The 60,948-nt window shown below is 49.0% G+C and overlaps 3 protein-coding genes across 3 annotated transcripts; all 3 read left to right on the plus strand.

Annotated features, from left to right (window-relative positions):
- Positions 1–5,013: 5,013 nt before the first annotated feature.
- ZDHHC1 (zinc finger DHHC-type containing 1) lies at positions 5,014–22,093 on the plus strand. The gene is made up of 10 exons (XM_059825024.1): positions 5,014–5,232; positions 7,661–7,836; positions 8,469–8,570; positions 9,419–9,543; positions 9,888–10,046; positions 13,493–13,605; positions 19,338–19,423; positions 20,034–20,127; positions 21,111–21,219; positions 21,558–22,093. Exons 1-10 carry the CDS (start codon positions 5,014–5,016, stop codon positions 22,091–22,093), a joined length of 1,719 nt encoding a protein of 572 aa, XP_059681007.1.
- Positions 22,094–32,510: 10,417 nt separating this feature from the next.
- TPPP3 (tubulin polymerization promoting protein family member 3) lies at positions 32,511–34,461 on the plus strand. The gene is made up of 3 exons (XM_059824918.1): positions 32,511–32,698; positions 33,827–33,980; positions 34,204–34,461. The coding sequence occupies exons 1-3, from the start codon at positions 32,511–32,513 to the stop codon at positions 34,390–34,392; spliced, it is 531 nt and encodes a 176-aa protein (XP_059680901.1). The 3' UTR covers positions 34,393–34,461.
- Positions 34,462–38,141: 3,680 nt separating this feature from the next.
- Positions 38,142–59,584, plus strand: KCTD19 (potassium channel tetramerization domain containing 19). The gene is given in 15 exon segments (XM_059825079.1): positions 38,142–38,156; positions 38,451–38,534; positions 46,296–46,593; positions 48,152–48,264; positions 48,551–48,764; positions 49,875–49,991; positions 50,254–50,431; positions 51,678–51,838; positions 54,825–54,856; positions 54,858–54,929; positions 55,349–55,491; positions 57,611–57,687; positions 58,048–58,073; positions 58,075–58,207; positions 59,493–59,584. Coding segments are annotated over 15 exon segments (1,755 nt in total).
- The last annotated feature ends 1,364 nt before the right edge of the window (positions 59,585–60,948 follow it).

A 60,948-nucleotide genomic window follows, 5' to 3' on the forward strand; every position in this document is an offset into this window, starting at 1 on the left:
GCTCCTTGGGCACCCGCTGCCACCACCAGCACGGCCAGACCCCTGTGCAAGGAAAGCCGCCAGCAGCTGGAGGTTGAAAAGGTGACGAGGGCCTTTGGGGACAGCAAGCGAAGGACATGCTGCCCCCAGGACACCCTTCCCTCCGCACACAGAAGCCTTCTTAGGTGAGTGTCCGGCTGGCCCATGCCAGTGCCCCTCGCACAAAGCAGCCGCTGTACCCAGACCGCAGGCGGCTCATAAAGACCTCCTTATGCACCCGCCACCGGCACTGCCGCCGGCTCTGCCCGCCAGCTCCTGGGGCTCGGTACGGCCGCTTTGCTGGAGGAGGGGGAAAAGCCTCCCCAGGGGCAGCAGAGCTGTGGGCTGGGCTGGTGCGGCTGGCTGTGCTGCGTCACGAAAATCCGCAGCTGGCCCATGCCGACCGAGGAGAGAGGCTGGGACACGAAGTAGAAAATTACAAGGGTAAATATTTATTCCTGCACACAAGGTGTCCCAGCCAAACTGGGCACCCTGAATGTGATTTTGCACAGGGTTCTTATACCCTTCAAACCTTCAGGTACAAGACGACTTGACTAATCACCAACACCCACACCGCTGATTACTAATCATAGTAAAACTTTGCAAAGCAACTCTAGTTTTGCAGCATTCTTGCTGCTTGTCTATTGATCCCGGCGTCCCTGGAGTCAGTCTTGCTGGAGTTACTGATCTATGATGCCCCACGATGCTGGGAGGGTTTCAAAGACGTCTCCGAGGGGCTAGGATGCTGGCATTATCTCGGTTGTCCTGGGGTATCTTTTATCCTTCGTGGATAGCTCTAAGCTTCCATGAAGCAAAGTCCTTCACTCCAGGGCTGGGCTGTCCTTTCATTTGTTTTACTTAAGCACAAACAATACTGAAGTCTCCAGTAAAATTCCACTACCTTGTTACATCGCAATGTATAATCTGAACTAATACATATATTAACAAAGTTAATACATTTTCATACTATAAAGACTGGTTGATATAATAGTTAGGCAAGGGAATTTTCCTAACAGTTTCCGGGGAGTGGGACGGCTGGCTCCAGCTCACAACCAGCCTCCCCTCCTTCCACCGCCTGCTCCCAGAGCTTCTCCAGCCTCGGCCACCTGGGAAGGCTTGGGTGTTTTCATAAAAACACAGCCAGCGTTACCAGGAACACTTCACAGCTGCCTTTGAGGGGACAAAGGGAAACACAGGCACCCTCCACTCCTCCCAAGGAAGCCTTTTGAAAGGTCATGACTTTTCTAGCCTTCCCCATTCCCGAGAGGATTCTCCACCTCCCTTAGCGATGAAAGGCCGGGACGGAGGGATGGTGCAGGTCTTTCCAGTCCAAATTACCCAGTGCCACCAGTCGTAAAGCCCTTAGCCCGGAAAAAACCCTGCCTGCAACCTCAAGCGATGCGACGCAGGGGCGGGTGCTGAGGGGCTGCTGCTGCAGCGGGCTGGGGGGCAGAAGGGCCTGTCCTCAGCAGCAAGAAAGACCTCTCCGCAAAAGGCTGGGGCGTGCAGCAGCCGGGTGTTTGGGCACAAAGCCCTCGCTGGGCCTGCAGTCTCTGGGCGTGGGGCCCTCACTTGGGCCCACAGGCCCCGGGTGTGGGGCCCTCACTGGGCCCTCAGCTTCTGGGTGTGGGGCCCTCGCTGGGCCTGCAGCCTCTGGATGTGGGGCCCTCGCTGGGCCTGCAGCCTGTGGATGTGGGGCCCTCACTGGGCCCGCAGGCCCCAGGTGTGGGGCCCTTTCTTGGGCCCACAGGCCCCAAGCTTGGGGCCCTCACTGGGCCCGCAACTTCTGGGTGTGGGGTCCTCACTGGGCCTGCAGGCCCCGCGTGTGGGGCCCTGGCTGGGCCTGCAGTCTCTGGGCATGGGGCCCTCGCTGGGCCCGCAGGCCCTGGGCGTGGGGCCCTTTCTTGGGCCCACAGGCCCCACGCGTGGGGTCCTCACTTGGGCCCACAGGCCCTGGGCGTGGGGCCCTCACTGGGCCCGCAGCTTTTGGGTGTGGGGCCCTCGCTGGGCCTGCAGTCTCCGGGCGTGGGGCCCTCACTTGGGCCCACAGGCCCCGGGTGTGGGGCCCTCACTGGGCCCTCAGCTTCTGGGTGTGGGGCCCTCGCTGGGCCTGCAGCCTCTGGATGTGGGGCCCTCGCTGGGCCCGCAGGCCCCGCGTGTGTGGCCCTCGCTTGCGCCCACAGGCACTGGGTGTGGGGCCCTCGCTGGGCCCCACACCCGGGCTCATGTGAAACGAAGCCTCACTCCCTCCCGCCGAGTTCCGCGGAGCGGCCGGATCGCGCCCGGCGTTTTTTGTCTCCTGCGCCCCGCCGTAGCCCCGTTGGTTGCCATGGCGACGGGCCCAGCGGCCTGAGCCCGCTGGAGGCGCCGGGAGCTGCCGTGCCGGCCTCAGCTGGAGGCCCCGCTACCCGCCTGGGCATGAGGCGGGTACGGGGCCGCTCTCAACCGCCTCTGCGGGGAGAAGGTGAGGAGAGGGCGGTGGCGGAACGGCGGGAGGGTCTACCCGGCCCTCCCCAGAGCGGCTGCCCGGGATCCCGTTCGCCCGGCCCGGCCGCCGGTGCTTGCCCGTAGGTCCCCGAGAGGTGCCGGTGCTCAAGCGCGGCTGGTTGCATGCTCCTTCCCGCTGCCCGGCCTTGGGCTGTCCGGTGGCTGAACATCCGAAGGGGTGAACCTGGTAACTCCCGGCTGACTTATAGTTAATTAGTTAACTAGTATAGGTAACAACCAGCATCAACTCAGTTACCCCTCCTCTGTCTACGGTGAGCAAGTAAGCCCTGATGGTGACTTCGTGCCCTGGTTTTTTGTATTCAATGTTTTCTGTAGCTGCGTAGAAAGGAGCGCTGGGCATATCCACAGCGTAGGACACCCCGCAGGGAAGGGGGGATGCTGTAGCCTCGAGTCTCTTCACATATAGCCTTGTTTTTCCTTAGTATCTCCTGGCTAATCAGTGCATCGGCTACAAGAGAAGCCATTGAGTCATAAGGGAAAGGCAAGAGGAACTTTGCTTCTGAAACGGGACAGGCGAAACGTTAAACACAGCATCCTTCCTCCTTGAGAGTCTGGTACCAGACAGACACTGCTGTGGGATGACTGCAGCCTTAGGGGTAGTTCAGCCAGGTGGTAGCTTACACTAGCTTTAGTCGCAGTTCACCACGTAAAAAATTCCGTCTATCAAATTGTACCGAAACTTTTGACGTTAAATAACATAATGTTAAAACCGTCTGGTTTTAGAAAGCAGCAAAATCTTGCAGCAAAGCAGGGATTCCAGGGTCCGGGTGGGCCTGGCTCCCCCAGCCAGGGTCTGATTAGGAGAAAGGAAAAACTTGGGAATTTCTTCAAATAATCTGAGCGGTTTTTGTAACAGGTAGCTCAAAGTGATGCGCAAGCAAGTTTTCAACAACCTAATGAGAAAAATATCACATGATTAATAACTATTTCTCGTCACTGATGAGCCAGTTGCCATGTAGCAGTTCAAACTGTGAATGTAGGCAGATACTGCTCATTTTTTCAAAGACTGAAGTTAGGATTTTAGGATTTTTTTTTTCCAGCCTGCTTGTTGATAAGACTGTGCTGATGAGCATAAATGACATTCTTTTGTATTCTTACCCACTACTTCTCTACCAGTTGACGCCAAAAGACATTTCCAGCCCTTTGCCTGGGACTGATGCAGGACTGTTGGTGTACCAAGATCTGAATCGTTCTCCTTGTTCTTTCAGCACGTTGGCATGCTTGCTGTCTTCCAACCCTTCGGCATTTTTCTGGTACTGGAACAGTCATTAAAAATACTGCAAGTGAGCTAGAGACCTCCTCCTTTTCTTTCAGCACGCTCGTGTGCAAGTTAATCAGAATAACGAAGTTCCTTATCCCTGTTAGATGTTAATTTAACATCCTCTTTAGTTACTAAGGAACAGTGAGCATCATGCAGAGGTACCTCAAGTCAGCTCAGGTCCGGCAGAGCTTCTTAGTGCTGGTTTTGCAATGCTACCCTGCCTTGTACTCCCTAGTATCTCTTGCACCCGCGTTTTCCGTAAAGCAGAGCAACCCAACTCTCTGTTGTTAAAAGCTCATCCTGGCTCCGTGGCAAGCGAAAAGCAACAACTAATAATCCGACACAAATTGAAAAAGGAGAAAGCGCTTCTGAGCTCGTGGCTGTTGTGCAAACAGGAATCATAAACGTCAGGAACTTTCCAGGTTATGGTTCGTAACTCATCTTTGCAGTTAAATCTTGCTTTGTCCTTCCAGGAGTCCAGACATTGTAGGACAGCTGAATAATCAAGCTGCTTCCTGCATGGATGTCCTGCATACATAACTTTCTGTTCTGTTCTTCAGCAACAGTCTGCTTTATACTTGTGTTGTGGAGTAACTCCTGCTTCTTTTCCCCTTTTTGTCATTAAATTATCTGTTCACTTGTTCAGTTTCTAGTCTTTCCACTTCCTTTGCTGCTGACAAAGGAATCTCTGTTTTCTTGGATGCTGTGTGGTGCTAAATTGCAGTTCCAGACCACGTGCTCCAGTGGGGCCACCCACTCTCACTACACTTCTCTGCACTAGCTGGAAGGAAAACCTGGTGTGTCTGAGAGAGGTGAAAGCATTTGTTCTGCTGTCATCCATAACAATGTTCTGACGTGAACACCTCCCCATATTATACTCCATCTCCGGACTGCCAGCAAAATACCCTCTTTGCTCTTTTTACTCAATTTCGGTCTAGATCCATTCAAAGACTGGCAAAACCTTCAAGTTTCCCTTAGCTGAAAGTTTTGAGGTACTGTTGTTTCACGCAGACATCAGCACTTGCTTTTAGAGTGTGTAGTTGTTTTTTCCCTTTTGTTACTATCGATCACAAATCCCCGGTGCAGAGAGAAGTCTCTCCTCAAATGTGTCGTCATTTTAGTCTCTCCAACTTTCTCTCCACCTTGGAGTGTATCTCCATGACTGGGGCTCAGTCACAATATTTTTGTATCACCTATTTTTTGTTTTCCGTTTTTGATTTCTGTAGATGAATATCTGCAATAAACCTCCTAATAAGACAGCTCCAGAGAATTTGGGCGAAGCTGTTCCTGAGGTGCAGGTCCAACGCGCTCGAAGGAATGGCTGGAGCTGGCCTCTGCACCTTTTCCAGATTATTGCCTGGTTGCTGTACCTCTTCTTTGCGCTGGTTGGCTTTGGAATCCTGGTTCCTCTCCTGCCCCGCCACTGGCTGCCCGCTGGCTATATCGTATCCTTTGGTCAAGAGGAGAACATGGACTCTAATAAACTATCAGTGGGATTTTTTTAAAGTAGTTGTTAGGTAGCATAGAAAGCACAGGAGAAAGCAGCTGAGCCAGAATTTTTTTCTGAACTATAACCATAATCTTGATCTTCTCCTGTCTATAAAAAAACCAGTTATTTTGAGATCCTCTCTGCCCTTCAGCTTTAGGTAGGTCACTAACTTTCTGCTTGTCTCCTTCACCACTCTCTGTCAAGGTTACTGTCTTTGCCTCCGAGGCTCTTTTGCTGTCCGCTTCTGCCTATGTGTCTCCTTTGCTTTACATTATTCTTCTACAAGTGTGCCGCAGGGTTTGAGGGAAGTCGTACCAAAAAAGTCCCTCCTGAAACATCCCTGCCATGACGGGCAACCACACCTCCCTGTGCTGACTGAATGAGTCTTGAAAGGCAACTTTATATGTTTATGATTATACGGTGTGGTTGCTTGTGATAGCTGGCAGTTGATCTTCTCCCAGGGGCCTCCCCTGTCCTCTGTAGAAAATCTGTGAGTGAAAGACAAGGTGGTGTAGTGTGAACCCCAGAGGAGAGGTTTGTCGTGGGACAGTCTTGAGCAGCGGTTTAATACACATCTAACTGTCCTCTAAATGTGGGCAGTATCAGAAGATGAGGTGCTTATACTGCGAAGGCATCTTGTCTTGGGTGCTGCCCAGCAAAGCCTAACTCAGCCCAGCCCGATGTGTTTTCTACCTCCTGTCCTCAACCCACCTCCCTAGAGCTGTGCGTGCTTGCTGCTCCTGCAGCTGGGAAGGAGAGGGACGAGAGGTGGGGTGTGCTGGGGAGCAATCCCAGTGCTCCCAGTGCCACCTCGTATGGTCATCTGCGCCTGGGGAAGGAACTTCCTCAAGGCCAGACCCTGGCTCCTGGTGGACTAGATTGTCTGGGGAGTGGCAGATGGGAAGAGGGTATCCTGAGATTTGAATTTAGTACTTAACGAGCTGGTCAGGGTTTATAATTTGTGAACAAGTGTTTGCTTTTGTCGTCTCTCCGGTAACATCTTCCTGGCAAAAATAAAATTGACTCAGTGCCACTTAGTGCTTTCTTAGCAGAACCAGATAACCAAGAAATATTCTGGAGAGAATCTTGGGAAAAGTTCTGAAGAGATGGGATATGCACTTATATCATTTATACATTTGATTTATGTATGTCCATGGAGCCTTTGATATATTTGGGATGCTTTTGCGTATCATTGTTTTAGTTACACCTGAGTGGTTTAGGCATTAATATCATTAGCTCACAGTGGTCTTATGTCTACTTATCTTTCCCGAATCCTTGGTATTTATCACGGTCCAAACCTCGTGAATTTGTCTGCCAAGTGTTTTCATAGCTCAATCTAAAGTCACTCTAATTCAACAGATTAATGTGTCACAAAGTTTCACTAGCGCTTAATAAAGCACTAATGTCTCTTTCGTGTCAAAGGCAAATCCCTTCCCATTCTGCTACACCAGTCGTCAGAGCTCCAGTCAGCTAGAGCTCTCAAAGACCTCCTTTTTTTCCTTACTACACGGCTCTATTTTCCATAAGCCTTAGTATGATCAATGACATGCACATCTGGGTGTCTAACAAATAAACCAGAAGGTTATATTTTGCACACATGCTCATTTAATCGCAGTATATTGAGAAGCAAACTCTGGAGCACAGTGGGACTCCAGGCATGCGGGGTTGCTGCTTTGTATTTGTACATTCTTACCTATTTGTATATTCTTTCCAAATATTGGCAGTTACTTCAGGTGTCTGATTAAAAGTACTGCCAAAGCGTATTTGCTCTGACTTGCTACTGCGTTTAGAAGTAAGAATCCAAACAGGTAATATTTCAAGAAACAATGACAAATCCTGGATACTGTCTGTCTGTAGATTATGTAGGAGCCTACTTCAAAGGGGTGATCCTCTTCCTTGGGATTCTGAGTAAGGAAAAGGAAAGCAAGGTGATCAGTGCTAGTTCCTTGATGTGACTTTTTTTTTCTTTCTTGGAAGTTTGGTCTTGTGAAGGGGCGTGTGCACGGCCTTAACTGCCTGTTCCTTTCCAAGGAGTCTGTATGGACTAAAAAACGTGGACCTATGTCAACAGTCTGCACGTGGGGTCAGATTCTGGTAAGTAAAGGTAATTTTTAAAAACTCCTGTGCTAGGAAGGACATTTTTGTGAGGCCGAGTAGTACATAATAAGGAGGGTTGTTCCTGCAGATTTAGTTATCTTTTTCCAGAGGATATTTATTACAGCACAAACGTCTCCGTTAATAAAGCTCAGATTAGTGTGCTGCAATCAGTTATACAGTGATTTCTAATTCAAAGCTATGTATTTCTCATCTCTGTGGGCTTTGTGTATTAAGGATAAAAATATATGCATTAAATCACTCATACAATCCTTAACTGTGTACTTCAGTGTCCAGGAGTGTGCTTTATCTACCATTTAGTTGTTCATCTTACTGCAGTCTCCATTGATCCTGCGGATGCAAATGTGCGAGAAAAAAACTACCTAGGGCCTCTGGCCGCCTTCAATCGTAATCAACACGCACATGTCATTGAAAACCATCATTGCCATGTCTGTGATGTAGATGTGTAAGTATCTTCTCTTTCCCTTCTGCTACTCTGTCTTCTTCACCATTGCACTTCACCATTAGTCTTTAATGTTAGACTGTAAGATTGAAATTGAGCCCCTGAAGCTCTGTACCGCGAGTTAAGCTTCATCCTGTGGCAGGGTTCGGTTAATTCAGTTAATTGCCCACTGTCAGATGTGTGCATGGTTCTGTGTTTTATTTAATTGCTGACATGATGCCTGGAGAGGACACTACTGTTCCGTGTTACCCGGATGTTGGTGTTTGACTTAACAAGGTGTAACTTGTGCGTTTGTGCTTGTATCTGGCTAGACGCTAATACGATAGCAGGAAATGCTTGGAGGGCAGACATTAAGATCAAGCTTTGTAGAACTGCTGAAGGGTTTCAAATAAGAAATCAGTGATCTCCAAATTGGAAATCACACAGTGCATTGAAAAGGCAAATTTTGCAGTGTTTGGGATTGTGGTCCAACGACGGCCGATACGGCCCATATGTTTGGGTGTTGGAAGTAATCCTGATGTAGAAGATTTTCGATTACCGGGATCTCTACTACTGTATCCCCCTGTATTTGTGTCACTGGAAAGTCATGGTAATGAGCTGGTGCTGCCACGTTAACGCCACCCTTTCTTTGACAGGAGTGCCAAGTCAAAGCACTGTGGAACTTGCAACAAGTGTGTGTGTGGCTTTGATCACCACTGCAAATGGCTCAACAACTGTGTGGGAGAGAGGAATTACTGGTAAGAGCCTGGCATTGTGACAGGAGCAGAAGACTGCATCAATAACGTCGCCCCTTCTCTTCCCAACATTCTCCTGCATCTCAGTCCAGCCTGTACTCAGGCACACAGAGCCACTTTTCTTTCAGACCCTGGCTGAATAAAATCAGTCATGAGAAAACTAGATGGAAAATGCAAGCATGATTATGACATTCAAATAACCAGGGATAAAACTCCTACACTTAGAATTTTGTAGCTGAACATCTGCAAGTAAAAACAGAGAACATAATCTTATTATTTGGTATTAGGAAAAGCTTATGGGATGTTAATTGGGTGTCCTTAATGCTTCTGAGAGGTGGAGTGGGAATAGAACTGTGATCGTGCTGTTCCTGTCTCTAAAACAACCTGCATCCAGATTGCATGCTTTCCCTACGAGACTTGCCAATTGTCAGGAGTTACAGCAGCATATAGGCACCTCTAATCTGTGCCGAGTTTAAGGTAAAGAATAAGGAGGCTAACACTGATTATTGCTTCTCGGTTTACTTTCCTGCACTAAAACCACGTGGAAAACAAAGAGTTGTTACTGCTGGGTGCCACATTACACTGCCATCAGATTTTGTGCAGGGAGTTCTTTGTCTGTCCTAGATATACTTGACTGTTTTGTAACCACGGTTGCTCTGAAGGGTCACAGTTTAGTCCCTCAGGGTAACAAATCAGAAGTAAAACTGTTATCCAGTGTCTATCATAAGTACATGAAAGTGTCACAGTAATTTGGGGTAGCTGTCTCTATCTCCGTCTTTATTAGAGGTTGGGGTTTTGAATTGTATGTGTGTTGTTCTTGAAGCCACTCAGACTTCTCACCTTCTTGGCAGGCTCTTTTTGAATAGCGTGCTGTCTGCCATTCTGGGCCTTGGGCTTCTGCTGCTCGTCGCTTGCTACGTCTTTGTGGAGTTCTTCGTTGACCCCATGATGCTTCGCTCCGACCAGCACTTTGATGGTATTAGCACTGCTTCAGTTGAGCATCCTGTGAATCAGGCAGCATATCTCGATACGGGATTGGACTCTGTGGGCTCTCCCGCTGAGGAAGAACTGCATTCCTTACTCCTTCAATTTTATATTTCTGCAAGAGTATCTCTGCTCAGCTGGATGGAATGTCTTTCCTTCCAGAGCTGACTAACAGCTCTTCCTAAAAGGCCTTGTAGACATAGGATTTCGTAGACCTCCAGTGCATAATGGGCCTGCAGCTACTTTTCAGTTAACAATATTTCCAGCTGTAAAGTTTAGTTAGAGATATTTAGTACCTGGACAATCTACTTACCTCCAAATCTTTTTGTTTTACAGCTCTAAAGAACCACACGGATTGCTGGTTTGTGTTTCTGCCTGCAGCTCCTGTTGAGACTCGGGCGTCTGCCATTTTGGTCATGGCTGGGATTTTTATTCTTCTGAGCCTAATGACCGTGATCCTGCTAGGCCACCTCTTGACCTTTCACATCTATCTCAGTAGGTATTATGTTCCTGTCATCTGCATCCCTGTTTCATTTTTGCTTCGCTGCTTCTACTCATTCTTCATTCACTGTGTGTTCACCCGTGTCACAAATAAACACACATTGTGCAAGAGTGCCATTGAAAAGGTAGAAAATTTGGGATTAACATTATACTTCTGATTTCCCCCTGGTACCAGGCAGGCTTATCAGTGCATGTGCAACATGGGGCTTGCATTGGGCCTGTGCATTCACCTGTCTAAGCTATGTCATCCTGGAATGGAAAGCACATGGGAGAGCAGTAGAGAGGCCAGGTGGGATGAATTCCAGCTCAGTGCCAGCGGTGGCAGATTCAGATTGGCTCTGCATACGGGCTTTTTTGAGTCTCTTCACTGTGCTCTCCAGTACTTCTGTTGTGTGAGAGAGACTGTTTCTCCGTTACCCCAGAGAAATACAGACAGTATTGATCTGAATTTCTAATAGGAGGCCTGACGTCCAGGTCAAGGTCCCTTTATGGAAGTTGTACTGTATCGACACAAAAAGACTTGTGGAATTCAGAGGAAGAGGTTTTCAGAAAGGCTTCTCATTAGATCTCCTACTTGTTGCTTTGTCAAGAAGCGATACTTATGTTTATGTATGGATGGGCATCAAAAACCTTTTTTCAGCCATCGTCTAAAATGAAGCCAATGCTATTTGGCTACCTGACATAAGTCATGATGAGAAAAGATCTTACACTTGCGGTAGTCAGTGGTGCCAAAGCTAGGGAAGAAGGGATGTGCTGGAAGAGAAATGAGGACGGCGGTTACAGAGGATCCTTGGATGGTTTTTTAGGTTGTCAGTTAACAGCGATGCAGATGCCAACACAAACTAGGTCAGCGTAAACCAGTGTGGTTCCAGAAGCAAGATAGTTACGCTGCTGAAGTGTAGCGTTTGATGGGTGAGTGTTTCTCAGCTGGCATTAACATTACAGGCAGTGAGGTCATTGACTGTTGTTTTCCTTTTACAGCCTCTTTGATCTTAATTTAAATTTGGTCACGCTGCGATTTTGCTTTCTTGGTGGAGTTGAAAGTTGACTTTGCTGGGTTAATGGCGATGCCTGGAGATTTCAAAGGTCGATCTAGCACTGTAGAAAGCCTAAAAGCATAACAAAGCTGGGGCCGCTCCAGGAAAATTTCCTTTGGATGGACGAGAAAGGATTATTCGGTTTAGTACTGAGCGGTATTTATCCTGTCTTTGTGTACAACTTCCACAAGAGGGTGCTCCCTCCTTGGGATAACGACCCGCTTTCTCCTGTCAAACAGAAACGTGCATGTGTTACACCAGTTCTGCTCTGGGTTTGGGGGATTTTTTGTTGCTGTTGTCTTGGGGTGATTTTTTTTCATCTTTCAGAATAAATGTTGAGCCAAATTAACTTTTATTTCTGGCCCAATTTTAAATCTTTATGACTTATGTGGAAACAGAATTTAATTACATTAGAATCTGCTACCCGATTGGAACTGGTTCCAGCTGTGCAGAAGTGTGGTGTGTAAGTCCTTGCTTAAAAGGAGCGATGTTACCATATTGAAGCCTATATTGTGTGTTACATATGAGTATGCATTACGCATATGACTGGGATTCAGGGAGATAGACGAAGTACGTCTGGTTTAAATTCCTCTTATTTCACACCTGCAGTTGTCAGTAGTCTCATCTGAATGCTTTAAGGTAGGCAGTGTTGGAACAAACTGTCTAACCCCTTTTGGGACTAGAAATACAGTTTACCAATTAAAACATAATTACTGTTTGTGAGTATTTCTTCATAAACCTTTTTTTTAAAAGTAATTGAATTACAGAAAGAAAATAGTAGCGGTATTGCCTTTAAGTTTCACATAAAAAAGCCTGGCTTAAGTCAAGTATGACTATGAAAATTTTAAAATCTAGTTTTGTTACAAGCACAGTGAAATTTTCAGAATTACTGTCCTGATTTTAATTACTCATGGCTATCACTCAAAAGGAAGGAAGTAGATTATTCTCAAAATAGTAGGTCCATGTGTTCAGAATTACCTGTCTTGATTCAGCCTCAGTTCTAGAGGCATTCAGTGAAGCATGGCACTTCAGAAGCTTGGAGGGAGGATATTTTTTTTCCTTCAATACTGAGAAGCCAATAGTAAGCAGAATAAAAAGAAAAAAATAGTAAGAAACATAGGAAGGCAATATAGGAGAGGATATGGGGCTCTTCACAAGCTACGATTATATATTGCACAGTATGTGCTGCAGTGTTATCTGGCCAGACAAATGCAGTATTTTTTAACTAAATAGCTCTATTAAAATATTTTAAAAGTTACACTGTTAAGTATTCAGAAACCAATGAACTCTAACTTAAAAATGGTTTATAGCCCATTGCTGATGAAGCAATATTCTGTTTCTCAAATAAAGCATACAGTACCATTCTACGAGCATTTGCCAGCACCCTGCGCTGTCCCCGTTAAGTGCGTTCGCTAATCACTTGGCTGCAGACTTGCAGTCATGTTTATGCTCTGTCTTCCTGGCCAAATGGATCTTGAATTCTTATTTCTTCATAAGGTCATTGCTTTAAGAGGAAGGGCACCTTCTCCTCTGCTCTCCCCCACTTCCCTGTGAAGTAGTCCTGTGTTTAGGGCATGGTTTTGAGAGGTAAGATATTACTGATATGAATGTCTTCAGGCAGAGGAAGGATTTTAGTCTGGGTGTCCCACGTCCTAGGCATCTGCTTTAACTAGTATGCTTCTCTAAAAAGGAAGAATGACTACCAGGCTGTGCACTAAAAACCTTCAGCATCCATTTTTGGGTTTTGTGCTCTAAAAATACTTACCATAACAGGATCGTTATGGGAAGAATGTCTGAGTTTTGGATCCTTGTAACATTTTGGGTCTCGTGAAGAAACCAAGCTGTTCAGAAACGTGGCATGCTTTTGGTCATTCATGGAAGCAGATGTGTTTGTGTGGGGGAGCCCTTAAGAGCACATAAACTCAGGCACATGTAAACTCTGGGCACATCTGTTTGGCATGAGGTGAGCTGTGCATTTGATGCTCGCTCTTTTGGACATTAAGTGTCTCAATCTCCTCTACGGGACACACTAACGTGCTGAATTTTTTTTCTCCGTTTAGCATCACATACCTCTTGACTACTCACTGAGCTTTCTGTACAATACAGGTCTTACCCTTATTTGGTATGAATAATGGAGTTGCTCTGACACGAGCTGAACAAATTACTACAGTGTAGAAGGCTGTAGCGTGTATTTGAGGCTTTAGAAGAATAGTGGGACTATGAGAAAGCGTGATGATGACAAGATACAGTAAGATGTACAGTGCAAAGGTACTTTTGGCTTAGAGTATCAGTCTCTTCATGTTTATAGTTACTATTTGATTGTATAGTTACTCCGGCTGTTTGTGTAAGTGTAATCAGGGAGTGGCCTTTCCTGCACTGACAGCACTCTTTCTTTCCTCCCAGTGTGGAACAAACTGACTACGTACGAGTACATCCTGCAGCAGCGTCCCCAGCAAGAGGCAAAAGAGGTAGACAAGCAACTGGAGTCTTGTCCCTCCCAAGTGAGACCTGGTCAGGTACTTGTACTTTCAATCCATTTCTGAAAAACAGCCTCACTTGTTCACTGTGTGGAGTTTGCTTCACTTTTGCGAGCTCCAAATTTTAGAGGTGGTTGCTAAAGATAAGATTTTAGAGGTACTTTGGTGGAGTTGAGTAGGATGTGAGAGGGTGCAAGGCCTGTAATTTGATGAACACTTCAGGCATAAGTAAGTACTGCTTTCAAAGGAATCAATCCCACCCACTCTCTTCCTCCACCACTTGTTTTGGGCCCTGCACTATCTATTCTCTTCTGCCAGCGCAGCTGTTCGTTACAGTCATGCACTGAACAGGGTGGGGGAACTCATCTGGGTAAGAATAAACTTTATTAAAAAAATAGTTGAGCTCGTGTTTAGCTGGCCCAGCTCCCTCCCATTTGGTTCACCAAGCAGTCACAGAAATGCCTGTGTCAGCGCGAAGAAGGATGACTAAAGAGTGGGAAGGGTCCTCTCACTGGAAAGGACAGGACCATCTGCTTGGGTGGCAGTGCACATCTTGCCGGCTTGTGTGAGCAGTATCGCAGGTCATGACTGAAAGCGAGACAGGCTCTAAGGCTGGAGAAACTGGGGCTAATCATCGAGCAGCTAATAATACCAATAGTTTAACCATCTTGAAAAGGAAAAGGACACCAATCGTGTTCAGAAATTACCCAGATATCTGCTTTGCTTTGAATTGAGTCTCCAAAGTGATAAGGGTCCTTGTGATTACTGTGATGTTGATCTGTATCTCTGTAAAAAGAGTTACACAAGCTCTTTAATGCTATTACACTCTGCAGTGGCATATATATTCTGCTATGAATTGAGAGGTTCAGTGTAATTTGTTTTGCGGCAAGGCAGCTCTATCCCTGGAGGTACTCAAAATTTGTATTTGAAAATACAAATTTTGTATTGGCTTTAACAGGGGGTTGGACTAGAAACTTCCAGAAATTCTTCCTAGTCTAAATTATTCCGCGATTCTGCGAGCCCATGTAACTCTGTCTAGCTTTATGCAAGTAAGTTACCTACTATACAACCAGTTTTATATTTCATAAGGAATTAATTAAATCCAAGCTTTTTCCAAGTATTCTGTGTAGAGATACTGGGATCTCTCTGAACTCATTCACAGTTTTTCCCTATCAAAGCAAAGGGGAAAGTGAGCTAATTCCCTTTTGTATAATATGGAGACCCCAGCTTTTCATATATATTTTTTTTTTCTGTCTTGGAAAAGTTGAACTTTCAGTTTAAACAGAGGTTTCCATAACAACAAAAATATTTGGCATTTTTTTCTCATAGAGCTTTGCTTACTATGAAAATTAAAACAATAATAAAGCATTAGCTCTAATCATTTCCTAGTTACTGAATTTTGATTGATACTGAAAATACATTTGAACAGGGGTGAACTCTGTGTGTGTGCATATTTGGGACGTAGCCATTCAGTGATGTTCTCCTGTCTGTGCTGGTGCCTATCTAGATATGTGTGAATATAGTTAATTTGAAGCAGCAAGCCTGAAAGAAGCAGGGTGAAAAGGAGTTTTTGTGTTTCAGGACTGCAGTTAGTACCTTGGGGAACAAGAAGGACTGGATGATGCCCAGTAACATTGTTAAGAAAAATGTTAACCCACCATATTTTCCTTGTTTCTTACATAGCAACCAGAGATAAACACAAAGAAATAGATTGGAGTAGGAGTACACCAAGTGACTTGCCTTTTGTAAGCTGTGTTGACTGCAGCCTTCTTTAGCTTGAACACAGAAATCCTTTGTAATTCATCCAAGATGTTGCAAGCATAAAATGGAAATCATCCTCTTCCCACTTTTGACTTAACTGTTCATTCATTTTGGAGAGTAAGAAGAAACATGCATTTCCCCTTTAATCCTTGGTTTTGAGCCTTATTCAAGCTTGCGTGTCCGTGTTGGCTTCGGTTTTCCATGTTTGTCTGTGGTTAAGTCTTCGGCAATGTTCAGGTTAAAGGATTCTTGTTCAGGTTAAAGGATCTTATCTGCTTGTAGAATCCTTCTCAGAACACACACAAAGTAGAAGCCCTAATTTTGCACACTTAAGTGGTTCAGATGTCACAAAAAATGTAAAACAGTTGGATATATACAGCCTTTCCCTCTATTACTATACCCAAAGCAGCATGGGCAAGAATGGGCTTTTTCTGTAGGCAGTCCAAAGAAATATAAACTAAACCAAAAATGATGCTTTAATGCATAATTGCATTCATACCTGGGAGCTGGCTTTCATAGCGAGGCCAGCTGGGATGTGATTTTTTTCACGTTCCTAAAGCTTTGAACTTGCTTTAGACACTGATTCAGGTTGGTGAGGTTTGATTTTAAATAATAAACATGGATTTTACTCAGCTTCCCTCACATTTTCAACATTGCTTCTCTCTTCCAAAGTCTGGTTAAGATGAACCTCATCTTCACTCTCAGCCTGAACATTTGCAACAGATCCACTTCCCCTGGGACAAGAACCATTTTTTCCTCTTCAATTCTGCCTCCCCTCCAGCCAGACAACATTTCAGGGCACTGGCTGTCTCTGAAGTGGACGGTAAGAGCAGCTGCAGCGGGCAAGGGAGCTGAATTCATCCTGAAGTTGTAACCGTGAAACTTAGGGTGGACACAGCTGGTATTCAACCTCTAGAGGAGGTCTGAGCATGACCAGGATTTGCAATGAACTTGGGCGGTCTGTCGATTTAGCAGTCTGTTTTCAGCAAGAGTAAAAGCTGAATCCTAACAGCCGAGTTGGAAAAGGTAGATTTGTCTTGCTGTCGCAGCTGAAGGATGCTGGCTGTCTTGCTGACGACTGCGGGAGCGGAGGGAGGCTGGGACTCTGCGCTGTAGTTGTAGTTTCTGTCACACTGAGAGAACATTGTATTTTCTACTGCTCGAGTCTTCTTCCAGTTGCTTCTGCTAGTCAGCTCTAATGGCTTACTTTCTTTTATGTGGCTGCTTTGGTTATACATAATTTATAGAAGGCTGAATGGACAAAATGGATTTTAAAAAGCTTTTTCATTCCCTGCTTGGAAAAAGAGTTGTTCATGATATTCTCAAGTTGTATCATTTATTAATCTCCTTTGAAATGCCAGTCCTGCAGTCCTGTTCATATGCTGTGGACATTGACTCCTGATCATTTTCAGTTACTCTGTGCAATCTTACTGCTGCAGCTCATTTCAGGCACGGCGTGCTTTCCTCTGAAAAGACCTACATCTCCCCGCCCGTACGCTTACAGTGACACGAGATTGTGTCTGGTCTCCTTCATTTGTGACTCAGGTGCCTGAGGCTTGGATGTAAATGTTAAGAATTTGGTCCCCAAGGAGATCTGAGGAAACATTTATGTACACTTGGTGTTCAGTTGATGATGAGCAATGATCTGACTTGAGTTGCAAGTTCTATTTGAAATACCTGTGGTCAATTTCTGCAGATTATTAATCCTGCACTTGGATAAATCCTGCCTATAATAGCCCCAAACAGCATAGTTCTCAAATCACAAAGTTCTAATGTTTGGGATTGCTAAACCAATTCCCTTCAAATTTGATGTTACCACCTATAAAACAGCTGCAAATACCTTTCCACCTCTTTTTTTTCTTTACAAGACCAATTAAACTCAGAGCATGTTACAAAAGGCTGAAGTCTTTCCAGTTTGGCAACTCTCTTATCTAACAATTACACAAGTACCGAGACTCCAGATATTGATGCCAAGATGTTCAAAAGCAACTGGTAATTTTGGAAGTATCTCTTCTAGCGTGTAAAGAAGGCTGGCCAGAGCTGATCAGACCAGTGTGCTGGCTCCGACGCTGGCCAGTTGTGGATGCTGAGAAAGAGTGCAGGAGTTGTAGTCCCCAGTACTCTCTCCCAGCACTTGGCAACATGTGTTAGGGGCTTCTGGAGCACAGAGCTTTGAACAGTTTTGTATTTCCTGGTTTCTCACACAAACTTCTCTCACTTCTTCTTGAATCCATGTAACATTTAGCACCTGCAGCATCCTATGCCAGTGAATGCTACAGCTTCTTTCCATGCTGTGTCAAAAATGCAGCCTTTCTTCTCTTTCTTTTGAAACTACTACCTGATTTTTTCCATTTGATGCTCCCTAAATGTTTTGTTAGAGAGCTGGTAAACAATTATTCCCCATTTGCTTTCTGCACTCATATCTGCCCTGAGTATTTCCTCTGCCGACTGAAGAGCCCTGGCCCGTTAGCTGTTTCTTGTACAAGAAACTGCTCCATACCTTTCATTGGTCCTGTCACTCTTCTCTGTACCTTCTTCCAGGTCTTCTGTGGGGGAAGATGCTGGAACTCTATAGAGAATCCAGTGTCCAGGCTGCCCTTGAATTTATTCAGTAACATGAAACTATTTTCTGTTTACTTTTTTTTTATGCCTTTCCTTTTCATTCCTATCAGCTGAAATGATTTCTTGGCTGCCACTGAATGTGCAACTCCATGAATTCTTTTCTAGTTCAGAGACCGTTGCTTTGTATGTAAGGTTTATACTACTTTTCCTACATGCATCACTTTATATCTTTACATCTAGCAAGACTGACTTTTGTGTGCCATTTTATCACGCCGTAATTCAGTATTGCAAGAATCTTCTGCAGCTCTTTGCAGTTGGCTTTTATTTTTATTGCCTTACATAAGGGAGTATCATCACCAGACTTCATCTCACTGCTCCGCTCTTTTGTCGATTGTTTATGAATTTGTTGAAGTGTAGAGGCCCTGGGTCTCTCAGGAACCCATTTGTGGGACGTCCAACTTTGACTTCATTTTCTCAAGTTTGCTGATCAAGCTGTTCAGGCAAATAGGTCTTCACGAGCTTGTTTAAGCTTTTTTGGAAGCTAATGCCTATCACATTTAAAATCCCTCTGTCTTTACCACCTAAAAGTTGCCTTAAAACGTAATGTGTGTCTTTATAGTCACTGCACATTAGGATGTTTACGAGGAAGTTGTCTTGCTAATTATTCAAGTTTAAGAGCAGCTGAAAAGTAGGGTCAAGGTTCTCCTGAGCGCGATTTATGCTTTTGGACAATGGGGCTTCATACCCTGCATCACTCAGTCCTCTGACCATCTTAACTGTGTCCTTTTGAGGGAGAACTGGGAGCCCTTTTGTGTAATGCAGGCACTTGGATTTAGGAGGCTTGTTCATTGAGTCTTCTTACATGTTTATGAAAGTATGCCATTTTAAAGGTCAGGACGGCGTTACTTTGAATTCTTCTATACCTGAGGCAAATGAGCAATATATCACAGTCTTTTTTAAAAAACAGCAGTTATTAGCCATACAGGATTCACACAAGAAACAGAAAATACTTTCTGGTTTTCCTGTATGTTGCATGCTTTCATTTTCCTCACCTCCATTTTGAATTTAAAAGAAGTTTTTTGCATTTACTGCTTAGCTCCTATGATTGAACTGTATAACTAATGGAGGCTTTAAGTGATATTTTGAATCTGGTCCCAGGAAATGATCAAGCTGGTCTCCGTAAGTGTGATTTGATTTTGAGTCACATGAAATACTGGCTGGACTAAATGAATGAAGCAGGGACTTCTAATTGTCTCAATCTTGGTTTTCCATCTTCTTAAGCAGCAGATTCCTGCTGAGTTTTGGCTGTGCTAGCTGTAAGGACAAAAAATGTCTGGCATGTGGCTGAGGAAGGAGCAAGAAGACATCATCTGTAGTGGAAATCCCTCTTCTCCACTCTGTGTCCATATTGGTCTGAAAATGTTAATTTTTTTTTTTTTTTTTTTCAGGAAGCAGACTTTTTTTCAGGTAACCCTGGCTATACAGACCCTGGTATTCAAGTAGAGGAATTCTCAACAGTAACTTCAGGAAAAGGGTGAGTAAAATTGTAGATAGGAGTCTCCCAGCAGCACGTATGGTGAATGGGAAATTGTCACCAAAGTCATTGATGGACCTTAAGACACAAGTACTTAGGAGGATAGGGAGCACCAATGTTTTGACCAAGGCATGGTGAAATCTTTGAGTTTCAGGAGAGTAAATACCTGCAGGAGTACTTGTCTCCCCTCCCTTGGGAAAATATCTTTCCTAGAATACTCTGTTTAGGCTGGTTTATATTAAAATTATTTTAATGCTGCCTGATTTGTCCTGTAATTCCTATATTGAGCTGATTATAGTTACATGATTTCAGGTTGCTGAGAGGTGAATCACAACAGCGAAGTGTATAACACAGGCAAGCACTCATGGGAAAACACCATCCTTGTCTCTTAATTAATCCTTGCCTATTAACTCATGTCCCTGGGAAAGGGAGAGGAAACCCTTCATATTTTGCGCAGTCACGCAGGGAAAGTTATCTTGTGGTTTTGCTGGGAATGCTGTGCAAGGTGAGGGATGCTTCGATCGGGCTGATGTTTACGTGCAAGCAAAGTAGGCATCAAAGTTAAGTTGTGCCTAAGGGAAGCATGTTGCATACCCGCTGTGTGTTTTAGCTTTTCAAAGCTCTATGTCCGCGATGACGAAGCTGACCTCGAGCAGAGCTCCTCTCCTGACCTCCCATCTCTTCACTTTGCAGTCCCTTCTCAGGTAAGCAGGAGACTTGCTACATACCGTAACCTCTGCAGCTGATGATTCACCGAGTTGGATGGGTGCACACTCACTCTAGAGTGTGGTTACCTCCTTCATACACATGGTCTCCCTGTCCTCAGCGTGTATCTGCAGGTGTAGCTGTGCCCTGCAGTCACTACATCCAAGTGCTGCTCACACGTGCGGTCAGATATATTCGGCAGTTCTCTTATAAGCTCGCAGCTCAGCTGTAATGCAGCTGTAATACAATGTCTTGCTGCTCCAGTGCAGTTCAGTGACTGTACCTTTACTACTTTGTTGGTGTAACAAGCTGTGCATGTTTCTGTAGAGTAAAATCCAACAGTTTATACGTTCAAATATGGAGGTTAAAGCATCTGCCCAGGGAAAGATGGTGTGTGTGGATATGAAGCTTGAGTGTATGAAACAGCTGTCCAAAGTCAAGTTTTCTGCGCTCTTGATATTCGTGTATCTACATCCAGATGCTCTCCCCCCTTGCTGAAATGGCAGGTGGTGGTGCTCTCCCCCTTTCCTCCAAGCTTATTAATCAAAGTCTTGTCATCTAGATGACAAGAAAAATTCCTTTTCAACTATGCTTGTATTTTGGATAAGAGCTATGTCTCTCTTGGGATGTGCTGTGCTCTGTGGCTTTTGGTCCCCTCTTCTAGTTTGGCTCTACAAGTGCATTTGTCCACCAGTGTCTCATACATCCTCCAGCTGTATGAGACAACAGCTTAAAGGTACCTACACACAGAGAATCGCTGTATGCATATAACATGTGTGTTCATTAAATACCTGTTCTCTATGATTGCTTTATAGTAACTCAGTCTTAAACTATAAAATGTTCTTGGTCTTTGGTCATACCTAATGCTCATTATTAAAAAATAGAAGGAATTAAAGAGAGGTAGCAATTAAAAAACCTGACTGTCTCATTACTTTGGGCTGATGAAGTGAATTCCCTTCTCTTGGGCTGCTTGCTTTCACAGCGACAGAAAAAAAGAAGAAAGAAGACGCATAAAGCTTCTTCCTCAGCAATGGACAGCAGATCTAAAACACACGCTAGACCTTGGCCGTCTTTGCCAGATCCCCAGTCAGGTGAGAGGGAACCAGTCCGCTTCTCTGCTTTTGGACAGGATTTCTGGTTGCAGACACACAGAAATTAAGTGTGTCATGAAAACCCAGCACTGGCGGGAAGTTAACATGCCTAAGAAGGGAAAATGAGTGCTGCTGAGTGCTTGAAGATACTCTAAAATGATCAGACTTGGGGACATTGCTGAGTGTAGAATTCTGTACATTTTCATATCTAATTTTGCATAAACATTTAACACTAGTGGATCAGCCATGTCAGAATTCCTTGTTGACATCTTTGTGGGGCTGAGGGATCTCTCTCTCTCTCTTCTTAAGCTTTCTTCTCCCTTTCTTTCCATCTGTAGAGTTTCCAGCCACGGCTGCTGCCACCTCATCTTCCCACAGCCTTCGCCTCTTAGTGCCAGCTTTTCCTCTGAGACCTGCTGTGCCCCCCAGCAGCATCAGCCTCATCCAGGCAGCAGGACCCCCAGCTGACTATCATTCAGAGTCCGCCGAGTCCATGGATGAGATTCCTGTGGCTCAGACTCACCTTGGGAGCACGGCCCTTCATGGGCCTCCTAATAACAGCTCAAGCAACTCTCAAGACTATCCCTTGTCCACAGACAATTCCAGAGGTGACAGGCAGAAGAATTTGTATTCTGGGCACAAGGTAAAAAGGAAAAGCTGCCAGCAAGACAGACGCGTGGAACAAGACCTGGAACTTTTTTCTAAGATTCCTGCTGTATTTGTAAGCAAGAGCAGTGGAGAACCTCAGGTCTCTCAGCCCCAGCCCGGTGAGAACACATCCGAGCCACACCACAGAAAATGCACCAGCAAGCAGCACGTGGGCAGACATGATCCATGCTTTAAGGACATAAGGACAAACACCACAGCAGCCTAGTGATCAGCTTTCCAAAGCCATAGCCTTTGGGGACAAGGCAAGAGGTTCTCTTTCTATTTATATGTTGCTGTTCAAAGATCTTGACTCTGGTGACTCGTCTTTTTCCCTGGAGGTAGCAGCGTCCCTTTACCTGATGCTGTCCATCTTCCAGCAGAACTAGCTGAGAGGCAGTAAAAACCCCACTGCGTTGTCATTTCTGGCTGCTGCCTCTTCCTAAGCCAGGAGTGCCCCCGAGCCCAGTTCCACTCTCCTTGTCAAGGGGGAGCAGTCTCCCCTGATAGGGATGTGCCCAGGGCTGCCACTGGTTAAGGACTGCAGCGTTAGTACTCCGTAGAGTGCTGAGGACTCATCCTTGCGCTGTGTGCTCGCCATCAGACTGCCGTGAGACATTTCTCATACGCGACCAAAAGCAAGAGGCAATAAGGTGGCAAACGTGAGGTAGGCATGTCACTAGAGAGAACTCGAGTGCTTTCCGTAGGAAAGGGCTGTACCCTCCCGGCTCTCTGCACACCAGTACTGCAGGAGCTTTCTGGGAGTGTGCGTGGAAGAGCAAGGCTGCATTTCTGCTCTTCCCTGCACCCTGAAAAGTAAATTTCCCATCTGCCTACACCCTGTCAGTCTTTGGATCATGTGCAGGGGCTTCAGCAGGTGGTCAGGGAGTAGCCTCAGGATTGCCCTGTCCCTATACCGCTTTCCACTGTGCACCCTCAAGCCAGGTTCACCAGCATGTACTCTGTAAGGCAGCATAGTTTGACCTGATCCTCCTTCTCAGCAGCCTGGGGTGCCCCACAGTGCAGCTTTCTCATCAGAAGCTCTGGGATACAGCAGGTCCTGAAACCTTTCCATTTCCTGGGCTGCCAGATCCACATTAGTCCACAGCCAAGCCCAGAGCCTCTGTAGTGCAGAAAAATCCCGCACCAGACACTGGGGCACGTAGCCAGTGCATGGAGTCACAGCACCCTGTGCTGGTGGTGCGAAGCAGAGAGCTGTCTGAGCACCACGCTACAGCGCTTCGGCTTTCCCTGCCCTCTTGGCTTCCCCAGGCAGCATGCCTCCTTCCAAATTCCTGGCTGAGTGCTGACACCAGGGCTGCCAGCAAGCCCAGATCTGCCTAGCAGCCAGCTAACCTCAGAGCCCAGGATAGCAGCTACACGCACACATCCCGATGGGCCTTGCCACCGGCATGGATGTGCCTGATGCGATTTGTCATTTGACAGCCGCGGCACCTGTGCAGTCCCTGCCTCCTGAGCGGCAGCAGCTGGCTTGGCCGGTTGTGCCATTTCTGGACAGGCCCCCGGCGCTGCACACTGCTGGTGTGTGTGATCAAATAAGTGCACCAGCAGAGAAGGGGGAGCCTGGGAAGTCTTTTATCACCCTACCAAATGCATGGAAACCACAACCAACCCTTTCTCCAGACTACGGTGGGTGCAGGTTAGGGAAGGACAAGACAAAGCATTGTCCTACGTGAGTCGAGCTAAGCTGTTCCTCCCCTTGCCTAGCTCAGTCTGCAAGCATTCATCAGAAATGGTTCAGAACAGGACAGGATATCTGGGGACAAACATTCTTTGGGCACAGCCAACACAGGACAGGCAGGCTGGACTCCCAGCTTTGATGTATGCACTTCCCAGCCAGGCTGTTGCCCATCATCCCAGTGCTCACCCTGGCTCTGTGCTGCCCTGAGGTGCACGCAAAGTCCACTTCCCCTGGAGCTTTAGACCCAGACAGTTTTCCTTCTGGAGAGAGCTCGTTTCAGCAGAGAGAGGCAGGAAGCCACCTGCTGTATGTTGAAAGCCTCTGCCCGTTCCAGGAGCACCCCAAATGCCGACAGCTGGCCCGGCTCCCTCAGGAAGCCCCCCAGCACTATCACCTGGCCAACACCACACTGTGTGGTGCTCATGCAGTGGACATTTCAAGTAGTGTTTGCCTTCAAGGAGAAGGCAAAGTGCTGCGGCTGCTGCTGGAAACACGTAATCGTTGCAGAGCTGAAGCTGGAGTAGGGGAGTTGTCCCTTTGCTGAAGGGTTTCTGGGGTAAGTGTGGCTCAGAGACAGGACCATCCAGGCTGAGCACTCCCTGGGACAGTCCTTGGGAAATTCTGGTGAGGCAGCGTAGATACGGTCACTGACCCCAGGCTTCTTTAAAGGGCTGTCTTTCCATCCTTCTCTCTTGTCTGATTTTTGACTCCTGAAAAAGCTGGAATGAGGAGTCTTGACTCTTCATGGAATTATGTGAGCCATTGATTGGCAAAAATGAAGTCTCATGTAGCTGTTGAAGCCGTTATGTCTATGCAGGAAGGGTTGGCCTGTGGTCACGCTCCTTGCAGCTCTGGCCAGTGGTACCTGCTCATGGTGTGACCCTTTGGAAAAGCAGGCGTATGTGGGACCAACCCTTGTGGACCAGCAGGCATGGCACTGCTTGTCTGCAGAGACCAGGTCATCTGCTTCCTGATGGATCCCGGTTAGACAAAGTTCTTCCAGTTGTTTCTCCTCATATCTGTTGTCATCCAAGGAAACTACACCCTGCAGTAATGCTGGGCTTGGGCTTTCCAAAGGCCAGCTGTCCCTCCACCCGGAAAGCGTTGGTAATTTCTCTCCATCAGGTGCCCCTGAGCAGATCTCATGTGTGGTCTTACCCTTTGTCCATGCAAAACCAGTCCCAAAGTCATGTATGGAGCTCTTTAATAGCTCCGTCCACAATAAAATTTTCTATGCCCTTTGCTAAAGAGTTTCCTCCTTTTTTGCAGTCATTCATTTATCTGCCCAGTTGATGCCCCCCAACTTTTCCCTGCACCTCTGATGTCCCAGCTGGGCGTAGCACCTTAACCTGTGTGTGGGTGACAGCGGTCCCCTCTCCGTAGGTCTCTGTGGATGTTAGATGGAACTGCCTTCCCTGAGGGGTAGGGAGTAGACCACCTTCTCCAGACGGTACGTAACTCAAGCTGCTTTCTGTGCCGCAGCAGGATGAGCACCACAGGGAGGAGGCCGGTCCGGCTGTGCACCATGCTGCAGGAAGGCTGCTGCGCCCTTTGGGGTGAGTGGAGCTGGGTTTCCTGGTCTATCCTATGTCCAGGGAAAGAAAGGTCCGGCATACACTGAGGCGGCAGGTTCGGAGCACAAGCTGGGAAGGAAGGGCATGTCCTGCACTTTGCTGGGACATGACCCTCTCCAGGAGCACGGGGCTCACCCTCAGGTTCACCATTTAGTTGTCCTCCCCTTCCCAGACTGTGCTCACCTGCCCGTTGTCCTACTGAGAGCGGCCCGTAAGCCCCAAATTCCCCTGCCACACACACAGACACCCACCTGAGGAAGGGTCTTTGCCCCCAGAGTCCCCGACAACCAGTGCAGAGCCTCACACGCTGCTGGGCTGTACTGGTTCTGTCCTACCCTGCAGGCTTCCCTGCGAGGAGCAGGAGCCCACGCTTTTAGTTGGAGACCAACAGGATGCCCTGGGGACCATGATTTGGGACGTAGGGAAGACATCCTTCTGCTGCCTTCAGCTGAGACATGGAACGTTTTCTCCACTCCGTCGAGTGCTGGAGGAGGCAGAATAAATCGAGGCTGCAAAACATGCAATGCCTTGTCTGTGCCTTGGGGCAGCTGGACGCTGAGCGAAGAGCCCCAGCAGGACGGGCGGCAGGCAGGATCGTGTGTGCCGCAAGGCGTTTGATTTTGGCTGGGGTTTGTGTTTTCACCACAACCACATTAAGGGAGGACTGTTGAAGATGCATGTTGGGCACCCAAGAGAGAAAATGGTGAGACTGAGTTGGTTTCAGGTCCTGGAAGAACTGCTCTCTGCCCCAGATCACTTCCCAGCAAGGATGAACCTTCACAAGCGCGGTTCAGCATCTCAGTTGAGCTGCTTCATGCCGGGAGGGCTTTTTGCAGATGCCGCTTTGCAATATACACGTGCCCTGAGGACCCTGGCTTTGGGTGCCGTGTCGTGGAACTTTTCCACAGCAGGCAGCTGGTACCCTTCCAGGGTGGTCACAGCAGGGGCAGGCACAGCCCGGGAAGAGCCGGCAGTGTGCCCAGGTGGCCAAGAAGGCCAACGGCATCCTGGCCTGTATCAGAAACAGTGTGGCCAGCGGGAGTAGGGAGGGGATCGTGCCCCTGTACTCGGCGCTGGTGAGGCCGTACCTCGAATGCTATGTTCAGTTTTGGGCCCCTCACTCCAAGAAGGACATGGAGGTGCTGGAGCGTGTCCAGAGAAGGGTGACGGAGCTGGTGAGGGGTCTGGAGCACAAGTCTGATGAGGAGCGGCTGAGGGAGCTGGGGTTGTTCAGTCTGGAGAAGAGGAGGCTGAGGGGAGACCTCATCACTCTCTCCAACTACCTGAAAGGGGGTTGTGGGGAGGTGGGTGTTGGTCTCTTCTCCCAAGTGACGAGTGACAGGACTAGAGGAAATGGCCTCAAGTTGCGCCAGGGGAGGTTTAGGCTGGATATTAAGAAGAATTTCTTTCCTGAGAGTGGTGAAACACTGGAACCGGCTGCCCAGGGAGGTGGTGGAGTCACCATCCCTGGAGGTATTCAAGGAACGTGTGGACGTAGCACTGCGGGACATGGTTTAGTGGGCATGGTGGGGTTGGGTTGGTGGTTGGACTTGATGATCTTACAGGTCTTTTCCAACCTTAATGACTCTGTGATTTCCCCACCTGGTTTCCGTCCTTTTGGGACCTTAATGCTGATACCTGTGGGTTCAGCTGCCGAGGGTATTTCTGCTGCCCAGGCGAGGCGCACGGCTACTGCACTGGGTGAGGAGGCTCCATAGCAGACCTGTGGCAGCAACCAAAAGGAAGGCGTCGTATCAGGGTACCGCTGCAGAGGCCAGCATGCGGGCAGAGCGATCCTGGCCACCACACCAGAGGTTTGCAATGACCGCAGGCTAAGCCCTTGCTACAGCCGAGGCCATCAGAGAGGTGGGTAGGGTGACAGCAGAACTCCTGATGCCTTCAGCTCCCCATCGCTGCAGAATTATTGAGGTCTGGCATCCCTGAGCACCTTCTCCAGCACTAAATAAAAGCTGTTTTGCCAGGGCACAAACTCTTCCATTAGCAGGACGCAGCGCCCTGGACTGGCCGTTCCCACCACGAGCCACTGCGGCTTTTTATTAGGAACAAGCAATGCAATTGCAGGATGGTGACAGTTTTCCGGAGTCCTCTAAAATCATAAATCACAGTCCCTGGCCACTCGCCAGCGGCTGTGCCAGGCCTTGCAGTGCCTGCTGTAAGCCTCAGCCTTGGCGTGGGACGTACGCCCTGCTTGCTTTCATCTTCGGGTGTGACTCAAGTTTCTTAGTTTTCTCTTTGAAGTCAAGGGGACCTTACTTTGGGAAATGATTTTTGGCAAGTCTGTTCCTGGGCTCTGCTTTCAACACGTCCTGAGAGCATCTCAAGGGGCTGCCTTGAATTGCAGGGGGGGAGAAGGAAGCTCCTGCCAGGGGACAGAGCTTCTTCCCCCACCGCCTCGCTGCCCTGTGCTGTGCCTGGCAGCCAGGACCCCAGCTCGAGCGGCAGACCCCGCGTCGTGTCGCCGCTGGCACACCCGGCACGCATGCACGCACGCCGCGATCACAACGCTCATCAGCCACAGCTAAGCCCCGTTAATGCCTTGTGGACACGCTGTTGCTGGGGTTACTGTATACATATTGCACAACCTCCGAAACACTTCCCTCTGTTTTGTAGCAACTTGCGCTAGAGAAGCAGCCGTTCCCGCATAACCTCATCCCACCCCAGATGCGGCTGAGCCAGCGACTCATTCCTGAAACAAGATGACTCCGGGGAGCCCGCGGTGCCCAGCCCCGGGGGAGGTGAGAGGCAAAGAGGACGGAGGGTGAGCATGGAGGGTGCTCCAGGGTTGTGCTAAGCTCTGAGCTGCACCCCGGGAGCAGTCACAGCATTCCAGGACTCTACGTGAAGGTGGGGAGACAGGCATGGTCCTAGCAGGGACAAGCCCGGCATCCGAAGCTGTGTCTCGGTGACAATGAGCTGTGACCCTCGGTGTGTCACGGCTAAGCACTGGAGTTTCACAGCTCATCAAGCTCCCCGGGGCAGGAGACAGCCTGGGAACGTCCTGACCTTTATTGGAAGTCGCAAGAAGGGAAAGGTCCCCGGGGGAGCTGCGCACTGAGCTGTGTCCATGCTCCTCCACCACATCACAGGACCTGTGCAACCTCCTCCTCGGCTCCTGCCCGTGCCATGGGCTCCGGACCAAGTCACAGTCTCCTCCCGGGCTTCCTTTTCCGGGCTGCATGAGGAACAGCAGGAGCCAGCCAAGGACGGTGCTCCATCCCAACAGGGCTGTCACAGTGACAACAAATGCACAACAAACCCCGGCCCTTAGGAACCGAAACCTGACCTGCTCAACCCAACCCCATGGGCCAACTTGCCAGCGTGGCTTGGTGCCCCCCGCTCGCCCGGCTCTCCCCACGTGCCGCCTCTTGGTTCTTCAGGCTCTGCAGCCCCCACAGCCGGCTGGAGCTCCGGCAGAAGAGCTGCCGACGTGCCCAGCTCCCGCTTAGCTCCTGCCTGCTGCCAGCTCGGTGAATCTGGGCTCTTGCGCTGCCTGCTGCTGCCAAGCCCTGCCAGAGCTGCTGCAGGCTGGATGCTCCAGCCGGCGTTACCTGGGCTCCTCTCCGGAGCTGTCAGCTGGAAGCAGAGCCAAAGACACCTGCTTCGGTGAGGAGGTGCAGGGCAAGCTAAGGACAAGGCTGTACCTTCAGCAAGACCTAACCGCCCACCTCGATATGGCAGCCCTAATTATTGCCCTCCCCTTAAAGCAGAGAGCAGGTGAGCAGCTCTCCGCTGCTTTCTGCGGGGTGGGATGACAGCCCTAGGTCCTTGCTGGCCTGGGTGGAGGCCAGTTTAAATTCCCACTTCGCAGCCAGCCCCTGTGAGCTCTGAGCCTCTGCGCTTCGGGACCTGCTTTCTTATTTTACGAAGAGCGGGAAGCACGCGTGTTCAGGACAGAGTCCTCCTGGTGCCACCTCCTCCGTGCAGCGCCCAGGCTCTCCGGCCGTGTCTGAGCTCTACCAGGACAAGCCGGACAGAGGAGAAACACTCGTTGGTGAGGTCTGCCCGGGCTCTGGCATCAGGCTGGTCCAGCCCTACTAGATGAGCCTCCACACCTGCCCACCCTTGACTGTCCCCTCTTGTCCCCTCTGTCCTTGCGACCTGGCAGCCGTGGGTTGACACCCTGCCTCTGGCTGGGCTGTGAAACAGCAGCTCCTGCCGATGGAGGGGTCACAAGGCTGGTTGGGGGATGTGACCAAGTGGGGTCCTTCATGTGGCTGTGACCATCTGGGGCTACCCAAAGCGGCCAGGTGCTGTGGCATGCCTGCGTCCTCTGACACCAGCCCTGGCACTGACCTCCAAGGCGGGAGGTAAAGTCAGTGACCCCAAATCACAGACTTGCAGAGTTGGCTGTTGGTCACCTCTGGAGGTCTCCGGACCCTGCTCCAAGCCAGGACCAGTACGAGCGGGTTGCTCAGGGCTTTGTCCAGTCAAGAGTTGGCAGCAAGGTTCCAGCCGAGAACACGTGTCCCTCAGCCAAGAGAGGGGGGGTTGTCACGGGGGCAGTACCCCAAAGCAAATGGCTCTGGGTGCAAGAGCAGAACTGTCCCCTGGGGCAGCTCAGCCATGGGGACACCCATGTTCGTCCTTGCCCTGCAGCTCCTCTGCACAGGGACCAGGGCAAGCAGAGACCGCAGGGTACCAAAGACTGCCTGCCTTGTTCGAGCTGCTGCCCAGCTCCCCAAGCTGATTTACCCGCAGGACCCTGCACGGCAGCAGCAAACCGCACGACACGTCCCCTTGGTGTGAACAACTCCCGGTGATGCTGCAGCTGGCCGTGCACGATGCCCTGCGCCCGCCGGAGCGAGGCCGGGGAGTGCCAAGGGAGCGCCGCGGGCTCTGGGCAAACAGCTGAGGTGGGGCCGTGAGTAAGTGATGTGGGTTGTGTCAGGACTCCATGGCAACCACAATATTTGGGTGCTGCTTCAGCCCGCAGCACCCGCTGGGAGCCTCACATGTGGTTGGGCTCTGGGCAAGAGAAGCCAGCAACCACGATGGACAGCGCTGGCACGCAGCCGGCTGCCTGCAGGGTTGCTCCAAGGGTGTCCCACCGGGCCGTGCAGAGGGGACAGGCGCTCGCCACAGTGCCTGGCACACCAGGACAGTTGGCATTCGTCCCCACAGCCTGGGCGGTGGCCTTCGGTCCATGGTGTCACCCACCAAGAGAGACTGGTTCCTCTATGGAGGGGCACGCTGGCCATGTGGGGCAGGGGACAGGGCTGCAGGGCAGAGCATGGGGGGGCTGCCAAGGGTGAGCCTGTGGTGGTGGGGTGGTGGAGAGACCTCGTGGGGTGATGGGGGGACCTTGCGGGGTGGAGGAAAGACCTTGTGCGTGATGGTGGGGCTTTGTGGGCTGATTGGAGGGGCCTTGTGGGGTAATGGAGGGACCTTGTGAGGTGCCATTAGGGCTTTGTGGGGTGGTGGAGGGGCTTCATGGGGTGATGGAGGGGCCTTGTGGAGTAGTGGAGGGGCTTCATGGGGTGATGGAGGGGCCTCATGGGGTGGTGGAGGGGCTTCATGGGGTGATGGAGGGGCCTTGTGGGGTGGTGGAGGGGCTTCATGGGGCGATGGAGGGGCCTCGTGGGGTGGTGGAGGGGCTTCATGGGGTGATGGAGGGTCTTCGTGGGGTGGTGGAGGGGCTTCATGGGGTGATGGAGGGGCCTCGTGGGGTGGTGGAGGGGCTTCATGGGGTGATGGAGGGGCCTCATGGGGTGGTGGAGGGGCTTCATGGGGTGATGGAGGGGCCTCGTGGGGTGGTGGAGGGGCTTCATGGGGTGATGGAGGGGCCTCGTGGGGTGGTGGAGGGGCTTCATGGGGTGATGGAGGGGCTTCGTGGGGTAGCGGAGGGCGGCCCAGAGGAGGTCCGGGACGGCTGCCCGGGCTCCATCTCCCCGCCCCGAGGGCGCTCCCCGGCCGTGCCGCGGCCCGGGAGAGGCGGGAGGGGGCGGCCCGGAGCCCCGTGCGGGCGCGGCCGGCGGCCCCTCCCGTCGCCATGGCGGCGCCTTAAACAGGCGGCGGCGGCCGCCCCCCCCGCCTCAGAGCGCGGCGCCGGGAGGTGAGTGACTGAGCGAGCGAGTGCCGCCGCGGCGGAGCCGGGACCCCCCCGCCCCGGGGCGCGGCGGCAGCGGGAACCCCCCGCACCCCCGGCTCCGGCCGCTGCCCGTCCCGGGGCCGGTGTGCGGGGACGGGAGGGGGGGAACCGAGCGGCTGCGCGGGGCGGGGGACCGCCGCTACCCCGGCATCCCCCAGCCGCCGCCGGCTCCCCCCGGGCGGGGAGTGTCCCGGCTCCGTGCTGCGGGGCCGTGCGGGGCCGCTCCTCCGGGGCCCGGGGCGGTGGGTGCCCGGCGGGAGCCCGGGGGCAGGCGGGGACCAGCGGCTGCCCCGCCCCGCCGCTCCTCCCTAGCGACGGTCGCCAGGCAGCGCCGCTCCTCCCTAGCGACGGTCGCCAGGCAGCGCCGCTCCTCCCTAGCGACGGTCGCCAGGCAGCGCGAAGGCCGGCGGCGCAGCAGCCGAACCCGCTGCTCCTTCGTGCCGGCTCTCCGGCTCTCGCCGAGGCCCGGGGGGGCCCATCCCGGTCCCCCCGCCCCGCCTGGGCACCGGGCGAGGTACCTGCTCTGTGCCTTGGGGTGCTGGAGCCACACCTGGGTACCGCTGCGCCCTGTCCTGGCTGAGATGCAGTGGGCGCTCAGCGCATGGCGAGGGATGCTGAGCTGGCGGGGCGAGGCGGGCGAGGCGACGGCAGGCGGGGAGCCGGGGTGGGGCAGCGGCTGCGGTGCTGTGTGGGGGCACAGAGGCCTGTCTGTGACTTGCCACCCCGGTGCCGCTGGCTGCAGGGCACTGTGTTTGGGCCAGCCCTGGGGGGCAGGTCACAGAGCTGGGGTGCTGCCAGCTCCACGCAGGGGGCTGCGGCCGGTGGCAGAGCCAGCGGGGCAGGGGAGAGGTGGGCTGGAGGCAGACAGTGGTGCCATTTCTCATGATGCGTGAGCAGGAGGAAGGCGGCTGCATTGCGTCATTCCTGCAGAGCGCTCCCGAAGGGACCGGCTGATGCGCTCATTCCTCTCCAGCCCCTGGAGCCGACAGCCTCGCTGCTGGCAGCTCTCAATCCGGAGCCTCCATCCCTCAGGACACCCCTCAGCTGTTGGCCTTGAGGCTTGTCAGAGGCTGCCGCCAGCCCTCACCCCACACCCGTAGGCTCTGCCAACGCCCCGGTCCTGCCGCAGTCCCTCTGCCCTCACCAGCCCTCCTCTTCCTGCCCTCGCGGACCCGAGAGCAGAGCCGGCTGAGCTCTGCCGGTGCTGTCAGCCAGAGCCTGGGCAGTAACGGGCCCCTCTGCCCCCCTGTCCTGCAGCCCCATGGCCGGGAGCGCTGAGATGGCATCCCTGGAAGAGAGCTTCCGCAAATTCGCCATCTACGGCGACACCAAGGCTACGGGGCAAGAGATGAATGGGAAGAACTGGGCCAAGCTGTGCAAAGACTGCAAAGTCACCGACGGCAAAAGCGTCACCAGCACTGATGTGGACATCGTCTTCTCCAAGGTGAAGTAAGTGACTCGGCTTTTCAGGGCCTCCAGCCGCTCCGAGGCTGGGGATGCGCTTGAGGTGCGGGCAGGGTGCCTGGGTGCGGTGGTCCCCGGGGAGGCGTGGTACCCCGGCTGCGTGCCCAGGCCCCCCATTCCCATGCTGCACTCAGCATGGAGCGGGGGTGCTGCCCTGCGGCATCCTGCCTTCAGGGAGTTCGTGTGGCTGCTTTTGCAAGACCTGATACTAAATTAATCCAAGTTTGGGGGGTGGAAGGCTCAGATTTTGGTGCAGAGGCTGTGCCCCTGCTGCCGCTCCCAGGCATCGAGGTGGGCCTGGTCGGTTCTGCCAGGTTCCCATCTAGCAAGAAGGTGCCTCAGGGAGCAGAGGAGGGTGCTCAGGGGTGTCCTGTGTGACGTGGCGCGGCCCACCCGTGGGCCTGGCCAGCCCACGCCTGAGCCTGGTCTTTGCTCCTCAGAGATCACAGGGGCAGCTGAAGGGCTAAAGGCACCTGGGGCTGCTTTCGGGGTCCCCGAGGACAGGCTGACACCCGACGTTCCGCATCAGGGTGGAGGAGCAAGGATGGGTGGGGAGCCTGCTCCCTCTGCACCCTCTGTCCGGGCATCCCCTTGTTCCCTGGTGGGGCCAGGAGGGTCTGAGCACCGGGAGGTTTTCGGTGTGTAAGAGGGTGGGTCGCTGTGCTTCCCCGGAGACGAGGAACAGGCGCTTGTGGGACAGATGCTCTGTGCACGTCCTTCCGAATTTGACCAGAGAAGGACTGATGCCTGCCGGGGGAGACAGGGTGCTGGGCATCCCATGCAGGCTGGGAGCAGTGGGAATGGATGCGTGTCCCCTCCTGCCACCAGCACCCAAGTCCCAGGGCTCTTCCATGCATGGGCGAGGTTTTTGGCACCAGGGACTTTAACAGCATGTGGCTGAAAAGCTCCTGGAGCTCAGCACCAGCTGTGCCCAGCCCGACCCGTTCAGCTGGGACCGCCCTGGCCGTAGCTGCATTTCGGAGGCGTGCGAGAGGCCTGAGGCTGGTGGAGGAGAAAGCCGGGGTCTCCCCCATGCAGCTCATCCCACTGCAGCCCTGTTTGGAGGCGCACCCTGAAGACGTGCTTACGGCAGCCTGGGGTTTGTCCTTGCAGAGGGAAGACAGCTCGTGTCATCAACTACGAGGAGTTCAAGAAGGCGCTGGAGGAGCTGGCCCCTAAGAGATTTAAGGACAAAAGCAAAGAGGAGGCGTACGAAGCCATTTGTCAGCTGGTGGCAGGGAAGGAGCCCATTAACGTGGGCGTCACAGTGAGTGAAGAGCCCCTGGGAGCAGGAGGGCTGGTCGGGAGGGGAGGACAGAGCTCTGCCTGCAGCAGAGCAGAGACACTTTCCAGGGGATGCTGGGTGCACCGGGGATTGCACAGGTCCCTTGGGCACAGCAGGGTCCCCAGTGGGTGTCAGGAGCTTGCGTGGGGCAAGGGGTGAAGGGGATGGGGCGTGTTCTTGATTCCCATTGCCCATCTCCCTGCAGAAAGCCAAGACGGTGGGGGCCGTGGAGAGGCTGACGGACACCTCCAAGTACACGGGCTCCCACAAGGAGCGCTTCGATGAGAGCGGCAAAGGCAAGGGCAAGAGCGGGCGGGAGAACATCGTGGACACCAGCGGCTATGTCAGTGCCTACAAGAATGCAGGCACCTACGACGCCAAAGTGAAAAAGTAGGGAGGGGTGCCTGTGGCGCCCACCGCCCCGGTCCCTGCGCGTTGGCCATGGGGCCGGCGCTCACGTCAGCCTCGGGACATGCCCGCGTGACGCAGGGCCCGGGAGGCTGCGCTGGGGCCAGCCCCAGGCTGGCGGGATGTCGGTCGCCCAGCGCTGATGTGATTGGGAAGTCGCCGGGCCGCGTGCTCTCCCCCAGCATTCTGTCTGTCTGTCCCCCCCTGTGCTGTGACCCACCAGCCCCTCCTGTCCCCCCTGTGCTGTCACCCCTAGTAGCCCCCTGTGACCGGCAGCGCCCACCTTACTAACAGCACTCCTCCTCAGGGCTCCCCTGCCCCGCTGGCACCCAGACCTTCCCTACCTCAGCCCTGGCTCTCGGGGCACCCTCCTTGCTAGTCCCACTGGGGACCGCAGCCCGCTTTCCCTGCAGACCTCCCAGGGACCTGCCTTAACCCTGCACCAGTTACACCACAGCCACCTCCTTCCTTCCCCACCGGCGCCTGCCTGTGCGGTGCCCTCGCCACGGGGCTGCCTGGCTTTGCCGCTTGCCCAGCACCGCAGGAGGCTCAGACCCTGCCGTGCCGTTAATGCCAGTGCTGCCGGGATGCTCCTGGCCTGGCCCCGGGATGCACCCCAGGAGAGCTTGGTGTTGCCTGACCGTTGGCAAAGGTCTCCGACCTGAACCCTGTGGCCTCCCGCTGCCTCCGTGAAGCCCAAACCAAAGGATGCTGCAGACCCACACTGTAACCCGGCTCTGCAATAAAGCCCCGTCCGCACTGACGCCCCCGGTCTGGTTGTGTTCAGTGGGACTGAGCAGAAAGCCCCTTTGCCCGCTCGCCCAGCCGGGCGGTGGGAGGCTCGGCCGGCCGTGCCGCCCCAGGACAGCCGTGCCGTGGGCTCGGCCCTGGCCCCCGGTGGTTTTGGCAGCTCCTGGCTGGCCCCGAGTTGCCTGAGCAACCGCAGGCACACAAACACGAGCGCCTGGCTCCCGCTCCTGCTCTGTTTGCAACCAAACACATGAGCTCCTGGTAACGATCCCTGGGAACAGGCTGGGCTCTGGGATGGGACAGTGGCTCCAGGATGGGACAGCGGCTCCAGGATGGGACAGCAGCTCCAGGACAGGGTGGCCGCTCCGGTGCATGCCTGGGTACGCAAGGCTGGGTGCAGGCACTGCCATCCCCATCCCCGGCACGGGCAGAGCCTGCTGCAGCGCTGCCTGTGTGGCAGTGCTGGGCTTTCCAGCTAGATACCCACCTCCGTGGTCATCTGTTCGGAGCTGAGCTCCCTAAATAACCCCCAGGGGTTATTTGGCAGGTGCCTCAGCCGCGGCACTGGCACTGCCCACGCCACGAGGGATGTGCTGGGGGATGCATGCGGGTTGGGTGGGCTTGTTCCCTGCCATTGCACAGCCCTGCACCTTCTGCATCCCAGCCACTTGCTTTTTAAAACACAGGCAAAGGAAGAGGTTGTCTTCTTCTGGGCTGGTTTCAGCCTCACCCTCAGTGAGGGTCTACCAGTAAGTGTCTACCAGTGGCAGGTGGGGGGTGAGGGCTTGGGGGGCAAGGGTGGTTGGCGTTAGCCCTCCTCTGAGCGGGTCAGCGGGATTTCGTGGCTGTCTGAGCCCCCAAATACTCTTCCCAAGATCAAATGTTGCTCCTGTCAAAAAGTTGCTGCCAGGGGGGGCTTTAACCCTTTGCTGACTGCATTGCCCGGCTGCAAAAACGAGGTGCAAAATTCCCAGGGCAAGGCTGCCCTGCATTGCCTCGTGCTTTACGCCAGTGCCATCCGCATCCTGGTCCTTGCGCGCAGACTTGGAGGCTTTGCGAAGGAAGACCGTTCTGAGAAGAGGTGAGCAGGCCAGGCCCCGTGGGACTCACCCCCTGCACGTGGCACCGCTCAGGACCTGGTGGTGGAGCGAAGGGTGGTACCCGTGTAGGGACAGCTCTGAAGGGGAGTTGTGGGTGCTGACATGCTTTTGGTACTGGGAAATCAAGCCCGGGAAGGGGATTTCTGCCCAGTTTTAAGCTTGCGTGATGCAAGAACAGCAGCTCTGGCATCCCCGCATCCAGCACGGCATTCGGGAGCAACAGTCGTTCCTCCTCCAGCTGCTCACCCCACCTCTGCCTCCGAGGCCGGAGGCCTCAGCAGTTCGGTGGTCCGTCTAGCAGCTGCTGAACACCCATGGTTCGTGAGCCCGCAAGGAGGGTGGATGGGTCCTCACTTGGCGTTACCTCCGTAAGTTCATCTAGAAGCAAGGGGAGCTGAGCTGCCGCTGCTCAGGTGATGGAGCAGCCGGGGCAGGGACTGCGGGACCTCCCCCCGGACAGCCAGCTCGGCCGAGCCTTGCCATCAGTCGCTTGCGTCCTGCTCTGAAGCCTGAACAGAAGCAGCTTCTTCGCAGCCTGTGACGCCGTGGCAGAGGTCCGGCGGCGGCTAGCAGTTCCCACGCACCGCCAAACCGCCCAGCCCAAAGGTGCTCCTTACCCGCTCCAGCTCCTCTTCAAGTTCTCCACTGCTCACTCCACAGCTTACATGGGACTTTTCCCCCTCCGACCTTCTCCTTGTTCCCAAGGAGGCAGCTCCCGTGCGTGGTGTTCCCTGCGCGGGGACAGGGCTGGGCGGTGAGTGTAGCAATGGCCAGAGCACTCTGGCCAGGCTGGTCGGCACCGCGTAGTCTGGTATCTCGGTTCTGCCAAACCAGCCCCGGGAGAATTAGCGCCGGTCAAGACCCAACAGGGTCTAATGGCTGCAAAGTGCCTAAAATCAACCTGAAAAGAAGTCACTTCTCCTGAAGTGATGGGAACAGCTTCCTGGGAACAACGAGACGTTGATTTGGGTCTTCACCAAAACCGGAAAAACATTCGAAATACCTCCGTAGTGATCTCCTGGAGAGCCGCGGGCCGTGTATGTGTGTACGAGGCTCGCCCCGTTCATCCTTGCAGAAGGGCGTGAAGGCCCTTTAGAACAAGCGCGTGAGGTACCGCAGCTGTGAGCCGCATTACAGACACATCACGCAGCCCCCGTGCACGGTCGAAGCCAGGCGGAGACACGGCCTCACGGGGAGGTAAGTACATGGAATACGGCCTTTGAACATCAGTCTTCGTGACTAGTGTGGGCAGGAAAGCAGAGGCCCCCAGGACGGTTGGCATTGGAGCACAGGATGGATGAGGACAGGCTAAGTTGAGGTGCTCAGACCATAACCTGAAGGAACTTCCACGGGACCAGCAGCTCCGGCTGTTTTCCCGGTGAAGCTTGAAGTGGTGCCATGGGCTGCTGAGACAGCAGAGACCTTAAAATATTAGTTGCAGAGCTACTTTCTGCGATGAAAAGTGACACAGCCCATACAAAAAGGCTTCAGCCATTTCCCCTCCGCTAACGAATTTGCCCTGGCCGAGCGTTTGCTCTGAGGCTGGCTCCACACCAGCTCGAGAAAAACATTTTGCAGCCAGCGTGTAATTCCCTCACAGCGGAGGAGCCAGCGGGCGGAAGGTGTCTCAGCCAGTATTTATGTTGTTTGCATTGATCCAAGCTCCAGACGTGAAGCTTTTATTCCTCCCTTCCATTTGTTTCTTCCCCTTGGCCGCTCTCCGGCCCCGCTCCCGCAGCGGAGGGGCACGCCAGCCCTCGCCCCCAACCCCGCCACCGCAGGCACTCACCTGCTTTACCATTTTGGCCAAACCCAGACCCTTCTTCAGGCTGATGTCCCAGCTCGCCAGTGAGACGTGCAGCCTGGAAGGCTCAGCTGAGTGGTTATGACGAATTTAGCGGTAAAATGTGTTCTCTGCCCCCAAGGTCAATTCCCTAAAGAGTTTCTAAAATCATCCTGGGGTCAAGTCTGTACTGAATAAAGTCCTTCACACTTCAACAGCCAGTTGTGTGCCTGGGATTAGGGATCTGGCTCCTCTGAGAGGTCATTTTTCACTGGGATGAGTGGTTGGGCCAGAGATACTGATGAGGACTGATCACCCCGTTCCTCAAGGACATAGATTCCTTCCTAGAAGAGCAAGACGGTGGGTACCAATAAGCCCAGCAGGATCTTACCCTTTTCTGTCCCTGTGTAGGAGCACCAGGCAGAGCTCATAGATGTTGCTATTCCAAAAACCTTCTCCTGCAACGAGCATCCCTCCATGGAGCGTATTGCGCCAGTACGGTGCAGATCCTTGGTCTCCCGCCAGGCAAAACAGCTTCCCTGTCGAGTTGTACCTGGGCTGCCTTCCTCAGTACTTTTCCATTTCAGCTAGTCGGATGGACAACATTTTCCAAAATAAATCCTGTTCAGAGGAGATTCAGAGCGCAGCCTGTATCCCGGCGCGTCAGGCACTTTCTCAGAGGTATACGTCTAAACCTGGGGCTAGAATTTCAAATCCTTGCAGTCAGTGCCCTGAGATACTGGTTTGTGAATGTTACATGCAATGCTTCATCGCCAGCTACGTGTTGCCAGTGCTGTGCTGGAATATTGATTCAGTACCATTTTAGAGGGAATTCAATTAACTAAATTACCGTCTTCCCAGCTCAGTATGGTTTCAGATAAAATGTTATTATACAGGAGTCATCCTCACTTTTTGTTAATATAATAACTGTGGCAGAAGCATAAGAATGCAGGGGAAGATAGGAGCAGGAAGATACTGAGAAATAAAAAAAAAAACCCAAGGATTAGATTCACCAGCTTTAAATACAGCATGAGATTTCGTACGAGACAAAACTGAACACAAGCCATATTTAATGTCTATTTTGTTCCCTGGACAGTGGACAATTGCATAATTGCTCTGAACTGCAGCACTGACCAGAGCCGTGTGCTGATGGTACCAATGCAGTTCTTTTGAGTGGGGATGATGTCTCATGGCTGGTGCATTTTTCAGCTGGAAGAGGTGTTTTGTGAACAGTGTGGCTGCTCTCTTTAGTCAACTGCTGCAGCAGGATGGTTTGTGGACACTAAAGACCCGGGCAAGATTGTTGCAGAAAAAAATTAACCATTGAGCGTGCATTCAGGAGAGCGAACCTGCTATAATTATAAAGGTTTTTTCAAAACCCAATACACCAATTTCCATTTATTCAAAATCACGTTTAAAAAAGTTTATACTTGGACCTCTGAGTTTGTAGCTTAGAGCTCTGTATTTCAAGACGACTACGACTACAGCTATGATTAATTTTAAGATGTCATGCATAGCTGGCTTACTACGGTTAATAACTGATAGAAACCATTCAAAGAGATTGATAGCATGTGCTAAGGCAGATGGAAGCGCATCAGCAGAGTACTACGATTGCAAAAGGCAAGTCTCTCTCTCGTTTTGACCTGAGATACTTTTTTCTAAAAAAAGCAGTTGTATCAGACCCAGAATGTTCCTGACTTTCCGCTCACCGAACTGGCATTTTCACGTCTTGGCTTAAAAGTCTGTAACCAATTCCAGCCTCCTGAAGCGTACAGTGTGTGTTAATGATCACCACAATAGTTCGCTCGTGTGTCAAAGCCCTGAATTCATCCGTTTGCCATCACAAGTGTAATTCCAAGATAATACAAGGGTATGACAAGAAGTATATGCAACTTAGGTGGGGGACAGAGTACCATCTCCCGCCCTGACAAGCAAGCTGTGTACCCTACCTGCGACCAGCCCATACCTCTGGCTGTCCCGCAGAAGAGCGCCGGCCTCCTGAAGTCTGGTAAGTTGTTTCATTTTCAGTCTTAGAAATTCCACCTGGGAACTCAGCCGGTCATTTTTCCAAAGCAACTCATCTGAAGGAAACACAGGGAGAAGGTTGAGCTTACAAGTACTGTTGTAATGAGCATCTTCAGGTGCACTCTTCGCTGGGTAAAAAACTGGCTGGACGGCCGAGCCCAGAGAGTCGTGGTGAATGGAGCGAAATCCAGTTGGCGGCCGGTCACAAGCGGAGTCCCCCAGAGCTCAGTTTTGGGACCCGTCTTGTTTAATATATTTATCGATGATCTGGGTGAGGGGATCGAGTGCTCCCTCAGTAAGTTTGCAGACGACACCAAGTTGAGTGGGAGTGTTGATCTGCTGGAGGGTCGGAAGGCTCTGCAGAGGGATCTGGACAGGCTGGATCCATGGGCCGAGGCCAATTGTATGAGGTTCAACACGGCCAAGTGCCGGGTCCTGCACTTGGGTCACAACAACCCCATGCAACGCTACAGGCTTGGGGACGAGTGGCTGGAAAGCTGCCTGGTGGAAAAGGACCTGGGGGTGTTGATCAACAGCTGACTGAATATGAGCCAGCAGTGTGCCCAGGTGGCCAAGAAGGCCAACGGCATCCTGGCCTGGATCAGAAACAGTGTGGGCAGCGGGAGTAGGGAGGTGATCGTGCCCCTGTACTCGGCGCTGGTGAGGCCGCACCTCGAATACTGTGTTCAGTTTTGGGCCCCTCACTCCAAGAAGGACCTTGAGGTGCTGGAGCGTGTCCAGAGAAGGGCGACGGAGCTGGTGAGGGGTCTGGAGCACAAGTCTGATGAGGAGCGGCTGAGGGAGCTGGGGTTGTTCAGTCTGGAGAAGAGGAGGCTGAGGGGAGACCTCATCGCTCTCTCCAACTACCTGAGAGGGGGTTGTGGGGAGGTGGGTGTTGGTCTCTTCTCCCAAGTGACAAGTGATAGGACAAGAGGAAATGGCCTCAAGTTGTGCCAGGGGAGGTTTAGGCTGGATATTAGGAAAAATTTCTTTATGGAGAGAGTGGTGAAGCATTGGAAGAGGCTGCCCAGGGAGGTGGTGGAGTCACCATCGCTGGAGGTGTTCAAGGAACATGTGGACGTAGCACTGCGGGACATGGTTTAGTGGGCATGGTGGGGTTGGGTTGGTGGTTGGCCTTGATGGTCTTGCAGGTCTTTTCCAACCTTAGTGATTCTGTGATTCTGTCTTTCTAACAGGCAGGGCTGTTGTGAGTGACAAAGGGGGATTGTGGGATGCAGAGGCTGGAGGTTACACTCAACAAATATCTCCAGAGCAGCCTGTGAGGGGTTGTGGAACATTCTTTTTTTACCCAAAGTCTTTAAAACTCAGGGCTGTAGGAGTGGCTAAATCCCATCCCGCAGTTCAGTGCCACCTTCCTGACCCCGCAGCATCCAGGACACAGAACCGTGTGGCCTCTGCTCTGTGGCACGGCAGAGGAGATGCTCAAACATCCTTGGCCACCAAACCTGTGAGGCTATCTCAGATTACATCACTCCTGTGAACATGTATACCGGCCATGGAAGTGTGCTGGACAAATGGGGATGAAGGTTTGGATGGCTGTCAGTTTGTCGGTCTGAGGGCTAGGACAGACTGAAAATACCTGATAATCACATTCCGTTTGTAGGAAAGCTTGTTTTGGTCCTTCGGCAGACCAGGTATCCATCCTGTGATGTTACTTGTTCCTTATGACATTACAGTAATCTTGTTCTTGCTGTGCAGTGAATCAAAGCTCCCAGAAAAGGCACATGTTGCATGGCTGGCACTGGCATAGTGCGTGTATGGTTGCATTGCATCAGTTCTTGCGAGCCTTATAAAGCCACATCAGCTGACATTTACTCGCTGCCCAGGAGGCTATAAATGAATTTTGCCCTGCCGTATGTGGGTGTTTGATTTCTTGAGACGCAGTAACTAGAAGCAGCAGCCTGATCCATCTCTTGTAAGGCGGAAGCCAATACACGGCTCTCCTCCAGCCCTCCACCCAGCTGCCGCATCAGATAATCCGTTTGTGATGAGACAAGACAAAAGAAAAGAAAACAAAAATTCCCCCAAATCACAAAGGGTCACGAACGTTAAGAGAAATGAATCACTTTTCTACGGTTTTGCCAATGCCTGGTAAGTCCCTAGGAGCCTTTCCAATGATGCTGGTGAGCTCTCTGAAGGGTGATAAATGACAATGAGCGTAACATGGTGTGAGTTTAAGCGAACCCTTATGTCGCTGCTTTGAAGTATTTGTTTGAAACGCACTTCTAAAGAAAAAAAAAGACATTTTCAAAGCATTCTTGCATAGGTGTGCAAAAAAAATGACCTAAACAAACAGCAAAACCTGAAACACAAAAAGATATTCAGGAGTTTTGGCAGGGAGCTTAGGTGATGTCAGAAAACAAATCTAAACAGAAATGTTTCTATGGATTTTTCTTTTTTTTTTTGAGACCTAATTGGAAACAGATTTTTAGCTTTGGATTTAAACATTTCCCTGCAGCATCTGCAATGTTACCCCCCCCATCATGCATTTTAGTCTCAAGGAGCGTGAGTACGAGGCTATGGAGCAGAGGAGGGAAAAAACCAGCATCCTCCTGCTCACATTATTGCTGCAGGTTTAGCCAGTGGCCTTGGGAAAGCGATGCAACCTGATTCTCCTGGGGTTTTCACCCAGTAGACCTCAAGGTAAATAATAAAATCAAAAGAGACCCCTACCCGTTGAGCTCCGTCTTTCTGTCCTCATAAATCCAGCACTTCTTGCTCCACTAAGATGGAGCTTTGAGAAGAGTGAGGAGCTCGGGGGGGTTAACATCACAACTGGATGAGCTTGGGCTCTTCTCCAGGCGGACCGTCTCGGGGAGGGTATCTCACTGAGCCCAGGCATCTCATTTCCTGACTCAGTGTGTTAGGGTAAGATCCACTGAGATAAAACAGACCAGTCTTCCACTGGATCAAGAGTCTGATTTGCTTTGATACACCCCACAGCCATGCGTTTGTTAAATCCAACCTGTGGAAGGGAGCAGGAGCACAGCTGGAGGCGGTGTAGGGGACCAGGACAGGCTGCGGTGCGATCACGTGGAGTAAAACGTAAAACCACAGCCCAGATGCACGTGCAACATCTGGGAAAGGCAGAAATTTGAACAACTATGGTACTTGGCCCTGAAGATCATCCAGAGGATGACAAGTGTTGCCAGAAGTTTTGCTGTGGAGTTGATGGACCCAGATCTTTCCAGGGTTGGACATGAGACAAAATCAGTACGGACAAGCTGGCGGAGGCCGACAGATGAGTGTTTGCCGTTTGCTTGTTTTCCCAGGAACCAGGAGAGGCCAGTTGAGAGCTGAACAGCTCCTCTGCGCGGCAGCTGCCCAGCCGGCACCGATGGCCGGCGGGGGATTCCAATGTGAAACACATTTTTGCTGAATATAGATAAAACTCCATTGGCACCGACTAAAGACGGGACCCGTCCGCCAGCAAAGCTTTCGAACTGTCAATGGGTTCATGGTCCGCAGGCTGGAGAGGACCACGGTGACCAGCCGTTTGTTTATACACTATTTATTTAGTGATTGTATAATAAAACTGTAGTTTGACAGCCCTTCCTTCACCCTCCCTAGGAGATCTATCACCTAAAAGTATCCAACAGCGCTTCGATATTGATATAACTTTTTTGCAAGACCAAGTCTACCAGGAGAGGACGGCAGAGAAACCGGCAACTCCAAAATCAAAAACCTGACACAAAACCTGCCTCAGTAGCAGCCTCCAAACTGCTCTCTGGGGAGACTGTTAATAAAGCAGTTAAATAAAGTTGTCTTCATGCCAGCTGAGACTTCCAGTAATAACACCCAGAGCTGATAATGGGTGACCCTAAGTATGTGCTAAAGATATATAATCCCATTGCTGAGGTGTGACACGGTCCCAGGATGCAGTTATTATTTTACACGTTTATTTATACACTAACATTTAAGAGATAAGTTATTAATATATATATAATTTATATATTAGTGTGTGGAGTTAGCCTGCATTCATATCAATGCTTTTTTTTTTTTAATGCTGACCTTGTCCCCAGAGAAAGCTTAAAAACACTGATGAGCACTCCTATATCTTTATCTAAAGCCCTCCTTAAATTATTCTTTTTTACGAACTAAAAATCCTGCATGTTAACAATGATTAGTCAAGTAATGAGCGGTCATATTCCAGATTTCCTTGGCTTTTTTTTTTCCTTGGGTCTTGCTTCTCACCTGTTCCCTATTTTCTCTAAGAGAAACAACACCAACAGAATCTAATTAACAAACTCTGTCACGTTACCGTTGTGTTAATTGGCTTTTAAAATAAATTCTGGCCCTGCCCCTTCCTCTGGGGCTTTGGTGGGGCTCAGTTCTCACAGTAGGATGGTCATCTTTGTTCTGGAATCACTGCTGAAACTGGAATTTGCTTGGGTTTTTTGGTTTTGGGTTTTGTTTTTGTGGTTTTTTTTAGAAAGAGCTCTCAAGTTGTTTACCTTGGTCACTGCAGGTCAGGTACGTGCTCATCCTCCTCCTGCCTATGGGTGCTCACCCAGCCCAGCACCCAGGATGGGAAGGCAAGCCAAAACCAGCCCACAATGGGTGCCTGAGCCCGGGGGGCTGCCTGGAAGAATCTGCCCTCTCTCCCCAAGGGAAGCTGGCAGCCTGTGTTCCACGGTCCTCCTTGTGAAAATTGCAAAAAAACCCTATAGACCCCCCCCCAAAATGGACCATTTCTTGCTATTTTAGTGAGTTAGATCAGCCCAAGGCCTGATGTGATGGAGAGGCACGAGACGTGGCTGGGAGAAGGGGGTAAGACCCCTTTTGCACAGCGGTGGGCTGCCTGCTTGGCGCCGATGCCCATAAAATGGGGGCCTGAGCTGAGTGAGTTGCCTTAAGCATGTCTGGAAGTAGTTTTCCCGGAGCAATGGTACGGATGAGTGGGGTTTGGTGGTGCTGGCTGTCTTCCCCTGTCCCCTAAAATTGGCAATGAGTCTTAGAAATACCAAGATTTTAGTATCCTGTTGTTTTTATTTTAAAAATTTTCATCTTTCTTGCTTGAACAGGGTTGGTTTTTCTTCTTGTGTTATATTCAAATGTTTAATTTGTTTTGAAATTGTTGGGTAGTATCAGTGTTAAGAAGTTGATGGTGAGAATATCTATGAAGAGGTCTCAGCTACGCATACTTGGAGTGCAACGTAACTGTGGTTCTCCATCACTGCCAAGAGTGACCAGCAGCACCTTCATCACGTTAGTATTGATTATGAGCTCTCTCTAGAAGCTACGAAGTTCAGTTCTTGCGTTCATTAAGAGTGGTGGTTTTTTCCCCTGTCCTTTTCCAGATTTCCTTTTGACTCTCTTTTCTGTAGCCACTTGTATGAGAAATAGCCTAAAAACGTTCCGAACATCAGGTATCGTCTTCTACCGCGTTTTTTTTCTGCTGCGCGAATGGTGTTCTCCATTGTCAACATAAACTCTGCCTCCTTGGCTTTGGAGGCTACCTGGTGTGGCAAAGGCAGGCTTTTTTTTTGTTGGTTTTCAGCCTTGAATTGACTTTTCCATCCATTTTAGTAGGCCACAAACTAATCCACATCTCACTGTGATACAATAACGTGCAAAAATTGGCTACAGGCCTTAACTGTGTGTTCTCCTCCCGCTGTAGGTGGATTTTCTCTCTGCTTAGCTGACAGCCGCCAATGTGCTTGCCAAGCGTCCTTTCACTGTGGACAATTCTTTTCCTTCCTGTCTTGTCAAGAGGATTGTGACCTACATAGTAATAAATATCTGCATCTTAAAATAATAACTAACTGTATAGAATGGTGTGTCCATAGGCACACAGGTTGTGTGGGAAGGTATCTGATATTTATTTGCATTTTATTCATTTTATTTGAATATTTCAGGAAGATGTTCGTCGTATTTCACTTGCTGTTCTGCATAACAAACTCAGTATACACGGAGACCAGGTTGTTCCAAGGTTTAACCATAAGTATTATGTTATATAAAACCTTGCGATTTGCTGACTTGTCATGACCCGTGACCATAAACACGTGTTAACTAAGGAATGTGCATGCACAAGTGAATGGGAAGGTAAGGCTCTAGGTCATTTGCCCCATGCTTTATTTTTTGTCAAGCTACCGTGGAATGGAAAATAAAATGCAAAGTCCAATGGAGATTTAAAATAAACCATCACATTGTTTCAGAGTTTACAGGTTCGTTCTTGCCTCTTGATATGTTTTCCTCTTCTGTTTGAAGGAACCGGAGAGCATTATGGAATCTGCAGGAGAAGAATTAATTGGTTTTAATGTCGGTGGCTGGTATTTCTCAATTCCCGAAAGTAAAGTCCCTCGGTTTCCTGAATCTCTGTTGTGGAAAGAAGCTTCTGTACAAGATCAGCCTGAAAATCTAAGATTATTTATTGACCAAGATGGTTTTATATTTAGGCACCTTCCATATTCCATGAAGACTTCAAAACTCTCTTTTTTCAGCTGTGCTGAATTGAACTTACTGTATGAGCAAGCAGTAATTTTGCAGCTGACACCTTTATTACAGGTAAAGTGGGATATTCTATGTGGCTTTTCTATAATTTTTTCATTCCTAGACAAGATTGTCTGTAGAAGGCTGTCAAGGAGTTTGCGTATATCACTTTATCAATGCTTGTGATAGGTATCCAAACAAATAATTGCCACGTTCAACTCATCTGCCTCAGTTGGTGAGTGCAGAAAACGTTGCAAATTCGATGCTTGACCTTTCTTAAGAGCTCATTCAACAGTCATTACTTGCTTTTTTGACTAAATTTAAAGCATGCAGAGACTTTTATCTGCCAACCTTTGTGCATTATGACAATTATACTGATTGATCTTGCTGAATGTGAACCTTTGAATGTGAAGAAGGTGAGTCTGCCCCAAAACAAATTCATCCAGGTGGGACATCACTGAAGTCAAATGGGGAAATGACGATTCTTCCTCTCCTCCTATTCTGTAGCTGCATAAACAGAAATGTTAAATGGTTGTCTGTAAAGAATATTTAATTTACTACTTGGCTACAAGTATTTTTTATTGTATTTGCCGTGTAGCTTTGCATTGTGCCAGTGAAGGCTGAGTCCATACTTCCCGGCTTGATGAAATGTGTATTTTTATACATTAATCTTTGCATTTCCTCTAAGTTTGGTCTAAATTCTGCATTTCTTTTGGTCTCGAATACTTTTTTGGTGGAATTGTCTCAAAGATGCTATTATGCTTGATATTTTTAGCCCACAATATTACCATTTTGGGTTTAATGTGAACAGTTTTGGATTTTTCTTTTAGGACTGTGTTTAAAGACATAACATCTGAAATAGGTTGGGAGAGGAAGACCACCAAACCTCAGTAATCTATTGTACTAACAAACCATACACGATCACATTTAACGTGGACCTGCTGTGGTATGGCCGGGAACACATTCCACCGAAGCAGAATTCTTGCGTTTTCTGGCTTTTAAGTGCGTGTCGGTGTAACCTTATTAATTCATGAAGGTATTATTTTACACATGTGCTTTAGAAGTCATAACTGTGGCTCTGAAGTTACTCTATACTTAAATTGTTTATCATTCAGTAAAAGATTAGGAAATACAGACTGTTAATCATTCCTATCACTTAGCCAAACATCGATTTCCCCTTTCTAAGCATGAAATTTCTACAGCTTATTGTAAAGATGTTATTAAGAAGAGCCCAAAAGGTTTTTCAGGCTTTGTGTTGGGTTCTTGGCTATTTCTATTGTTGCATACTTCTACACATGCCATGTCTTGAATTCCAGAGCTAGAATGCAAGGAATTGCCATTAAAACTCAAATATTGAAAAACAGCCGGCTTTTTTTTGAATATATGAATGGCTCTATTTGCATTACAAATTCTTACACATATTCTTCACAAGTTCACTCCAGTTACCTTGAGGTACCTAAAGCTTAGGAATCTAATACATGTTTGTTCTTGTACGCAATATTCCCTGGTGTATTTTAGTAGATGTCAAGGACAGCGTAGAATGCATTAGACTCTTTCCCATGGCTGCTCTTGATTTTTGGATTAATTGTTTGAATTGAAGTGGTAAATAGAAAAACTTCACATATCTTAATGGATTTTAGATAATTTGAAGGAGAAGGAATATGGTTTATGCTTCCAGCCTGCAAATACACCAGTACCTGAAAGAACATCTCCAAATTACTGGAGAACACAAAAGTGTACCAGCAAATTCTTTTGCGTCCTTAGGAATGCCCATAGACCTTTGTCAGTTGTTGCAAGCCAGGAACGTTTGGGAGTCTTGCAAAGTTTATTTTGTGTGATATTTTTTCATTAGTCATCTTTATTTTAAAAATAGGAAACCCCATGCAAATGTTTATTCATTTGTGCTGGGCTGTAAGACTTCATCCTTTGGTGAACATTAAATGTTGCACAAGATTAATGCACTTTTCTTGGCTTTGCTGTACTAGTCAGATCTCCAAAGTGTATATCTGAGTTCCATTTTTCTGTCTTGATTTTTCTCTGATTTTCTTCACCTAGGGTTACATGACAGAGCTCCCCTAGGGCTGGTGGATACACCTGGACTAGATACGGAATACGAAGTGAATTAATGGTTTTTGCCACTAAATTTGGTGGCAAAATATCCTGTACTAGTTAATGACGACAGCTTGCTGTGGCTGCTTGAGAGTGCAGCCCTGATTGAGTGTGAGTGCAGTGGATTCCGCTTCACGGGTAACTGCTCCTTTTTTTAGTTATTCTGACTTCTTAATAATTTTTTATATTACACTGTTTCTGTCTATCTTTAATAATACTTCTTTAAAGATCACAATATTTTGATCTTTTGGTGTTCTTTGGTTTGGTTTTGCTGTCTGCCAGTTTTACTGCCCTGTTTATCAATCAAGAAACAAAGCCTCTACCGAGTGGCTTCCAGAGGCCACGTACATAAATGTACTCGCTTGTGGCCCTACTTATTTGGGTTTTATTAATCCAGTGATTTTTCTGAACTAAAATGCATTAATGATGTCAGGTAGCAGCACTGCTGTTAACAATCCCTAATTAAGGTAGATAAACCTTACGTGGTGACTCTAAATATCTACTCAATCTTCTATCTTTGCAGAATCACTAAGGTTGGAAAAGACCTGTGAGATCTTCAAGTCCAACCACCAACCCAACCCCACCATGCCCACTAAACCATGTCCCGCAGTGCCACGTCCACACGTTCCTTGAACACCTCCAGTGATGGTGACTCCACCACCTCCCTGGGCAGCCTGGTCCAGTGCTTCACCGCTCTCTCAGGAAAGACATTTTTCCTAATATCCAGCCTGAACCTCCCCTGGTGCAACTTGAGGCCATTTCCTCTTGTCCTATCACTTGTCACTTGGGAGAAGAGACCAACACCCACCTCTTTTCACTAGTAAAAAAAAAAGTAATTTCATTCATTAAATAATCTTCCAGCTTCAAAAAAAGACAAATACTTCTCAAAAGTATGGCAGAATCACACACCTCCTCCATCAACGTAGTATTTCACCCTCTGTACACTCAGTTAAGATGAGATAGATAAGAAATTCCTACACTTTTGCTCTGCCAGTCCTCTGATGTTAGCATATGGGAAAGCACACGTTTAAATGTGCAGTGGGCTGGGACTGTGCCGAGGGAGAAAAAAGCAGCCAAAGAAACAGGAAACCTCTGACATGAATTTCTCAGGATGCTGTGACAAACAAAACCAACGTAATTCTGTGCTTCCCCTATCGTTTATGCTGCGTCTGGTCTCCTCTAGCATAAACCTTGTTTTCAGGACTGTGTTTTCAAAGTCAAAGTGTTTCCTGTATTTTTATTTTCAAGTTAATTTTCTTCACTCAGAGAAGATGACGTTGCCTGATGACTTCTCCAACACAGATGCCTTGGAGGAAGAAGTTTTAATTCTGGGGATTCCTGAGCTTATAGATGCTGTGAAGATCTGTAGAGGTAATATAATGTACATAGCTCTATATCTTCTTCCTTATATGCATTGTTTTAATGTTAACTCGTGAAAGCAGGTGTTTGAAATGGAAATTATATTAATCTGGTCAACACTGAGGTGAGTGTCTTAGCAACTCAATTCCATAAAATGTTGAAAACAGTGGAAAATACGGCAGTGATTATTAATCGCTGACCTTCTGGGTGCAGCCTTGACCTCCTTCCCTTGCAGGCAGCTGCTCCACAGTGTCCGCGACCGTGGCAGGGGCCGGAGAGGTGGCCGTGGCTGGGGGGTCCCCACCGCGGTCCCCGCTCTACGCCATGGCACTGGGGCTGCTGGCCAACTACCCAGATTTGGCTCTGGGACAGCTCTGAGTGGGCAGTGACCTGGGCAGGAGCCACCTGCACCTCTCCGGCGACGGCGTCCTCTTCCAGCGCGCCAGGTACCCACCCTGCCTTCATACCAGGAACATCGATATAACCTTTTAAAGAACCCTAAGTTATCTAATGGGCTTGAAGTCAAAAAGGAGCCCTTTTCTCAGCAGCCTGTCCTTTAGTATTTGTAGTATTTATTTTCAGCTAAACTTGCAGATAACTGTAATTACAGGAGTTGGCATTCCTCTATTATATTGTAGGCTGGTAAGCCTAACATTCCAAAGTAGTATAATTAAATGTTTTAATGATGACGTATACTTAAAACTTAAGATTTACCATTCACTCAGAAAACTTTGTACGGGATTTTCAAACGCATCTAAATGCCTGTGGGTACAGGCTTTTCCGAAGCCACAGAAAAGTCGTACTGCTATGTCTAGTCCAAGAGAGAAAGTAGACTTCTGGATATTGTGTTTGAACTTGGTCCTTTGAGACGTACTTCTCCGTATTGTTAGCGTTATTGCTCAGACTTACCATACCAGTGTACTGGTTTCATAAAATCCCTATCGTATAGGAAAACGGCTTCTTTGAGAATCATTAGCACTTCTTTCCTGAAATGGGTGAAAATGTAAACGTAGAGGTCAGACAGCTTTGCTGTGGCAGAGGGATTTTTTTTTAAATGCAGACACTCACCAGGTGAGTCATAAAGCTAGCAATTAAAACACACATTTTAATACTCTCTATTAAAAACTGTCTCCCATTTTCTTTCACCTGCTTGTTGGGATTTGGAAGAAGAAAAGAAAACCAAAAGAAATCACAACGAATCAGTTGGTTGCGATTCAAGCCTGCCACATGATTAGGTGCTCGGCCGCGCATATTTCCATCAACCACAGATTGAGAAATTTCCTGCACCTTTAACCAACTTTAAATTTAGCACAAACAGGTAATACCCAGTCTGTAAAGGGCAATAGAAAGACAACAGGAAGGTCAAACATGCAGTCAGCTCATCCCTGCCCCTCGCATCTTGTCCGCGCTTGTTGTTGGCACTAGTGAATGATCCAGTGTAGGAGAAATACTGTATTAAAAGCTTTATTCAAAACTATTGCAGATCATGATTTGACGGCTCCATTGCAATAGCTTTGTTTGTCAGACTGTTCTCAATACAAAAGTGATGGGAGAAGTTACAAATAAAGCTCAGTAGGCGCAAAAAACATTTTTAGGAGAATTCATATTTCCTGACTTGTACTCCCTAAAAAGAAGCGGTAAAAATATAAAGCAAGGATCAAAAGTTTAGTGATTTCCTCTCCTTTTGGCTAGGAATTGGCTGGGAACTTGCCGACTTCCTCTCACTGAAAATATTTCCGAAATCCAAGAGCTCTGTGCTTATTTGGACAAAAGGGACAGCACCTACGAGCCAATGGAAGATGCTTTAAAATGCTATCTGAAACAACAGACGCCAGCAGCAAGCAGAGATTATAGTAAGTCAAGATTTTTCAAGAACTCTCTCATTTTAAAGTAGAATGAGCAGTGTTGCCTGAATACAATTAATCAGGCAATGATTTACATCTACTTTTGAGGGATTGTTACAGGACAAAAATAACCTGGAGGTCTCGCTGATTGACAGCGTTGGTTTTCCAAAGATCTACTGTTACCCCGTTGCTTTATGAACTGGCTGTTGCCGATCAGTGAGCACTAGAGTAGTAACATTAGGTTCTAGGTGAAATGCAGAGCAAGTCTACATTGGATTTAGGTAGTACTATTCACGTTTTTGGATAATTTTACTTCCTAAACTTGCCAATTTTATTCATGACTGAGCTAATTTGCTGAATTCGGTTCCTTCAAGCTTAGACAGTCCCAGTTACTTTCTTCCGAACAAGTTCTGCCTTAAAGATAGCGAGGTTTCTTTTGCTCTCGCTCTTCTGATGTGGGAATGTTCTTACAACTCTTGCTATTAAATCAAGGAATCTACTTCCAACTTCCAGCCTAAGTGCATTCACAGCCACATTTTGCTCTTGCTAAAACTGACCTTTAACTTGAACGCTGTTTCCACTTTGGTTTATCCCCTCTTCTCCTCTAAAGCATTTATAGAAAAATCACGACACTTTCTATCAACCTTTGTTGTGGCTTTTTAACAAAGATTAATATGTTTCTCTGACCCAGTGATTTTTCTTTTCACCTATCCCCGTTTCCCCATATCTGTAGAATTCAGGTCAGAAGAGATGTCTGGAGGTCATTTAGGTCCAGCTCTCTGCTCAGAGCAGGATTGCGTAGGTTGGGTTTCTCAGGACCTTGCCAGGAAAAGCTTTCAGTATCTCCAAGGATGGAGATCCTGCAGCCTTTCTGGACTCCTGTTCTAATAGTTGACTACTCGTGTGCTAGATAAAGTCATAGGTGTAATTTCCTATGTTCCAAATTTTTTCCGTTGCCTCTTGGCCTAGCACTTTGTACCTCCTAGAAGAATCTGGCTCTGTCTTCTCTACACCCTCCGTTAGCTGTAGGCAACAGGATCCTCCTTTAACCTGATCTTCATAAGGCTGAACAGAGCCAGTTCTCTTCACCTCTTCTGTTATGCCATGTGCTCAAGGAAAGATAAATTTAATCACGCTCCATACAAGGTAATCCAGTTGAAACCTTCCCAATATTTTAAACTATATTACTAGTAATTCTGCTCCCTCAGTTATATCCTGTGGTCTCATTTGCAGTTCCTTGTTCCGGTGGTGGCGATCTCTTTGTGATCAATGAGTGCCCATGTCCCTTTGCCCCATCCAAGCACAAGCATTCTGGTTCAAACTCCAGTTTGTAGGTTGCTAACTGCATTTCCTATTGTTTATTTGCAAGTCTGGCTTCTTGTTTTGTAGTAGTGACCTTACTTCCAGTTTAGCCCACCCTCAAGGTCCTCTGAGTCTTTCTGTAGGGGATGATCATCCTTCCCGTTTTGAGCCATCAGCATCTTTCACCAGAATAAGGTGAGGGGGCTGATGTTCCAAGTATTCTTCCCTGCCCCAAGCGAAAAGTGCGTATGCGGAAAGGAGTGAATCTTATCAGTTCTTAGACAGGATTATAACACTGGAGAAAGAGGGTTTGCTCTTAAATTGAAACGGCCGTTAATGAAGTCTATGTTATTATTCTGTAATCTCTTGAGTAACACATGCTAGAAAAAATAACTCTGTGACTCAGATGTCTTCACAGTAATGATGCCTCAATTGTACATATGTTACGGAAGACGGATAGTCCCATTATAGAAGCTACATCAGACAAGCATATGCTAGTTGGGTCATTGCTTAGAGCTGGTAGAATCTATTTGTATCATTATCTATAGCCCTATAAATAATTTCTTCAAGAGCGTGCCTTGCCTTTGTCTTCTGTAAAGGCCTGGGCTGTTGTAAGAAAGACAGTTCTCCAATCTGGAGCCCATTTCAGAGATAGTTGTTTGGGGTTTTTTTAAATCACTTCTTTTGAATGCAAATGTATTTTGATTTTTCCTGTGTCGCAGAACTTCCTGCCTCTAAATAGTAATGTGAACTATAGTATTTCAGCTTTCAACAGAAACTTTCCCAGGTCTTTGTTGCCACACTGAGGTAAGATGTGGGCTGAACCCAGGCTAAAATACGCCCAGAGCTGTTACGTTCTATCTGCTCTCTGGGCATACGAGCTCTTTGAGGCTGCGCCTGCCCTGATGCTGCCGTCTTCAAAGGAAATAATGAAGCGCGAGGACGGGAAACGGTGCAGTAGCTTTTTTGCAGGTTGCCCTGGAATTCCACTAGCTTTATACTTGCTGACAAGCTGAATCTTCACTTTCAAAGACCTTTCAGATTTCCTCCTTATTTCCAGTGCTTTGGAAATAAATAGTTTCTTTCAGTGGCAGTGTAACTGTACGCTTTGATTCACCTACCTCAGGTGACATAAATCATAGAATCATAGAACTGTTTAGGTTGGAAAAGACCTTTAAGGCCATCGAGTCCAACCGTAAACCCAACCCTGCCAAGTCCACCACTAAACCATGTCCCCAAGTGCCTCATCCACACATCTTTTAAATACCTCCAGTGATGGTGACTCCACCACCTCCCCGGACAGCCCATTCCAGTGCTTGATAACCTTTCGGTGAAGAAATGGGCCTGCTCAGCAGAGCAAACATGACTATGCTAATGCGTATAGCTATTATTATTTTGAAATCTATTGAGGAGAGGCGGGTTGGCCGCAGCATGGATGGCCCCAGTTGCCCGCTACTCTGACGATACATCCTGACATGCCTTTTGCTTGCAGTTCTGTATGAGCACTAGACAAAGCACAAGAGTTCCAGCTCTCTGTGCATCAAGTACACTCCATTACTTCACTACTTCAAACAACTATTTGCAATATTTTGATGTAAAATCCCGTGTCATATTAACTTGGTGTCTGTAACAAAATAATTACTACTTGCAGTTATTTTAGTTGTTGCTTTTCTGGTTGTTACTCCATCTCTAGAGGCAGACCGGACAGTGGAAGTATCCATATGCTTCACTGCATCAGGTTGTGAAGGTTTCTGTAGGAAGTAATTGGTATGAAACTTATTTACAGACTCTATTGAAGGTATGGGTAATTAATTGTCTTTGCATTGCCTTCACGTGAACCTTCCTAGAGAGAATTTATAATTCTATGGACTAAAATCTATGTTTCTAGTAATAAGAATTATTAGAATGGTTTTGACCTGAAAACTTGGAATTATCAGCGCTTCACATGTAGCCTGAGCACTTTAGACTAAGGGAAGTATGTTCAAGCAGCTGAGGGAAATAAACCTTGGGCTTCCGAAGAAAGTACTTTCTGGGCTAATAATCCCAAGAAAGTACTTTCTGGGCTAATAATATAAGTATTTTGACCAATAATACGAATAAACTTGACGCAACTGTTTTAATTCTTTTACTGAGAAAGGAGAAATCCTGTATGGATTTCTTTCTCTCCATAACTAACACCAGAAATCTGGGCTTAATGTATTTTTATTATTTCTGTAGTACCCAGAGCTGCTGTCAAATGACAAGAAAGTCTGTTGGATCACGTATGGTCAAAGTCTTCTAAACCACGGACATGGGCAAATGTTTTGGCACGTTCTCAACTTTCTAAGGCTTAGGAAATTGGTTTTGCCAGCTGAATTTAAGTAAGCAGAGCGAATTCGTGTGCTGCTTTTTTTATTATTAGGTGACTGTAGGGGAAGCAAGCATGGGGATTTGTCTTCTGATTTTCGTAGAAATATTATTCAAAAGAACTAAGACTCTTCTTTTTAGTCCTGAACTAAACTATTCTGTGTAAACATAAATTACTGGGATTTAGAAATTGTGAGATATGTTTTTATTTTCATGTGTATGCCTTTATTTTAATGATGGGTACGCCAGACACTTGTACTGCAGGGTAATATCACAGATCGGTGCATTGTGTGTACACCTTTAGCAAGAAGGAAAATGTTTTTGTTGATGAGATCGTTGCATCCCTCTTCAGATTTTTGTCTTTTTATATGACAGGGACAGCAAAGTCTGGCGAGTCCAGCTGGAAAATACTCCATCTGCCCCCTCTACTGGTATCTGTAGTCTAATGCTGAAAAATATATCTTCCAAAACTGCAGTGGTACAGGAATGGAGCAACACGGGGTGCCTAAAGAGGAGAGAGCTCTCTCCCTTCATAGGTATGTCGATCTATTAGGTCTCTAAATTTTATCAAATATCCGAAATTGAGCTGGCTTAAACCACCAGTCTCCTAAGGATATTCCTTCAAGGTGTTTCACTTGCCCCTGAGATTGCCCAGAACTGACCCTATGGTGCCACAGCTTCTTGTAGCGGTTTCCCCGGGACTGATGCTTCTGCCACCACTACGAGTTACAATTTTTTTGCATTCAGCAATGCAGGTCTGCCTGGCATCAGAAGATCTTTTGGTCTCTTCAGTTCTTGAAGCCCTTGTTTGCTCTCTACAACCTGAGAGGGGGTTGTGGGGAGGTGGGTGTTGGTCTCTTCTCCCAAGTGACAAGTGATAGGACAAGAGGAAATGGCCTCAAGTTGCACCAGAGGAGGTTCAGGCTGGATATTAGGAAAAATTTCTTTCCTGAGAGAGTGGTGAAGCACTGGAAGAGGCTGCCCAGGGAGGTGGTGGAGTCACCATCGCTGGAGGTGTTCAAGGAACGTGTGGACGTGGCACTGCGGGACATGGTTTAGTGGGCATGGTGGGGTTGGGTTGATGGTTGGACTTGATGATCTTACAGGTCTTTTCCAACCTTAGTGATTCTGTGAAATGAAACTCAACCCTATCAAAGACAGTGAGTTGATCACCAGCTGCGAAGGAAGGGCAGGATTTCACTGCTTGTCTATGCAGAGTTTAACACTAAAAGTGTGTTTGCCAGAAAGGTGGAGCTGCTTTTAGCTTCACTGGCATTAAAAAATTGTTCTTTCACCGTCTCCTTGTTACTCTGCCTTTGGAGCTGTGCAAGGAACAGTGAAGCTGGTTTGATGGGCTTAAGTTATCCCGTGAGTTACAGAAATCTGTCATTTAGCGTAAAGACTGAAACATTTTTATCTTCAACCCAGAGGTTTCCACAGGCAGGCGGAGGAGTTAAAAAGATTTGCCTGATTAGCCAAGATATTAAATGCAAATTCAAGAAACCTCAGTGGGAAGTCTCAGCCTGGGACTGGTTCTGACACCCTGCGAAGGATGTGATTTGCCCTGGACCGCTTCCACTGTGGGTAACACGGCAGGCGCTCACAGAATTGTTGGCGAAGCAACATGTATTAATAATCAATGTGGGTGTTCTTGTTACTATAGCACTGCAAGCCAGATTATTATTTTCATAGAAAAAAACCCCACTTTTTCATATCCCAGACTGAATTATGCTGGGGTTCCGTTAAGCAGCATGTAATGGTTACTCTGTCTGAATTTTCCATGTGAAAGAGGGAAGTAGAGAAGACCTGTAATGTTATAGCCAAGGTTGCAAATTATTTGGTGTGAAGATTGGCATTTACTGCCTAGCGGTGCATCGTCTGTCCCAGCAAAACATCGTGACAGAATAAAGACAGAACGAGGCATAACTTTGAAGGAAAGGTGACAATAGTGTGGCCGTACTTAAAAATGGACAAATGTGTTTATCCCGTTACTAGTGATAGAGGCTTTGCTGTAAAATTCATCCTGTATTCCTTCACAGAAACAAGGGACAGCGAACAAACCGGCCTTGTTCTGGCAGACCACAGAAATGGAGGATTGATTCTTAAAGTTGAACATCCTCTGGTTTTCGGCAGCAGTGGGGAGAGTGTTTTCAGCGCTCCGCCGGACGGCAGCCAGCCGGATGCCCCGACCGCTCCAGCCCTGTCCAAAGGTAAGGAGCTGTAAATAGCTCGAGGATCACGCTGCGGAGTTTTTCGTATGAAAACCATTCTCTCTGTTGTTTGTTGTCAGGTCTGTCGAGCTGAGTAGCTAAGGTTATCGCAGCTGAACCGCTGCTTACATTTAATTCTTGGAAACAGCTGGGCAGCAGCTGCCTTGAATATTTACTGGTGAAGCTCTTCAATGCATCAAGCAAGATGCATTAAGCACTGGCTCTTAGGACTCAGTTGCAGTAAAACCTGGGACAGGAAAGGAATTAAAGAAGCCAAAGGCTTCTGGAAGGGTGAATGCTGAAATCACAGCCTTTTTTTTTTTCCTAATTCATTTGTGTTCTTTCAACTGTTCCTTGTAGCGATTGGTTTTGTTAGCTTTGCTCTCTTCGGGTGAGGAGATATTCTACGCCAGGAAGTGCCACTTTTTCCTGACTGATGTCATCCTGGACTCAGTAAGGCAGCAGGATCCCAAAAAAATCACAGCCAAAATCAGGACCCTTGTGACCAGCCTCTGGGTGGGTACGAGGTCCCAGTAGCCCGGATGAGCTGAGCTTGCTCCGTTCCCCCGAGCCCTCGGAGTTAGAAACTCTTCGCAGCGGGAGCCGCAGCCCGCATGGCGCTGGGTGGGGGACAATGGCTTCGGTCAGAACGGCGAAGGCCAGAGGGGAGCGGGGGGCTGCTCAGGGCGAGGCGCTGGGTGCAGTAGTGGGGTGCTGGGAGTCTTTCCAGGTGCTTTTTTTTTTTTTTAAAAGCAAGCGTAACCCCCTCCCCAAAGCCGAGGAGGTGGAAAGCCAGCCTTGGGTGGTCTAGCAACTAAGGGGAAGAGGTTTGGCCTCCAGCCGCTCCTGCAGCAATTAAGAAATAAATAGCAGTGTGTCCCATGGCGGTGGCAGCCTCCTGCTGTCGGGGTGCTGGGGTGTGCTTTCCTGGGGGCGTTGTGGCAGGACCAAAGGCCTGCCCTCAAGGGGCCAGGAATTTTGGTGGTTTTTTTTTTTTTTTAATTTGCCTTGGAAGTAGCTGCTCTCACCCGCAGCCCCGCCTTAAGCGCTCCAACCATCCCCATTTTTTTCTTCTCCCCTGGGAGAAGGGGAGAAAGGTGTACGGAGAGGGAGGGGGAGAGCTTGCCCTCGAGTTTTCCTGCTACTAGTGTGCGCACGACAGCTACCTTACACCAATCCTTTTTTAATCTTACTAATAATTAATGCTGGCCAAGGCCAGACTGGGAATGCCTCCATCCAACGGGGAATTTCACTACTGCGGGGAGTGTTGCTCACTGGTACTCGTGGGCACACCTGCCTGTTCACAGGATCACAGAATCACTGAGGTTGGAAAAGACCTGTAAGACCATCAAGTCCAACCACCAACCCAACCCCACCATGCCCACTAAACCATGTCCCGCAGTGCCACATCCACATGTTCCTTGAACAAGGAACAATGTTGATATGACCAAAAGGGGACAGAAATGTTCACAAAGAGCTACTTCAGTCGGAGGAAGTCAGTAGTGTTTGCCACCATGTGATGCTGTACAGCTGAGCCTTTTTGCTTCCAAATGCTGCTGTTTAAACTATTCACTGTTCCCAGTTTTGTTTGCAGCATGAGGACATTTCACAGGACAAATTGATTAATGTCAGGTATAGTCTTAATATGACATTAAAAATTGTGCTGCTCATCTAGCTGATTGCCCACAAAAAAAAAAATAGGCAGAGAACTTCCAGGGTTGTTGAGAAAGGGGAAGAGTGGGCAATGGTGCTGTTTTGCTGTCAGCGGGTGATTTAACGGTGGCCTCAGGTTTGTGCTTTTCCAGTGTGCCCTGTGTGGAAGTACAGCCGCTGCCTCAAGTTACTGATCTGGAGAAGGCTTGCTAGAGCAGTCTCATACTCTGCCATGGAAATTTAAGTTCACAGAACGCTAATAAATAGTTGACCCAGCTACTGTTTGAAGTAGTTTTATTTTCTTGTGGCAAGTGAGGAGGGTACACACCTCCCTGCCCATTAAGATAAAGCCTTTTTGCTCAGCCTTCTTTTAACAGTGACTGTGTTTTGTCAGGAATCGTTGTAGCAGCGGCCGCCTTCTGTCTGCTTTCTTATGTCTCTATTAGTGAGACATGGGGTGGATTTAACAGGAGATGATGCTTTCACACAACAAGACTGCAGCTCTGGTCCCCAGGCCCTGCTCTGGCTGCTGTCCCTCTCTACCCACATGGATGGTCATCCCCATTTTCCACCAGTGACCTGGTGTTCATCTCACTCCCAGCTGGGGCTGCAGCTCAGCTGTCACACTGGGATGATTCCCTGACCCCCCCAAGTTAGAAAACGCTGGGCTGGCAGTTGGGCAAAAGCTTGTCCCCTCCCTGGGGCCTCATTTATCCAAAATGAACAAAAAAGCCCTCTCTTTCTGCTAACAGAGTTGTTAAATAGTATTTGCCCAATAAAAGTGGAATAATAATGAGAGCTCTAGAGCAGTGACTTCACGTTTTATTTTAAGCACATTGTGCGGACATGGCACTTTGCCATTCCTCTTTTAAAACCTCCACAGCTCCAGGGAGGAAAGCTGAGACTTCTCGTCATGTGAGCTGGAGTGAGTTGCCCTCACTTCCATCCTGTCTAACAACCTCATTAAAAAAAAAAAACCTCACATCATTTCAATCTCCCACCTGTATTCTGAGAGAGTATTAAGATGCCCAGGGGAAAACCGCTCTTCTCACTGCATACCTGTTTCCTCTCCTGCAGCCCAGGTTCCCATGCTGAAATCAAGATACAATGCAAACAAGATTCATATAAAGAAAATAACCTTTATTAGACAAATCAATCAAACCCTGAAAAAACACTGTCAGGTAAACATTACTAAAGGTTTTTCCAGCAATGCAGAAACCTTGAAACTGAGAAATTCAGGAAGTTTCATGTTCCTCTTGTTGCATTAGTAAATCCCCTCCCTCTTGTGACACAAGCTAGTGCTGTCTTGACAGCCCAAAAAAGTCTTGCATTAACTCAGCAATTATTTTAAAATAGTAACTTCTAAAATTTTCCCTGTGCAACTGTTTCCCCACACAATTTTGTACAAAGGTGTCAAACTGCATTCTCTTTGCTGTCTAAAAAAAAAAGAACAAGGTTTAAAAAACACCCATCCAGCTTATTAAAAACAAGTAAGTGTTTTACGTACAGTACAGGAACTCCCAAACTCGAAGGAATAGGGTTTATACGTTGAGGGTAACTGGGGTGGCTGAGGTTTAATGTCTGCGACCGCAGCACTGTGCTGGCCGG

The sequence above is a fragment of the Gavia stellata genome, chromosome 15 (assembly GCF_030936135.1).
Source record: "Gavia stellata isolate bGavSte3 chromosome 15, bGavSte3.hap2, whole genome shotgun sequence".
Classification (NCBI taxonomy): domain Eukaryota; kingdom Metazoa; phylum Chordata; class Aves; order Gaviiformes; family Gaviidae; genus Gavia; species Gavia stellata.

Coding starts and splice junctions, on each gene's coding strand:
- ZDHHC1 (XM_059825024.1), top strand. CDS start 5,014: ATGAATATCTGCAATAAACCTCCTAATAAGACAGCTCCAGAGAATTTG. Junction 9,544..9,887: donor CTCCGACCAGCACTTTGATG/GTATTAGCACTG, acceptor TTTGTTTTACAG/CTCTAAAGAACCACACGGAT. Junction 13,606..19,337: donor CCCAAGTGAGACCTGGTCAG/GTACTTGTACTT, acceptor TTTTTTTTTCAG/GAAGCAGACTTTTTTTCAGG.
- TPPP3 (XM_059824918.1), top strand. CDS start 32,511: ATGGCCGGGAGCGCTGAGATGGCATCCCTGGAAGAGAGCTTCCGCAAA. Junction 32,699..33,826: donor ATCGTCTTCTCCAAGGTGAA/GTAAGTGACTCG, acceptor TTGTCCTTGCAG/AGGGAAGACAGCTCGTGTCA. Junction 33,981..34,203: donor CCATTAACGTGGGCGTCACA/GTGAGTGAAGAG, acceptor ATCTCCCTGCAG/AAAGCCAAGACGGTGGGGGC.